The following is a 72,089-nucleotide window of genomic DNA, read 5'->3' as shown; positions in this document are numbered from 1 at the left end:
CAGTGCCTCTCACTCCTTGCCAGAGGCACTGAGCTCAATGGACAGCTTGGAGCCTTGGACCAATGGTAAAGTACCACTGGCCTCAGCTGTCCAATAAAAATGCTGCAGTGGAGGCACGCCTCTCACTGAAGTGTCATAGAAGGGGTCCTGTGTCTTAAAGACATGCTCCCTTCCAGCGCAGCTTTCCAGCCCAGCGCTTAACTACAAGGAAAAAACATGGATTTATGGATATAAGATTTACCCATAATCCCATGTTTTTCTCACACAGTTAAGAGGGAGAATGAGAATCTTCTGCTGCTGAAAATGTACTGTTTTAATCAAGCTAAATCATACGTTTTTTGCTATATGTTATAACATAATATTTTATTATTTATCTATTTACTGTGAAAATACCTGTTTGAAGTTATAACTTCAAACTTCAGTAATTTGTCCGTTAAGCCACCTGCTTGACACCCTAGGGAATAACATGTTGGTCGTTGCAACTTTTTATGTTACACGGTATTTGCGCAGCAATTTTTCAAACACTTTTTTTTGGAAAGAAACTGTTTCATGAATAAAAAATAAAATAAAAAACACTAAAGTTAGCCCGATTTTTTTTTTTTTTTTTATACTATGAAAGATGATGTTGTGCCAAGTAAATAGATACCTAACATGTCACGCTTTAAAATTGCGCACACTTGTGGAATGGCGCCAAACTTCAGTACTTAAAAATCCCCATATACGACGCTTTAAATTTTTTTACAGGTTACATGTTTAGAGTTACAGAGGTCTAGTACTAGAATTATTGCTCTTGCTCTAACGATCGCAGTGTATGTGACCCGCGTGTATCTGGCTCTGATACTAGCCACCAGTGCCTCACCAGCCACTGACCTCACCACATGTCCCTGGTGCTGCGCCCTCTGCAGGGGAGGACTTTTCATTTTCCTGGAGTTCAGCTTTAAATACTCCTTTATTTAAATAAATAACTGGGGAGGGAGGGGGGACATAGTTTCCTCTTGCAAAAAACTGAACATAAGTTCCTTTTGTCAATGCAATATGAAATAAAAAGAAACATTTCAGTTGTTTTGTGTCCACCTTGTAAAGTTTGTTTGCCAGACACATAAAATCACAACATGATGGATCTTGCTGCCAGTCTCACATTGAATACATTGTAGCGCCTTTTTTCCCCCTCTGCTGTGTTTGTTTATGTCTTATTGGAACAGCGTATCCATGTGCAACAATATGAGTACAGTCTACATTAATCATACTTCGGTACAAAAAGTTTGCAAGCGCCAAGTGATGCATTATGATTTATGCAGTCACTCAGTTAAAAAAAAAAAAAAAAAATTAAAAAAAAGTTTACTTAAGAAAGCCTCCTTTGGAGCACTCTGCCAGATTTTCATGTCTTGTTGCATGCTCTTCGAGCTCGTCTATAAGCACTTATAACAAATCTCAGTTGTATAAGTAGAGTATTATCATAATAGCGGTGCACGTGACTGCCTATTTTGGGCGGTTGCTTTAAGTGCGGCTGTGCTATTGAAAATAATTGGAGCCATTAAACAGTGTGGCCTGAAGAATGCCTGAGGTTATAGCACTCAAGAGACCTGGCAGGGTTGTGCGAAGAGTCTGGATTCCCATGCTGAATCTAATCTTCACATTTAAATCTCTGATGGCACATAGCGCTATGGAACTTTTTTTTTTTCCAAAAGATAGTTTTCATCTTGGTGATGAGCAGGAGATACATATATCAGCAAGTAACAGCATAAGGAGGGTAAATGAAGATAAGATGTTTTCTTCCTTCTACCGCAGCATCCTTAAAGTGAACCGGCCCTTTGCTAAACCAAGGCAAAGTAACAAGGGCTTCTTTATTAACCACTTCAGCCCTGGAAGGATTTACTCCCTTCCTGACCAGGCCATTTTTTGCGATACGGCACTGCGTCGCTTTAACTGACAATTGCACGGTCCTTTTTTCCTAGGAATAGAGCTTTCTTTTGGTGGTATTTGATCACCTCTGCAGTTTTTACTTTTTGCGCTATAAACAAAAAAAGACCGACAATTTTGAAAAAAAAAAAACAAAATGTTTTACTTTCTGCTATAAAACATTTAAAAAAAAAAAATGGAAAAAAACAAACTTCATCAGTTTAGGCTGATATGTATTCTGCTACATATTTTTTGTAAAAAAAATTGCAATAAGCGTATATAGATTGGTTTGAGCAAAAGTTACAGCGTCTACAAAATAGGATATAGATTTATTATATTTTTATTATTATTATTATTATTATTATTATTATTTTTACTAGTATGGCGGTGATCAGTGATTTTTAGCAGGACTGCAACATGGCGACGGACAGATCGGACACCTAACTGACATTTTTGACACTTTTTTGGGAACCAGTGTCATTATTACAGTGATCAGTGCTAAAAATATGCACTGTTATTGTACTAATGACACTGGCAGGGTAGGGATTAACAGGGGTGATCAAGGAGTTAAAGCGGGGTTCCACCCAAATTTTGAACAATGTATGTATTCTCTTCCTTGCCTAGATGCTGACATGCCGTTTAAAAAAATTTAAATCACCGTAATTACGTTTTATTTTTCTATTCTTCTTTGCACTTCCTGGTTCTCCTCTCGTGGGAGTAGGCGTGTTTCTAGCCTCTCCCAGACTCCTGGGAGCTAGTCTCAGGCTTCCCAGGATGCCACTGAGCATGTGCGGGAACGAGCGGTGAATGCTGGGAGCACAGCATTCACCACATCCAGGAAATAAATGCTTGTGGGCTTCAAATGCCCACAATGAAGATGGAAACCGCCTGCAGTGAATAATATAAGTTATTCTTTCCGACGAAATCTGACACAGGCGGACATATTACACACAATATTTGAGTATGTAATGCTGAGAAGAAAAGTTTGTGAATGAACTAAAAAAAAAAAAACGATAGATAGGTTGACCCCCGCTTTAAATGTGTTCCCTGCAGGTGTTTTCTAATTGTATGGGGGACTGTGTGACTGGGGAAACACACAGATCCATCTTCCTGCTTAGCAGAAAGACAGGATCTGTGTGATCTCCCCTGTCAGAACAGAGATCTGCCTTGTTTACACAGGCAGATCCCCTTCTGTCACTTCTGTCTGCCGGACACACTGAGTGGCTCCCCCCACTGGCCAATGGGAGTGCACGTGCACCCACAATAACAGGTTCCCGAGCCGATGTACAGCTACAGCGATTTGCGGGATTGTGCCACCTTGCCACAGTATAATGACTGCGGCGGCTGGGCGGCAAGTGGTTAAAGACACTAATACAGTACTTATCTTGCCACTGGTCCACCATTGGAGCACTGCAACATTTTTTGAAATTCTTATGATTGTAAAACATTCCCTTTGCTTTCCCAGAATGCAGTGTTGGCTCACTGGGCTTGCACTGGGGTGTTTGGTGTTCTCTGGCAGTGAAATGGAGTGGGGGGAAATTGGGGAAGGTGAGTACATCCTGCCTATGATGCCTCTTATAAAGATAACCTGCTATGCCCCTCAGTTTCAATACCATAGCATTATTATCACATAATCCATTTGACTATTTCCAGACATACAATAAGTACCTATCCCCTCTTCTAGTTAGTTAAATCTGAAGCTGGGCATATACTGTACATGACAATCTGATTGCATAACCTTTTTTTTAGGTAGCCCTGTACACACGATCAGAATATCGTACAAAAAATACCACTTTTGATGCGATCATACGATAATCTGATTGTTCGTACACAGCTGTCGCCTGAAATTTTACAAAGGAACAAACGCAAACATTTTTCTCATACAATAGCAGATTGTACAATTCTCATTTAATCAGTGCAGTTTTCGTCTAAAAATACAATACAAATACATTTCATCACTTTCAAATTTTTTATTCTGCCGTATGAGAATTTTCATACTTTAGTAACCTATTCAGTTTTGATATGGAGACCAACAAAAAATGGATGATCATTCGTCCAATAGTCTCATCATGTGTACTAGGCTTCATAACAACTATGTAGTACCATGGCTTCTTGATTAGAGGGACATTGAAAAATAATTTAGGTAGCTCTAAAAATGTTGTAGCTTTAATTCATAAATTTGTGCTATGTTTTTAAAAAAAAAAAAATGTTCCCCTTTCTTGTTACCCTTTGTAAACCTAATTTGTTTGTAAAAAATTATTCATGTCCTTTTTCTGTTAGCTATATTTGTTAAGGTATTTTTACAGTTTTAATGTAATTCCTTAGGGCCTATTCACACCTACCAGTTTTGGTGCGCTGCAGTAACACAACATTACCACAATGTGGTGCCATTCGTTTTCATTGGCACCCTAATGGCCAATGCACCTCTGAAGCATATGTATTGCAGCACACCAAAATGTATGGTAAGGTACTATAATGCTCTGTGGTAAGCTGCACTTGGTGCTTGTCTGATTTTTGAACCATTTAGTGCAATGGAAATTCATTCAAATGAATGACCTGCCCTAAATGTTATGTAGTGCTACCTCCATAGGGGCCTGCTAAGTAAATACCCTGGGTTCTTTTCCCAATAACTGCCTCGCAGCTAGACACACAATTCCAATCACTCTTCTGACTGATTAACCAGTCTAGGGTTTGCTTTTTTTTTTTTTGGATGCTTTAATCAAAATTTGGACTTGAATAGGCAGTGGGTGATTGTAGGATATTCCAGAAACCTTTAGCAGCAATTTGAGGACACTGAACTTTCTCCTGTAGAACTGTGCGCTAAGTCCTTGCACAAGTAAAATGATAGACTGAGCTTTTTAGTAGCAACTTGAGAAGATTACTCTTCCACCTGGATATCCGAGCAAAGTCCTTTCACTAGGAATTAGACTGAGCACTTCAGGACACCTTTACAGTCTAACTCTAACAGAAAAGTGCACTGTCTCTTGGATCTCTCACACCAGTCTGTACTCACTAATGTTCTTGGATAATTGGTTGCCTCCATCCAATATCTTCCAGACATTTTGTACTTTGTGGATCTCATGTGATACCTCCACCGGATGGTGGGTCCACATGTCCAAAAAGGTTCCTCGGACAGGTAAAGGCCCTGGTTGGGTTTAGAGCCACAAGTGTCACCGACCTTCCATGATAGGAGGTCTGTGCAAGCTAGTAAGCGAGAACTCCGTTTATGGTGGAGGTGACAGTTGAAGGATCACACACTACAATGTGGTGGATGGTGCGAATACTGCTAAAGAACCTTTTCATAACATTTGGACTTTTATTTTATCACTGATGTTTGGAGCATTCATTTTAATCCTATTATCAGCGCAACTCTATATAAGAATATATGACTCAGGACTGTGCTATACCTCTCAGATGAGTAGCTGCTTTGATGTTTTCGCATTTAATTTAGATCTTTAGCGCAGTTTCTACCTTGTTTGATACCATAATGCAATTAATGTTAACGTTTCAAATATTTGGGAGGAATTCAATAAAATTGTGGCACTACTTTTCTGGTGTTAATCCCTCTTGTTAATGTATTGCATCAAATTCATGAAGCATTTGTGACACTTTTGGTTCTGACAGCAACTTGTACACCAAATTCAGATAGTTATAAAATTCGCCACTTTTACATTGTGTCGCATTGAATGTGCCAAATGTAAAAGTGGAGCTAATTAAGACCAACTTTTTATTAAAATTGTAATCTTAAAAGAAAAACTGTCTCAGACAGATTTTGTGAAAGTGTTGAATTCTAAAAGTGCCAAAGAGCCAAATTCAAATACAAGTTCTAGAAGGGTACATGAATTTGGCACATTCTTCACCACTTTTAGAATGCATGAGAGACTTTTTTGCAAAATTGCCTGCACTAGGGATGGGCTGAACACCCCCCCCCCCCCGTTTGGTTCGCAACAGAACATCTCCAACAGGCAAAAAGTTCTAGTGAACATGAGAACCCTATTAAAGTCTATGGGACACGAACATGAAAAATCAAAAGTCCTAATTTTTATAGCTTATATGTAAGTTATTGCCATAAAGAGTGTATGGGGACCTGGGTACTGCCCTAGGGGACATGTATAATTGCAAAAAATAGTTTTTAAAACAATCCTTTTTAAAGGAGCAGCGATTTAATGATGCTTAAAATTAAAAAATAAAAATGAAAAATTCCTTTAAATGGGCCTGGGGGTCCCCTTATGCGGTGTACACATGACCAGACTTTTCGACCGAACTGATCCGATGGAACGAATCCGTCGGACAATTAGATTGTGAGTGGGCTTCATTGGACCTTTTCTGTCGAAAAATCTGTTGGACTTTAGAACATGTTTCACATCTTTCCGACGGACTCGAGTCTGATCGAAAAATCAGTTCGTCTGTATGCTAGTCTGACGGACAAAAAAGGACTCAAGGGCAGCTATTGGCTACTGGCTATGAACTTACTTATCCTAGTCCGGTCATACATCATCACATTCAAAACGATTGGACTTTGGTGTGATCATGTGTAGGCAAGTCCATTTCGCTGGAACTCCGTCAAAGTCCTTTGGAGTTCAGTCCGACGAAAGGTCCGGTTGTGTGCACACGGCATTAGTCTACCTGTAAAGTGGTGCATCTGTATGATGTATAGAACATGCTGCAGCAATAATGACATTTCTAAAGAAAAAAATGCCATTTAAACTTGCATGCGGCTATAATGTATTGCTGACTCCCTGCAATACAAAAAAATATTTAAAAAAAAAAAAACGGCGTAGGGCCTCCCCAAAAAAACCCATACCAGACCCTTATCCGAGCATGCAGCCTGGCAGGTCAGGAAAAGGGGGAGAGAGAAACAATCACCCCCCTGGACCATACCAGGCCACATGCCCTTAACATGGGGGTTGGGTGCTTTGGGGCAGGGGGGCTCTGTACCCCCCCTCCAAAGCACCTTGACCCCATGTTGACGGGGACAAAGGCCTCTTCCTGACAACCCTGGGCTGTGGTTGTTGGGGTCTGAGGGTAGGGGACTTATTGGAATCTGGAAGCCCCCTTTAACAAGGGGGGGCAACAGATCCCGTCCCCCTATGTGAATGGGTATAGGGTACATTGTACACCTGCCCATTCACCTAAAAGGTCAAAAAGTAAGAACCACAGGAAACAGTTTTTGACAAGTCCTTGACTAAAAAAAAATAAATAAAAATAATGTCCCTTGATGTAATCCATCGTCAATCATGACGCCCGCCGGACCCGAAAAATAGAAAAAAAAACTGCTCCGCCTCCTGGGAGGCTACCCGCCATATGCTCTCTCTTCGCTTTGACAGCTCTTATATAGGCAAGAGGCAGGGCCACCCAGTTACATCACCTGGTGGCACCACCCCCTTATATCACATGACGTCACGTGAGATTCAAAGGGGGCGGTGTCACCGGGTGACATAACCGGGTGACCCCCGCACTTGCCTATAAAAGAACTGTCAAAGCAGAGAGGAGGCAGACGGCCGGTGGCCTCCCAGGAGGCGGAGTGTTTTTTTTTTTGGGTCCGGTGGGCATTGTGATTGACGATGGATTACATCGAGAGACAATATTTTTTTTTCTTTTTTAATAAAGGACTTATCAAAAACTGTTTCCTGTGGTTATTACTTTTTGACACTTTTTTGGTGAATGGGTAGAGGTACTACAGTCATGGCTGAAATTGTTGGCACCCCAGAAATTTTTCCAGAAAATCAAGTATTTCTCACAGAAAAGTATTGCAGTAACACATGTTTTGCTATACACACGTTTATTCCCTGTGGGTGTATTGGAACAAAACAAAAAAAGGGAGGAAAAAAAGCAACTTGGACATAATGTCACACAAAAATCCAAAAATGGGCTTGTCAAAATTCTTGACACCCTTTCAAAATTGTGGATAAATAAGATTGTTTCAAGCATGTGATGCTCCTTTAAACTCACCTGGGGCAAGTAACAGGTGTGGGCAATATAAAAATCACACCTGAAAGCAGAAAAAAAGGAAAGAAGTTCACTTAGTCTTTGCATTGTGTGTCTGTGTGTGCCACACTAAGCATGGGCAACAGAAAGAAGATAAGAGAACTGTCTGAGGACTTGAGAACCAAAATTGTGGAAAAATATCATCTCAAGGTTACAAGTCCATCTCCGGAGACCTAGATTTGACTTTGTCCACAGTGTGCAACACTATCAAGAAGTCTGCAACCCATGGCACTGTAGCTAATCTCTCAGGGCGTGGACGGAAGAGAAAAATTGATGAAAGGTTGTAACGCAGTATAGTCCAGATGGTGGATAAGCAGCCCCAAATAAGTTCCAAAGAAATTCAAGCTGTCGTGCAGGCTCAGGGAGCATCAGTGTCAGCGCGAACTATCCGTCGACATTTTAATGAAATGAAACGCTATGGCAGGAGACCCAGGAGGACCCCACTGCTGACACAGAGACATAAAAAACGTCTTGTGGACAGATGAGACCAAGATAGAGCTTTTTGGTAAAGCACATCATTCTACTGTTTACCGAAAACTGAATGAGGCCTACAAAGAAAAGAACACAGTACCTACAGTGAAATATGGTGGAGGTTCAATGATGTTTTGGGGTTGTTTTGCTGCCTCTGGCACTGGGTGCCTTGAATGTGTGCAAGGCATCATGAAATCTGAGGATTACCAAAGGATTTTGGGTCTCACTATAGAGCCCAGTGTCAGAAAGCTGGGTTTGCGTCTGAGATCTTGGGTCTTCCAGCAGGACAATGACCCCAAACATACGTCAAAAAGAACCCAGAAATGGATGGCAACAAAGTGCTGGAGAGTTCTAAAGTGGCCAGCAATGACTCCAGATCTAAATCCCATTGAACACCTGTGGAGAGATCTTAAAATTGCTGTTGGGAAAAGGTGCCCTTCCAATAAGAGAGACCTGGAGCAGTTTGCAAAGGAAGAGTGGTGCAAAATTCCGGGTGAGAGGTGTAAGAAGCTTATTGATGGTTATAGGAAGTGACTGATTTCAGTTATTTTTTTCAAAAGGGTGTGCAACCAAATATTAAGTTAAGGGTGCCAAGAATTTTGACCAGCCCATTTTTGGAGTTTTGTGTAACATTATGTCCAATTTGCTTTTTTGTTTTGTTCCAATACACACAAAGGGGATAAACATGTGTATAGCAAAACATGTGTTACTGCAATACTTTTCTGTGAGAAATACTTGATTTTCTGGAAAAATGTCTGGTGTGCCAACAATTTCGGCCATGACTGTATGTACCTGCTACCCATTCACTTGGGGGGGGGCAGGATCTGAGGGCCCCCTTGTTAAAGGAGGCTTCCAGATTCCGATAAGCCCCCCGCCTGCAGACCCTGACAACCACAGCCCAGGGGTTGTTGGGAAGAGGTCCTTGTCCCCATCAACATGGGGACAAGGTGCTTTGGGGGGCCCTCCAAAGCCCCCTCCCCACATTGAGGGGAAGCGGTCTGGTATGATTCAGATAAGGGTCTGGTATGAATTTTGGGGGGACCCCATGCCATTTTTTTTAATTTTTGCGTAAAGTTCCTCTTAAAAATGATACTAGACCCAAAGGGCTTTTTTTTGTTTTTTGTTTTCTTAATTCTGTCATAGGATTCCCCTTAACCACTTCAATACAGAGCACTTTCACCCCCTTCCTGCCTAGACCAATTTTCAGTTTTCAGTGCTCATTGGCGTTTATGGGAAATCTTGGTCAGCTTGACATGGTACTGCTCCCGGTTTTTAACATTGGCGTCTATGGGAAATCTTTGTCTGCTTGACATGGCACTGCTCCCCGTCTTTAACACTGGCGTCTATGGGAAATCTTGGTCAGCTTGACATGGCACTGCTCCCGAACCATAAGTGACAGGGATCTCAAACTAGGGGAGAACAGAGAGAGGACTCAGGACTACAACATATCCGATTTTGGGGTCAGTCAGCTTACCTAGGTGATCAGTTATGCCTGTAAATGACTATTGCAATGCAGTACATGCATTGAGAAGTGAAAAAAGGTATTGCATCACCAGGGGCGGACTGATAACTCATGGGGGCCCCCAGGCAATCAGAGATTATGGGGACACACAGTATACACGCACACAGTATACACATATATGTACACACGGTATACACAGATGTAAAAAAAACACAGATTTATACATACTGTCCCTGGTTTTACTGAGGCTGGCAACCCTGATGGGGCCCCCTAGTGGCTCAATGGTCAGTCCGCCCCTGTGCTTCACTTTACGTACATTTTCGTTTTACATACATGCTCTGGTCCCATGTGTGTACTTAAACGTGGGGTATGCCTGTTGTGGAGAGTCAGCCTCGAGAGGGTTAGTAAAACAGGGCAAGTACTCCCCTTTCAGGCCTGCTTATTAGGCACCTGGTCAGAGAGGAATGGTGGTGTTGCTATTAGAACTGAAGAGAGCCTGATGCTGGAAGGACACCTGTTGCCTCTGACTTGTTCCTGCTAGGTGTTTTCAGGATTGGAGGTGGAGAGTTCTCCCTCTGGACCTGACTTGTCATGTCTTGGGGGCTCCCAAGGTTTTTTTTTTTTTTTTGCTGCTCAGAGGAAGGACTCTGCTTTGATTCCCATGGGGAACAAGTCACACCATTGAGTGGTGAGTCACAGCATCCTCGGGAAGATATGCGCTTCCCCCCGAGTTGCTGTGCATCATACTCTACCCTACAGGGTAGCCAATAATTGCATTTTTATTAATCGTGGGCATAAACTATAAGGACCCAGAGGGGGGTTGCCAACCGGTCTGCCAAGTTCAGAGAGTCTAAACCTGGGGATTAAGTGCTGGTGGTTGGGCCTACTGTGGAGAGCAGGTGTCTCATGGAGGGACAAGAACCCTCTGAGATAGTAGAAAAGTTTGGCGCTGTTCTCATTAGTAATTAGGGTAGAATCTGTGCTGGTGACTTTTTACCGCTGATGCTACCGAACGACCACATTGAGGACTGCCTGGCTGAGTTTGAAAACATGGCATAGTTTAAAAGGTAGCCCAGAAACCGCTGGGCTGAATTAGTACAGGAAGTGTGCCACCTAATGGGACCGGATAGAAATAACTATGATAGGTTTACAGCAGCAATCCGGTCTAGTGGATGCAGTGGATTCAGAGTAGGAAAGGGGCATAGACCTGGGAGCATGCATTGAAAAAAGGATGCCCTTCCCCAGGCCTATGGCCATTGTAGTATATAATGTCCAGCCCCGAGCCTGGAACGGGGGGGGGGGGATATGTTGAGAGTCAGCCTTGAGAGGGTTAATAAAACAGGGCAAGTACTTCCCTTTCAGTCCTGCTTATTAGGCACCTGGTCAGAGGAATGGTGGTGTTGCTATCAGAGCTGAAGAGAGCTTGATGCTGGAAGGACACCTATTGCCTCTGACTTGATCCTGACCTGTTGCCTCTTACTTGATCCTGCTGGGTGACCTTGCCTGAATTGGGACTTTACTGTGTTTATATGTTGTGGCTGGGACCATGAGCATATTTTAAAAGGTCTTATACTACTAGGAAGAGTTTTTTTGTTTGAGCTGCCTATGAAGACAAAGCCTATCAATTTTCTGTTGCTTTTTGCTGAATAAAGCCTTTTAATTTGACTAAACTGTTTTCCAGCTGGCTGTTCACCCCTCTGATCCCTTACACTGTACACTACACTGACTGCACTAAACTGACTGAACACATTATCCACTACCTGCTTAATCTCCATTATCACACCCTATACACGGCTGCTGTTTAAGCAGCAGCCTTATGTAGTGTGGGGAGTGGACTGCCTATGGCCATTCATGGCTCTCACAGTACATTGTGCTGTCATTGGCCAAAGTATACCGGTCAGGTGCATGCTTTGGCCAATCATCAGCAATTAATGCACTGCAAGAGTACAGTGGATTATGGGACTCTCATGGGTGGGTGAACTTCACGCCAAACGCCCCGTTTGTTCATGTGTTCAGCAACACACAGCCCATCCCTAGCTTGCACCAGTATTTATGAATCCCAGGGATTTAACATGTGCTAAATAACATGCTGCAATGGACTGAATAGGTGTGAGTGGGCCCTTAAATTGTGTTCATTTGTGTAGCTCTGCTTTAAGAAATCATTTGTACCAGAAATATCATTTAACAGCTGTATGAAGGACAATAAAATACTTTTGATGAGTTATAAACTATCTTTGCTACCCAGATGGAAGAACAAATCTATCACAATGGTAATGAACTTCTGGCACTGTTTTACTATGCTTGCTTATTAGGACTGAATCATAGTAACTGTACCATGCTGCACACCCCCTCCCCATCCTGTTCAATTTGCTATAAAATTCAAAAGTTAATAACCCTAGGACCAGTGGACAGCAGCTGTCGTCTTTGCACCATGCACTAATCTGTACATGTGGATGTACAATATATCTTAGCTTGGGGACCGGTGACATACTTTGCTTTCTTCATCTGGGCACCTTTTACCTGCACTGAATATAAGAATACACATTAAATAACAAAACCAATGATTATGTAAGTGGATCTTATAGCTGCAACAAGTAGGGAGATCTCAACTGCTGCCTTCTCCTAAGGCAGTGGTTCTCAACTCCAGTCCTCGGGACCCACCAACAGGCCAGATTTTAAGTATTACCTTGGGGAGTTGCAGACTTAAATACTGCAATCACTGAGCAGCAAGTGATATCACCTGTGATGTATTTCAGCTATCTTGCAAACCTGGCCTGTTGGTGGGTCCTGAGGACTGGAGTTGAGAACCACTGTCCTAAGGTGTTGTAAGAATGAATCACACTAATGTGTGCTGAAAGGGCAACAGAATTCGAGATTTGCATACAAAGCCAATAAGCACTAGAGATTAGGGCTGGGCGAACGGTACGGCCTGAGCATAAGTTCGGGCCAAACTTTCATTGTTCGGTGAACATCCGAACAAACGGGTCACTTGACTGTTTGTTCAGCCCCCCCCTCCCGACTGGACCACAATGCATTGCGGTGCTGAACAGTGCATTGCAAGCCCTGATTGACTGAAGCAGTGAAAGCTTCAGCCAGTCGGGCACAGAGCACTGTCAGAGTCATGATTGGACACTGTCATCATGACTTTATCCAATCATGGCTCATTCTTGTCCCACAGTATAAAAGTATTCTTTCAGTGGCACCTATTTTTAGTGTGATTTTGGTGTGGAGAGAGATAGAACAGGGCTCTGTTCAGTGCTATTAGTTAGTGTGCTATACTGTGATATTTTGCTGCAATTGTCAGTGTAGAATATTAGTTTAGTGTAAGTCTAGGGATAGTGTGAGTGTAGTGAGGCGGACCATAATTCAGCTTTGCATAGTGTGCAGCTAGAGTAGGGACATCTCAGATTCACAGTTGTAGTGTAGTGAGACCGACTCATTCATACATACATTAGTGTAGGGTAAGGACAGCTCAGATAGTTTCAGTGTAGTGTAGTGAGTAGGGATGAGCAAAACACCCCCCCGGTTCGGTTCGCACCAGAACCTGCGAACGGACCGAAAATTCGCACGAACGTTAGAACCCCATTGACGTCGATGGGACTCGAATGTTCAAAATCAAAAGTGCCCATTTTAAAGGCTAATTTGCATGGTATTGTCCTAAAAAGGGTTTGGGGACCCGGGTCCTGCCCCAGGGGACATGTATCAATGCAAAAAAAACTTTTAAAAACGGCCGTTTTTTCGGGAGCAGTGATTTTAATGATGCTTAAAGTAAAAAAAAAAAAAAAAAGTGAAATATTCCTTTAACCACTTAAGGACCAGCCTCGTTTTGGATTTTAGGTGTTTACATGTTTAAAACAGGTTTTTCTGCTAGAAAATTACTTAGAACCCCCAAACATTATATATGGTTTTTCTTTTAACACCCTAGAGAATAAAATGGCGGTCATTGCAATACTTTTTTTTTTGCACCGTATTTGCGCAGCGGTCTTAAAAGCGCACTTTTTTTGGAAAAAATTCACTTTTTTGAATAAAAAAATAAGACAACAGTAAAGTTAGCCCAATTTTTTTTTATATTGTGAAATATAATGTTACGCTAAGTAAATTGATACCCAACATGTCACGCTTGAAAATTGCGCCCGCTCGTGGAATGGCGTCAAACTTTTACCCTCAAAAATCTCCATAGGCAACATTTAAAAAATTCTACAGGTTGCATATTTTGTGGTACAGAGGAGGTCTTGGGCTAGAATTATTGCTCTCGCTCTACCGGTCGTGGCGATACCTCACATGTGTGGTTTGACCACCGTTTTCATATGCGGGCGCTACTCGCGTATGCGTTCGCTTCTGCGCGCGAGCTCGTCGGGGCAGGGGGGTTTTAAAATTTTTTTTTTTATTTTTATTATTTATTTTGCAATATTTTATTTATTTTTACACTGTTTTTAGAAAAAAAATGGTGTCACTTTTATTCCTATTACAAGGAATGTAAACATCCCTTGTAATAGAAAAAAGCATGGCAGGACCTCCTAAATATGAGATCTGGGGTCAAAAAAACCTCAGATCTCATATTTACACTAAAATGCAATAAAAAAAAAAAAAAAGTCATTTAGAAAAATGACATTTGAAAAAATGTGCCTTTAAGAGGCGTGGACGGAAGTGACGTATTGACGTCGCTTCCGCCCAGCAGTGTATTGGAGATGAGTGAGCTCCATCTTGGCCTTACTTGTCTCCAGACACACCACAGGATAGGACGCGATCGCCTCCGCCACTACCGACGGCTCCGGTAAGGGGCGGAGGGCACCGGATCGCGGCGGGAGGGGGGGGCCCCTCTCCCGCCACCGATAAAAGTGATCTCGCGGCGAATCCGCCGCAGGGACCACTTTTATCTGAAAGCCGGCCGCCGCGCGAAAACGGGGATACCGGGGTTATGGCAGCTAGCTGCTGCCATAACAACGATATCCCCGTTCAAACTTAGGACGTACATCGTCGTGCGGCGGTCTTGTAGTGGTTAAATATCGTACCTGGGGGGTGTCTATAGTATGCCTGTAAAGTAGCGCGTTTCCCGTGCTTAGAACAGTCCCTGCACAAAATGTCATTTTTAACCACTTGCCGACCGCCTCACACCTATATACGTGAGCAGAATGGCACGGGCAGGCAAAATCACGTACCTGGTACGTGATTGCCTTCCCGCGGGCGGGGGGTCCGGTCAAACCCCCCCCCGGTGCCAGCGGCGGTCGGCTTTTGTCTGGCAGTGATCAGAGATGAGGGGGAGGCCATCCGATCGTGGCCCCCCCTCGCGATCGCTCCCAGCCAATGAGGAACATCCTCTGCCTCTGTATAGTACACAGAGGCAGAGGATGTGATGTCATCTCTCCTCGGCTCGGCAGTTTCCGTTCCGGCGCCGAGGAGAGAAGACATGTGAGTGCACAACACATACACACACACAGTAGAACATGCCAGGCACACTTTACAAACCCCCCGATCGCCCCCCGATCCCCCTCCCCCCCAATCACCCCCCCCCCCCGTCAAACTGACACCAAGCAGTGTTTTTTGTTTTTTTTTCTGATTACTGCATGGTGTCAGTTTGTGACAGTTAGAAGTGGTAGGACAGTTACTGTTAGCCCCCTGTAGGTCTAGGATACCCCCCTAACCCCCCCTAATAAAGTTTTAACCCCTTGATCACCCCCTGTCGCCAGTGTCACTAAGCGATCGTTTTTCTGATCGCTGTATTAGTGTCGCTGGTGACGCTAGTTAGGGACGTAAATATTTAGGTTCGCCGTCAGCGTTTTATAGCGACAGGGACCCCCATATACTATCACCACTAATCACCGTATAACCGTTACAGGTGACGCTGGTTAGTTCGTTTATTTTTTATAGTGTCAGGGCACCTGCCCTTTATTACCGAATAAAGGTTTAGCCCCTGATCGCCCGGCGGTGATATGCGTCGCCCCAGGCAGCGTCAGATTAGCGCCAGTACCGCTAACACCCACGCATGCAGCATATGCCTCCCTTAGTGGTATAGTATCTGAACGGATCAATATCTGATCCGATCAGATCTATACTAGCGTCCCCAGCAGTTTAGGGTTCCCAAAAACGCAGTGTTAGCGGGATCAGCCCAGATACCTGCTAGCACCTGCGTTTTGCCCCTCCGCCCGGCCCAGCCCAGCCCACCCAAGTGCAGTATCGATCGATCACTGTCACTTACAAAACACTAAACGCATAACTGCAGCGTTCGCAGAGTCAGGCCTGATCCCTGCGATCGCTAACAGTTTTTTTGGTAGCGTTTTGATGAACTGGCAAGCACCAGCCCCAGGCAGCGTCAGATTAGCGCCAGTACTGCTAACACCCATGGCACGCACCATACACCTCCTTAGTGGTATAGTATCTGAACGGATCAATATCTGATCCGATCGGATCTATACTAGCGTCCCCAGCAGTTTAGGGTTCCCAAAAACGCAGTGTTAGCGGGATCAGTCCAGATACCTGCTAGCACCTGCGTTTTGCCCCTCCGCCCGGCCCAGCCCAGCCCACCCAAGTGCAGTATCGATCGATCACTGTCACTTACAAAACACTAAACGCATAACTGCAGCATTCGCAGAGTCAGGCCTGATCCCTGCGATCGCTAACAGTTTTTTTGGTAGCGTTTTGGTGAACTGGCAAGCACCAGCCCCAGGCAGCGTCAGGTTAGCACCAGTATCGCTAACACCCACGCACGCAGCATACGCCTCCCTTAGTGGTATAGTATCTGAACGGATCAATATCTGATCCGATCAGACCTATACTAGTGTCCCCAGCAGTTTAGGGTTCCCAAAAACGCAGTGTTAGCGGGATCAGCCCAGATACCTGCTAGCACCTGCGTTTTGCCCCTCTGCCCAGCCCAGCCCACCCAAGTGCAGTATCGATCAATCACTGTCACTTACAAAACACTAAACGCATAACTGCAGCGTTCGCAGAGTCAGGCCTGATCCCTGCGATCGCTAACAGATTTTTTGGTAGCGTTTTGGTGAACTGGCAAGCACCAGTGGCCTAGTACACCCCGGTCGTAGTCAAACCAGCACTGCAGTAACACTTGGTGACGTGGCGAGTTCCATAAGTGCAGTTCAAGCTGGTGAGGTGGCAAGCACAAGTTGTGTCCTGCTGCCACCAAGAAGACGAACAAAGGCCCGTCGTGCCCATAGTGCCCTTCCTGCTGCATTCGCCAATCCTAATTGGGAACCCACCACTTCTGCAGCGCCCATAATTCCCCCATTCACATCTCCAACCAAATGCAGTCAGCTGCATGAGAGGCATTTTCTTTATGTCCTCCCGAGTACCCCTACCCAACGAACCCCCCCAAAAAAGATGTCCTGTCTGCAGCAAGCGCGGATATAAGCGTGACACCCGCTATTTTTGTCCCTCCTGTCCTGACAATCCTGGTCTTTGCATTGGTGAATGTTTTGAACGCTACCATTCACTAGTTGCGTATTAGCGTAGGGTACAGCATTCCACAGACTAGGCACACATTCACAGGGTCTCCCAAGATGCCATCGCATTTTGAGAGACCCGAACCTGGAATCGGTTACAGTTATAAAAGTTAGTTACAAAACAAAGTGTAAAAAAAAAAAACATAAACAAAAATATAAAATAAAAAAAAATAGTTGTCGTTTTATTGTTCTCTCTCTCTCTCTATTCTCTCTCTATTGTTCTGCTCTTTTTTACTGTATTCTATTCTGCAATGTTTTATTGTTATTATGTTTTATCATGTTTGCTTTTCAGGTATGCAATTTTTTATACTTTACCGTTTACTGTGCTTTATTGTTAACCATTTTTTTGTCTTCAGGTATGCCATTCACGACTTTGAGTGGTTATACCAGAATGATGCCTGCAGGTTTAGGTATCATCTTGGTATCATTCTTTTCAGCCAGCGGTCGGCTTTCATGTAAAAGCAATCCTAGTGGCTAATTAGCCTCTAGACTGCTTATACAAGCAGTGGGAGGGAATGCCCCCCCCCCACTGTCTTCCGTGTTTTTCTCTGGCTCTCCTGTCTCAACAGGGAACCTGAGAATGCAGCCGGTGATTCAGCCAGCTGACCATAGAGCTGATCAGAGACCAGAGTGGCTCCAAACATCTCTATGGCCTAAGAAACCGGAAGCTACGAGCATTTTATGACTTAGATTTCGCCAGATGTAAACAGCGCCATTGGGAAATTGGGAAAGCATTTTATCACACCGATCTTGGTGTGGTCAGATGCTTTGAGGGCAGAGGAGAAATCTAGGGTCTAATAGACCCCAATCTTTTCAAAAAAGAGTACCTGTCACTACCTATTGCTATCATAGGGGATATTTACATTCCCTGAGATAACAATAAAAATGATTTAAAAAAAAAAAATGAAAGGAACAGTTTAAAAATAAGATAAAAAAGCAAAAAAATAATAAAGATAAAAAAAAAAAAAAAAAAAAGCACCCCTGTCCCCCCTGCTCTCGCGCTAAGGCAAACGCAAGCATCGGTCTGGCGTCAAATGTAAACAGCAATTGCACCATGCATGTGAGGTATCACCACGAAGGTCAGATCGAGGGCAGTAATTTTAGCAGTAGAACTTCTCTGTAAATCTAAAGTGGTAACCTGTAAAGGCTTTTAAAGGCTTTTAAAAATGTATTTAGTTTGTTGCTACTGCACGTTTGTGCGCAATTTTAAAGCATGTCATGTTTGGTATCCATGTACTCGGCCTAAGATCATCTTTTTTATTTCATCAAACATTTGGGCAATATAGTGTGTTTTAGTGCATTAAAATTTAAAAAAGTCGCTGCGCAAATACTGTGTGAAAAAAAAAATGAAACACCCACCATTTAAATCTGTAGGGCATTTGCTTTAAAAAAATATATAATGTTTGGGGGTTCAAAGTAATTTTTTTGCAAAAAAAAATAATTTTTGCATGTAATCAAAAAGTGTCAGAAAGGGCTTTGTCTTCAAGTGGTTAGAAGAGTGGGTGATGTGTGACATAAGCTGTTGTGCATAAAATGCCAGGACAGTTCAAAACCCCCCCAAATGACCCCATTTTGGAAAGTAGACACCCCAAGCTATTTGCTGAGAGGCATGTCGAGTCCATGGAATATTTTATATTGTGACACAAGTTGCGGGAAAGAGACAATTTTTTTTTTTTTTTTTTTTGCACAAAGTTGTCACTAAATGATATATTGCTCAAACATGCCATGGGAATATGTGAAATTACACCCCAAAATAGATTCTGTTGCTTCTCCTGAGTATGGGGACATGTGTGGGACTTTTTGGGAGCCTAGCCGCGTACGGGACCCCGAAAACCAAGCACCGCCTTCAGGCTTTCTAAGGGCATAAATTTTGCAGACCTCACTTTTTGTCACAAAGTTTTGAAAATTGAAAAAAGAAAAAAAAAACTTTCTTCATTTTCAAAAACAAATGAGAGCTGCAAAATACTCACCATGCCTCTCAGCAAATAGCTTGGGGTGTCTACTTTCCAAAATGGGGTCATTTGGGCGGGGGTTTGTGCCACCTGGGCATTCCATGGCCTCCGAAACTGTGATAGGCAGTGAAGAGTGAAATCAAAAATTTACACCCTTAGAAATCCTGAAGGCGGTGATTGGTTTTCGGGGCCCCGTACGCGGCTAGGCTCCTAAAAAGTCCCACACATGTGGTATCCCTATACTCAGGAGAAGCAGCTAAATGTATTTTGGGGTGCAATTCCACATATGCTCATGGCCTGTGTGAGCAATATATCATTTAGTGACAACTTTGTGCAAAAAAAAAAAAATTTGTCACTTTCCCGCAACTTGTGTCAAAATATAAAATATTCCATGGACTCAACATGCCTCAAAGCAAATAGCTTGGGGTGTCTACTTTCCAAAATGGGGTCATTTGGGGGGGGGGGGTTATGCCATCTGGGCATTTTATGGCCTTCAAAACTGTGATAGGTAGTGAGGAGTGAAATCAAAAATTTACGCCCTTAGAAATCCTGAAGGCAGTGATTGGTTTTCAGGGCCCCGTACGCGGCTAGGCTCCCAAAAAGTCCCACACATGTGGTATCCCCATACTCAGGAGAAGCAGCTAAATGTATTTTGGGGTGCAATTCCACATATGCCCATGGCCTGTGTGAGCAATATATCATTTAGTGACAACTTTTTGTAATTTTTTTTTTTTTTGTCATTATTCAATCACTTGGGACAAAAAAAAATGAATATTCAATGGGCTCAACATGCCTCTCAGCAATTTCCTTGGGGTGTCTACTTTCCAAAATGGGGTCACTTGTGGGGGTTTTGTACTGCCCTGCCATTTTAGCACCTCAAGAAATGACATAGGCAGTCATAAATTAAAGGCTGTGTAAATTCCAGAAAATGTACCCTAGTTTGTAGGCGCTATAACTTTTGCGCAAACCAATAAATATACACTTATTGACATTTTTTTTTACCAAAGACATGTGGCCGAATACATTTTGGCCTAAATGTATCACTAAAATTGAGATTATTGGATTTTTTTTAGAACAAAAAGTAGAAAATATCATTTTTTTTCAAAATTTTCTGTCTTTTTCCATGTATAGCGCAAAAAATAAAAACGGCAGAGGTGATCAAATACCATCAAAAGAAAGCTCTATTTGTGGGAAGAAAAGGACCCAAATTTCGTTTGGGTACTGCATTGCATGACCGCGCAATTAGCAGTTAAAGCGACGCAGTGCCAAATTGTAAAAAGTGCTCTGGTCAGGAAGGGGGTAAATCCTTCCGGGACTGAAGTGGTTAAAGGAAAAAAGTCATTTAAAACTGCTTGCGGCTTTAATGTAATGTCGGGTCCAGGCAATATGGATGAAAATTAGTGAGACAAACGGCATGGGTACCCCCCAGTCCATTACCAGGCCCTTTGGGTCTTGTATGGATATTAAGGGGAACCCCACACCCAAATTAAAAAAGGAAACAGCAGTATACAGGCTCTGTACTCTGAACAGGAGGTTTGTTGTTAAGTAGAATCTGTTTGTAATTTTGAACTGGTACATTTTTAACGTGTTTAGCTCCAGCGAAAAAATCTATTTTAAGCTTTTTGGAAAACATAGGGAAGGGTTATCACCCCTGTGACATTTGTTTTGCTGCCTGTGCTCCTCTTCAGAAGATTTCACCTCACTTTTTGTCCCAATGACAAATGTTTTTTGAAAATTTGGGTTTTTTTGTGAAATAAGGATTGGTGATAAAGCATCAGTGGAAAGGAGAAATGTTTTTCCCATATTAACTCTTACAGGAGAGAATTTCCCTTCCTAGGGGTAGATTTCATCTCACTTCCTGTTGTCTCCTTCTGTTTGCAAGTAGGAGTCGTTTGTAAGTTGGATGTTTGAAAGTAGGGGCCTGCCCTATATACTGAGCAGAAATTTGGGCCTTAGGTGTTACTGTGGCCACAACACTGTAAGCCCTCACAGGGCCCTGCTGTGAAATATTAGATCAAGAATTGTAATTACATGCCCAACAGGGGCAGAAAAATTGGGCCTTTAGTGGTGGTGGTGGTGCTGGTGCCACAATACTGTAAGTCCTCACTCGCTCTTGGTGGTTGTTGAACAGGGGCTGAAAAATTGGGCCTTAGGCACTGGTGCCACAACACTGCAACCCCTCACAGATACTCTAGTTGGAACGCAGGAACGAGCCCTGCTGCAAAGTATTGCATCAAAAATTGTAATTACACGCCCCTGTTAAACAGGGGCTGAAAAATTGGGCCTTAGGCACTGGTGGCGGCACCCAGAACCAAAAATGTTCTTACAAGCTATCAGCGTGATCATTGAGGAGGAAGAGGATAATTACTCAGGATAGTCACTCAGCATCAGCATAGGCAGTCTTTGAAGGGATCTGAGATTTCAAAAAAAATTATTCGGTTACATCAGCATCAGGTGCTTGGTAGCTGGTGGTGATCCAAGACTGATTCATTTTTATGAACCCTGTGATCGGTTACAATGCCTCCAGCAGCACTAAATGTGCGTTCCGAAAGAACGCTGGACACAGGACAGGCCAGTAGCTCAACTGCATACTGTGCAAGCTCTGGCCAGTGATCCATCCTCAAGACCCAGTAACCCAGAGGATTTTCGGTGGGAAAGGTGTCCAAGTCAGATCTTGCCCCTAGGTATTCCTGCACCATATAAAACAGATGCTGGCGATGGTTGCTGGAACCGATCATACCTTGGGGCTGCGGACTAAAAAATTGTCTGAATGCATCGGTCAGACGGTCACCTTCTCCACCGCTCCTTCTTTGACTGACCGAAGCCTCAGCAACACGTCCAGAAACAGGAGTTTGTAACCTCCCAGTCTCTGGGAATGCGTTGCACAGACCTTTCTGCAAGGCCTCCCGAAGAAGTTTCATCCTCTGCTCCCTCTGCGATGGCAAGATAAGGTCCACAACCTTACCCTTGTAACGTGGATCAAGGAGGGTTGCCAGCCAGTATTGGTCCTTCTCCTTGATACCACGAATACGAGGATCCTTCCACAGGCTTTGCAGGATCAGGGAGGCCATGCAGCGTAGGTTTGCTGAGGCATTCGGTCCGGAGTCCTCTGGGTCACTAAGGACGACATGATCCGCAGCCACCTCCTCCCAGCCACGTACAAGTCTATGTGTTTCTTGAGACTGATCCCTTAAAGACTGCTGCTGATGCTGAGTGCCAGGCTCCACCTCCATACTGACACAATCCTCCTCCTCATCCTCTTCCTGTGTGATCGGCGGGCACGCAGGAACACTGTCTGGATAAAGGGGGCCTTGAGAGCTAAGGAAGTCCTCCTCTTCCTGCCTCTGTTCTGCCTCGTGCCCTGTCCATTACTCCACGCAGCGTGTGCTCCAACGGGTGAACAAGGGGGACAGTGTCACTGATGCATGCACTGTCACTGCTCACCATCCTCGTGGCCTCCTCAAATGGTGACAGGACAGTGCATGCATCCCTGATCATGGCCCACTGGCATGGGGAAAAAACCAAGCTCCCCTGACCCTGTCCTGGTGCCATAGTCGCACAGGTACTCATTGGTGGCCCTCTGCTGCGTGTGCAGTGCTGCAGCATGGCCAATGTTGAGTTCCACCTGGTGGGCATGTCACAGATTAGGCGGTCCTTGGGCAGGTTAAACTCCTTTTTGGAGGTCTGTCAGCCGAGCACTGGCATTATATGACCGGCAGAAATGCACACAGACTTTCCTGGCCTGCCTCAGGACATCCTGTAAGCCCGGGTACCTGCCCAAGAACCACTACACCACCAAGTTAAGGACGTGAGCCAAACAGGGCACATGGGTCATTTGTCCCTGTCGGAGGGCAGAGAGGAGGTTGGTGCCATTGTCGCAAACCACCATTCCTGCCTTAAGTTGGTGTGGCGTCAACCACCTCTGAACCTGCCCCTGCAGAGCTGACAGAACCTCTGCCTCAGTGTGGCTCCTGTCCCCCAAGCACACCAGCTCAAGCACCGCATGGCATCTTTTGGCCTGCATACTTGCGTAGCCCCTTGAACGGCTACGGAGCACCACTGGTTCCAAGGACAAAGCACAGGAAGAGGCCATGGAGGAAGAAGAAGAGGAGGGGGTGGAGGAGAAAGGTGTGTCAGAATCATTAGTAGTGGCATTTTGGAGCGAGGCATAGACATTGCCTTCCACATAGAGAGCCGGAATCGCCTTCCGTGAGAAAAAGTGGCGTTTGGGTACCTGCCACTGAGGAACCGCACATTCCACAAACTCACGGAAGGGGGCAGAGTCTACCAACTGAAAAGGCAGTAGTTGAAGTGCTAGCAATTTTGCCAAGCTAGCATTCAACCACTGGGCATGTGGTTGGCTGGGAGCGAACTTCTTTCGGTGGTGCGGCAGCTGGGGCAGGGAAATTTGCCTGGCACAAACTGACGTTGGTGTACCGAAAGCAGATTGCCCACAAGTACATGGCTGTGACACACCTAATTCTACTCCTTCATTCCTCTCAGTGCAGGTCTCAGAGAGGACTGAAGGTATAGATGGGTTGGAGATCTCAGCTGATGAGGAGCAAGGAGAGGTCCTCTTTGTTCTTTGGTGTGGGTCTTTTAGATACGCTTGCCAATGAGCTGCATGGCAGGTCAACATATGTCTGGTCAAGCATGTGGTGCCCAAGCAGGAGATGTTTTGGCCACGCGAGATACGCTTGAGACATGTGTTGCAAATAGCAGCGGTGCGATCTGATGCACTCGTCTCAAAAAAGGCCCACACCAAAGAACTTTTGGAATAACACGCAGAGACAGCAGTGCCCTGCACATGCAGAGCTTTGGGGTGTGATGCAGTCAGTGTGCTGCCCTTAGGCTGGCCCCTGGAGGGCATCCTGCCTCGTTGGTGATGTGCCGCCTCCTCCTTCTCTCTCCTATTAGGCACCCACGTTGAGTCAGTGACCTCATCATCCCCTCCCTCCTCATCACTGGAGCAAACCTGGCAGTATGCTGCAGCAGGGGGAGCATGACTGCCAGACTGCTGTACTTCTTGGGCACCCCCTCTGTCCGTGCTCACGTTACTGCCTTCATCTAGCTCAGTATCATCATCAGAGCCTTCTAAACGCTGGGCATCCTCCTGGAGCATATACACAACACTGTGGTCAAACCAACACTGTGGTTTGAGGGACTCCTCAGGAGGGCATGGTGGGGCTAGGGAAGGAGTCACTGATGCCATTGTGCCGAGGGAAGAGGCCGCGTTGGCAGCTGCTTTGCCAGACAAAGTACCCTGAGCATGGGTGAGAGAGTATGAGGAGGATGAGGACGGCTCGGTCATCCACTCGACCAAGTCTTCCGCATGTTGCGGCTCAACATGGCCAGCTGCCGAAAAAAAGGCCAAGCGTGTCCCACGGCCATGTGCTGATGAGGATGCACTGTCTCCACGACCAGCACTGTTGCTTCTAGACACAGAGCCTGCTTGCTCTCTTTTATTGGCTTGTGACTGTCTGCCTCTCCTTGTTGGCCTTTCAGATATACTATGGCCTGTAGCTGCACTAAGTTGGGATATATATATACACATATATATATATATATATATATATATATATATATATATATATATATATATATATATTTAGCTGAACACTGTGAAGATCTCGCAAAAAACTAACTTGTAGCTTATTTAGCTGCCTGCGGTAGTGATAGGATCAGGAAAACACCACCAACCTTCTACAGGTAGCTTTAGCTGAACTCTGTGTAGAGCTCGCACTTCACTAACTTGTAGTTTTAGCTGAACACTGTGCAGAGCTCGCAAAAAACGAACTTGTAGCTTATTTAGCTGCCTGCGGTAGTGATAGGATCAGGAAAACACCACCAACCTTCTTCAGGTAGCTTTAGGGGAACACTGTGCAGAGCTCGCAAAAAAATAACTTGTAGCTTATTTAGCTGCCTGCGGTAGTGATAGGATCAGGAAAACACCACCAACGTTCTACAGGTAGCTTTAGCTCGCAAAAAACTAACTTGTAGCTTTAGCTGAACACTGTTCAGAGGATGCACTACACTAACTTGTAGCTTTAGCTGAACATTGTTCAGAGGACGCACTACACTAACTTGTAGCTTTAGCTGAACACTGTGCAGAGGTCGCACTACACTAACTTGTAGTTTTAGCTGAACACTGTGAGGAGGACGCACTACACTAACTTGTAGCTTTAGCTGAACACTGTACTGAGGTCACACTACACTAACTTGTAGCTTTAGCTGAACACTGTGAGGAGGACGCACTACACTAACTTGTAGTTTTAGCTTAACACTGTGCAGAGGTAACACTAAACTAACTTGTAGCTTTAACTGAACACTGTGAGGAGGACGCACTACACTAACTGTAAATAGTCTAGCTGCCTGACTGTGGTACTAATAGGATCAAAAGAACACCAGCAGTTTTCTTCAGGTAGCTGTAAATACTGTAACAAGACAAGCCTGCTTATCAGTAGGAAGATAACAGGAACGGATCTAGCTAAACTGAATACAGTGTATATATATATATATATATATATATATATATATATATATATATATATATATACAACACCTGGGATGCATATATATATACACAATACACTGTAAGTGCAGCTAACTCACTGACTGTCCTGCCTAATCTAGCTAACTCAAATGAAATGACACTGCCTCTCTCTCTAAGCATGCCGGAACACACTACACAGGGCCGCCGTGCAGGCAGCCTTATATAGTGTGGGGCGTGTTCTAAACCCCCTGAGCCATAATTGGCCAAAGCCACCCTGGCTTTGGCCAATTACAGCTCTCTCTACCGACGGCGCTGTGATTGGCCAAGCATGGTCATAGTGCATGCTTGGCCAATCATCAGCCAGCAATGTACTGCGATGCCGCAGTGAATTATGGGCCATGACGCGCCACACGAATTTGGCGCAAATGGCCCATATCGTTCGCAATTCGGCAAACGATCGAACAGACAATGTTCGAGTCGAACATGGGTTCTACTCGAACGCGAAGCTCATCCCTAGTAGCGAGACTGTGTCAGTAATCTTGACATTAGTGTATAGCTAGAGTAGGGACAGAGAACAGTAAACAAAAAATTACCGAGCTTACCTAAGTATATATTCTAAAAAAGCAGCAGTTATAATTGTGGGACATACACAAATAGCATAACATAAAATATAATCTAAATAACCGCGCTCTCAATGAAATAATTAAACACTTGCAAAGTTTAAATAAGTGAATTAAACTGAAAATCAAAAATATATAGAGATTAGACTTCAGTGATAATATCAGAGAGAAAGTCCCAAATCCAAATCGTTGGTATATGGAAAACTAGTGTAAACCATTAAAGGAAATTAATGTGACTAAGTCCATAAATGAGCAGAATCCTTGGATGCATAAACACTGTGCACACAGTGATGAAATGAATCAACGACAAACACCCAGTGAGGAATCCACCACCTGTAAAATTAAATGCTTACCAGAGGCAAGCTTTGTGACAGTTTGTAAAATCACTCCTAGGGGGACCTCACATCGATCTCCTTTAGAGAGAGGCAGACAGGAACCCTCCGTGTATCCACATATTCAGTAGATAGGAATCCGAGGCATAAAAGATGGATAACCCATAGTGTAATTCCGCATAAAATATTTATTAAAAAATAAGTATCCACTTACACTTAAGGATCGCAGTTAAAATCAAGATCGAAAGTAACATCACAAGTAGAAGCAGCCGGCCGGTCTGCGAGCGTCCGTTCAAGCCAAGATGAGCTTGATGACGTCAGTGCGTCGGCCTTCTACGTTTCGTCGTAAAAGACGTCGTACATCGGAAGGCCGATGCACTGACATCATCAAGCTCATCTTGGCTCGAACGGGCGCTCGCAGACCGGCCGGCTGCTTCTACTTGTGATGTTACTTTCGATCTTGATTTTAACTGCGATCCTTAAGTGTAAGTGGATACTTATTTTTTAATAAATATTTTATGCGGAATTACACTATGGGTTATCCATCTTTTATCCCGCACCAATCAATTAAAACAACAGTGCTGGAGGGCCATGAAGAAGAGGTGGATAAACTAACAGTGGAGCTTGAGACCCTGAAAGACAAGTTGGAAGATGCAGAAAACAGGGCCCGCAGGGACAACCTACGCATTTGCGGTATCCCTGAGGTGGTGACGGACCTGCAGGGCACAGCTACTGCTTTCTTTCAGGAATTGGCTCCGGAGATTCCAGTGGACAGGTTAGAGTTCGATCGAATTCACAGATCCCTGGCCCCCAAGCCTACAGATGGTCCCCCGAGAGACATAATCATAAAATTCCACTACTACCGCACTAAAGAGAAACTCCTACAAGCAGCAAGGGAACAGCAACCCCTCTCCTTCCAAGGAAATTCCCTTCAACTATTTGCGGATCTGTCACCGGTCACAATAGCCAGACGGCGTGGCCTTAAACCATACCTGCAAATCTTACAAACCCAAGGGATTAAATACAGATAGGGGTTCCCGTTCAAGTTAACCTTCTCCCACTTGGGCCGTCAATTCCAGGCTACATCCCCAGCAGATTTGAGACGCCGCTTCCAGGATCTGCAACTGGATCTCCCTTCCTCCCAGATGGAGGCGGCGTCCTCCTCCTCCGGACCGGGACTCTCCAGACCCCCCCGACAAAATTCTCAGCGTTCCCCACCAGGATCCCAGGCACTACGAGATCTACAGTTTCAAAGGTTCCACAAGTCCAATAATGGATGAAGGTACTCTATTTCACTTGCTACTGTGATGACACCTGACCCCCCCTTTTTTGTAGCCTGACCCCAGGCCGCGGTCGACTTACCCTACTTACTTTCTGGCTTTTATACCTGGATCATTTGAGAGTGTTTGGAACTGAGCCAGCAGTTTTCAGTGCACCTTGTTCGGTCCTCAGTTTTGGGGATTTAAGTGGACACCCCAATATGGTCGGCCCCACTAGCGAGATGGCGGTGAGGGGTGAAAATAGGTTCATTTATGTCTGGCACGAAGACACAGACACTCTCAACTATTTTTATATTTTTTTTTTCCCATATTAACAGAAAGTTTATTATAATATCCAGGCATCTTTCAGGATTCGACGTGGCGGGGGAGGGCGAGGCCGTTGCTGCGGAGATGGCCCTTTCGGGTGTTTTGCAGCGGCACGGCTGGTGGTTCCGCGCCCTCCTCCGCCGCCTCCATTTTCCGGGGGCGATAGGGGGAGGGCGTGGAGGGGGTTGGGTCAATCCCCCTGTGGGTCTGGGGGTTATGAGCCTTTGAGGGAATAGAATTGGTTGATCCTTTATGTCTGTTCATGTTATACCAGCATATGTTTAGTAGAAATCTTTAACTCAGTTGTGCTAATTGTTATTTTTCTTATTATCTTTATCTTTTTTATTCGTCCTTAATTTCTGTGCGCAAAATGTTTTAAACACCTGTAACATTACGTGATAGGCCGGTGGTCCCGACAGACCGATGCTCCCTCTAATGAGTCGGTGCTTGACAGAGACGCCCGTCTCTGTCGACGTCCTACTCGAATGTGGGTCTTACAACCCACAAATTAAAGCAATTAAGGTACTATTGCTTACTCTACTTCGCTCTTCTTACTACATTTATCCTACTTGCCTTACTCTCTTCCTCCTGCTTTCTTCTTGTCCCTTCTCCTCTTCCCCCTCCCCCTTGGTCCGTGGGGTGTCTGGCTTAGAACCTATATAGGAAAACCCCCTGGTTTTATGACTCTTAATTGGCTCTCCCTGAATGTTCAGGGTATGAGCTCTCCCTTGAAAAGGGTCAAGATCTTCAAATATCTTAAACAACAAAAAATAGATATCGCTTGCTTGCAAGAAACCCATTTCTCTTCCACTTCCTGTCCCAAATATTTTGCAGCGTATTACCCGCAGGTTTTTCTGGCCAATGCTTCCACTAAACACAGGGGCGTCCTGATTGCCATAAGCAAAGCGGTTCCATTTATTTGCAGTAAACAAATAGCCGACCCAAACGGCAGATATCTACTTCTGCAGGGCACTGTTCAAGATAATGAAGTGACAATTTTGACTTATTACGCCCCCAATGTAAATCCAGGGCCCTTTCTCACCCATGTCTGCTCCCTGTTACGATCCCACCAAAGAGGCACCCTCCTGCTGGCAGGGGACTCTAATGTAACTCTGAATCTCTCTCTTGACAAATACCCATCGGACCATAAACCTCCTTCCCCGGCCGCCAAATCTTTTTCACAGTCCTTACAAACTCATGATTTAGTAGATATTTGGCGAGAGCTTCATCCTCTGGGTAGGGACTACACACACTATTCCCATCCCCATCAATTACATTCTAGGATTGACCATATGCTTTTTCTTCACAAACACCTCCCCTTAATAGAATCAATCTCAATCCTCACTGTCCCTTGGTCGGATCATGACCCTATCCTGATGGTTTGTCACTCCCTCCTAAGTAAACCACAATTTTCTCCCTGGGTGATGAACGATTCTCTTCTATCATACAAAGAGATCCTTACTGACATTCATGCCGCTTCCGTTGAATATTTTCGAAGTAATACAGGCACAGTATCATCTGCAGTCATGCTCTGGGAAGCATATAAAGCTGTTCTTAGGAGTCATGTAATCCACATAGCGTCTAAACGCAAGAGAGAGAGGGCAAAAATTCGACACAATCTCGAATTAATGCTAGAGGTTACGTCCACGTCTTTCAAACAATCACCTACCCCTGCTAACCACACACTTTTAGATAAGGCTCGCACAGAACTAGATTTATGCCTAACGGAGGAAGCAGAAAGGACCCTACGTTGGGCCCGACAGAACTGGTATATTAAAGCGAATAAGCCAAACGCAATGTTAGCTAATAAAGTACGTACCTTTACTCCGAAATAATGTCCTAACTGGTAATCCTCAGCGAGTCCTGGAAGAATTCCGGTATCGCCTTACTAAACTTTACTCAGAACCAGACCATCTCTCAACTCAAGGCCTTGATTCCTTTCTCACAAACCTATCCCTACCTTCTCTATCTGAAACCCATACAGCCCTGATGGACCGTGATATTCAGGTCTCGGAAGTTCTTCAATGCATAAAAGAGTTGAAAGTGGGTAAAAGACCTGGTCCAGATGGCTTTACGGCCCCTTATTATCGGAAAATGGCAGAAGTCGTTGCTCCCTATTTAACTAAGATGTATGAATCTGTTAAGAATGGTAGCTCCTTTACGTCCAACCTCTTGACGGCCAATATCGTCATGATACCTAAACCAGATAAAGATCATTCATCGTGGGCTAATTTCCGCCCAATATCCCTAATTAATATCGACATGAAAATCTTAACAAAGATACTAGCCACTCGCCTCAATTCCTTCCTCCCACGTTTAATAAAGAAAGATCAAGTAGGCTTTGTCCCTAGGAGACAGGCAGGTGATGCTATTAGGCATCTCTTGCAAATACAACATATTGCCCATAGCAGGTCCCTAGAAACAATGTTTTTGTCATTGGACATTATCAAAGCCTTTGACACGCTGTCCTGGCCCTACCTAACACAAACACTTAAACACTTTGGATTTGGCACCCCTTTCATGAGTTGGGTCTCGGTTATCTATAACTCCCCCCAAGCCAAAGTGAAGTACTATGGGTTTGAATCAAATACCTTCCCTATCAGAAGGGGTACCCATCAGGGATGCCCGCTGTCCCCATTATTATTCATTTTAGCGCTCAAACCCCTGGCGGAAGCCATTAGATCCCATCCGGATATTGCAGGCGTGGAGATAGCGGGCACCTCACACAAACTGTCAATGTTTTCGGACGACATTTTACTCACCATGACTAAGCCGAGACTCACCCTCCCTAATTTACTAGCTCTCCTGAACACCTTTGCTACCTTGTCGGGCCTATCTGTTAATCCCGCAAAATCTAAGGCAATGTCGATGAATCTCCCACCCACTGAATTAGCAACCCTTCAGTCACACTTTTCTTTCCAATGGTTAAACTCGTTACCCTATCTAGGTATCCGACTTCCCCCAAATTATTCGGGCCTATATCAAGCTAATTTTCCCTTATTGTTTAGTAAACTCGCAGGTATGCTCTCCTCGTGGTCCAATCTTCCGTTATCCTGGTTTGGTAGGATTGCTACATCCGTATGTCTTATCTCCCAAAATTGCTTTATTATTTTAGGGTTTTACCGGTCCAGGTCCCCTCTCATATCCTTCGCATTCATCAGCGCAAAATTATGCAGTTGGTATGGGGCTCCAAGAGACCTAGAATTAAGAAGCAGGTGCTTTTTGCTCGTAAGATTAACGGGGGGTCTATCATTACCCAATCTACAGGAATATTACACAGCAGCAGCTATAGCACCATTATCCCATCTTCATGAGAAACAACAAATGCCGTTATGGGCCACGATGGACATAGTAGATTCACACCCGATACCTCTAGCCTCCCTCCCATGGCTTCCTCAGACATACCTCCCAAATAATATAGGTCCATGCTTGGCACACTCAATATGGTTATGGGACTCAGTCAAATACTCAGCAGGTCTAATCTCTCCACATCTTCCTCTACTTTCTCTTCTTCACCGTCCATTGTTCCCGCCAGGACATGATAACCCACTGCAATTCCGGTGGTGGACTGAAAATGGCTTTATGGATGTCCACTCCTTGCTTTCCCCAACTAGGATTATAACATTTGCAGCCTTACGCTCTTCCCACGACATCCCTCTTAGAGAACATTTTAGATACACACAAATAAGACACTTTCTCCAATCCCTCATAAAATCACAAACCACCCCTTACACATTAACCCCGTTCGAAAGTCTTTGCAGATCAAGACCCCAATCCCCGGGTCTGATTTCATTAATTTATGCAGCCATTATTGGTTCCACAAAACTGCCTTTAAGACCATATCATCTCCAGTGGGAAGCAGAACTGGGAAAAAGGTTAGACCCAGAGGTTTGGCAGGCCATGACTATTGCATTGTCCAAAAGCTCCAGGAATGTTCTTTTCTTGGAAAATGCATACAAAGTACTATACAGATGGTACTATACTCCAGCCAGACTGGCGAGTTTCATCCCATCATATTCCCCTTTATGTTTCCGTGGGTGTTCACAAGAAGGCACGATGGCACACATTTGGTGGAGGTGTCCCAGGGTATGCAGACTGTGGATCAGAGTTTATGCACTCCTTCGAAGTCTTTTCAACACTAACCTAAAGAGGGACCCATTTGAGGCCATCCTGGGGAAACCAATTACTGAACTTCTGCGACCAGAACGCCAACTAGCATCCCATATATTTACTGCAACTAAATTAACAATCGCAAAAGCTTGGAAAACCCCAGTTCTTAGTTTTGAAGCGGTAAAAAAACGCGTTTATGACATCATGGTTAACGAGAAATTGACTGCAATATTATCAGACAAGCATGATAAATTTCTTCGGACATGGCAGCCATGGGTGAATTATGCTCACCCCTCCAGATTTGATTTGATGTTACTCTCACTGTAGTAGGTTTCCACCCCTTCACCCCGCGGACCCCCCCTCCCCTCTACCACTTCTCCTCTCCCCTTATACACTCTTCTTTGTTTCCCCCCCATCTTTTCTATTCTATATACCTATTATAGCGCTTCTCTGTCCCTTTCTCCTCTAACATTCTCTGGTTCCTTCTTTCAGCCTCTGACCCACGGGCTTACTCCTGATTGGGACAGGGTATAAGATGACAATATTATATGAGCACACATTGTCTCTTTAGAGAATTGTTCATTACTTTATGGTCAGATAATACATCTATTCGTGAATCATACGATACATCATTTCATGCATCACTATTGTTATGTAATCTGAGACTACTCATTAAGCCTATGTAAGCATGTCACTGTACTATGTTCATATATGTGTTCTTTTTTTCTGTATTATTAATGGTCTTTCTATTCAATAAACCTTTTGTACAAGAAGGGATGCAGGACAGGGCTCAGTGCTGCAGCTTGTTGTGCCCCCATGTCTCCATACAGCTGGTGGTGATGATGCCAGACCTGTGAGCTTTAACCCCTCCTCCTCCTCCTCTGACATCTCCATGCCCTCCTCTGCTTAATTCTCCTATTAACATCAGGTACCCCCTAAACGTTCAAAGGGCTATTTCATGAGTCAGGCTAGAAGGTGCCATGCAGTGCTTCAGTTGGTGTGTTTAGGGGACAGGAACCACACCAGAGCAGATATTCTTGCAGCTCTACAGGGACAGGCCCAGAGGTGGTTCACACCACACCAGCTGGAGCCAGGAATGGTGGTGTGCGATAATGGCTCAAACCTCCTGTCTGCTCTTAGACAGGGAAAGTTGACACATGTGCCATGCCTGGCACATGTCCTCAATTTGGTGGTGCAGTGTTTCCTAAATACATACCCAGGGTTGCAAGATGTGCTAAAGCTGCCCGGAAGAGTCTGTAGCCATTTCAGGCAATCATACACAACCAGTGCTCAGTTGGCTGAAATTCAGTGGGAAATCCACCTGCCCGTAAACGGCCTGATTTGTGATATGCCCACCAGGTGGAACTCGACTTTGGCAATGCTGCTGCAGCTATACATGCAGCAGAGGGCCGTCAACGAGTACCTGTGCGAGTATGGCACAACAAAAGGGTTAGGCCACCTTGGCTTTTTTTCCCACGCCAATGGCTGATCATTAAGGATGCAAGCACTATATTGTCACCATTTGCGCAGGCCACAAGTATGGTGAGCCGTGACAGTGCATGCATCAGTGACAAAATCCCTGTTGTGTTGCTGCTGGAGCCAACTCTGCGTGGCATTGTGGACAGGGCACTGGAGGCAGAGCAGCAGGAGGAAGAGGAGGACTTCCTTTCCTCTCAAGGCCCACTTTATCCAGACACCATCATTCCTATGAAAAAAGGAGAGGAGGAACAAGCCACAGGACTTTAAAGGTGCCAAAAGAATAAATTGATTACAATTGATAAAATTAAATATGTTTTATTACAACAATAAAAAGTTAATAAAGATTCCTTGTTATATCATTTGTTCAATTCATAAGCAAATACAGACACTACTGATCTACATGTTTCACTTCAAAAGAGCTTCTTCAGGAAACTCAAGAGTGCTGAATGAATTAAATGCTATAAATGACAAAGAGACAAAGGAATAATTACATAAAGTTTCAGACAGATTTTTACATCTATCAATATATTGGTATACATACGTACACATATTTGGTTTTATTTATAGATATTATTATCAGTAAATAACAATTTTAAATAATATGTGAATTGAGATAAGGATGGACATACCAGATACACTTGGTACTGGGTTAGACAGAAAAGCAGAGAAATCTTGATTTCAATAGATGCCCTATCAATGGATATTGTGTGACCACAGGGGAGAGACAAATATCGCTCCTATAGCCTATAGGAAAGATGTATATGTATATGAGGAAAAAGATTTCCCTATTGTTATCTAATTAACTATCAAGGATGTATGGGTATTAATTACCTCACTTGCATTTGTACAATAGGATCAATTTATTTATTCCCCTCTTTTTTCAAGAGAAGGGTAACCCAGTGTTGATGATGGAGAGATGGAAGAGATGAAAAATGCTGCTGAGTATCCTTGAAAAGGAGACCAAGACCAAGACTGTCTCTTCCACAAAGTCTACACAAGCTGATGTATATATATATTTTGTAACTATATCTGATTACCTTTATGCTTTGTTATAATTAAGTTTTGCTTTATGCGATTGTACATCTGTAATAATAGTATTGATTGATCATCTTTTTTTATGGTTTTGAGATATACAGTATATAGATGGACTCCCATTGATATCAGGACCAATTTGGGTTTAGCAGTTACATTTCAGAGTAAATATTATAAATAAAATCAAAAGTTCAATTATTTTATAAAGCTATTTTTATCTAATAATTTTACCCTAATACAGTGGGTTTTAGTGATCACACGGATGCCCCGGGCACTTGTCTTTATAGGTGTTTGATCAATCACTTGGATTGACTTGAGCCCTATTGGTATAAGACTGTTTCGCTTTAATGGATTGGGATCATAGTCATCTAATAGCGGCCTTCCACCCACTATCAGCTTGTGATGATGATCTGCCCAATCACATCAGTTTGAGGGCAGAAAAAATTCCAAAATGGCGATTCTGACAATGACGCACTGTGCACCATGCCACTTCCGCCGTTTGGATCCTGCACATGCGCATTAGCGTCCCTTCTCTTGAAAAAAGAGGGGGATAAATAAATTGATCCATCTGTAAAAAAAGCATAATTTGTTCAATTATAAATTGAACAAATTATATACCAAGGAATCTTGTATTAACTTTTAATTGTAATAAAACTTATTGAATTTTATCAATTGTAATCAATTTATTATTTTGGCACCTGTTTGGCTTGTTCCTGCTCTCCTTTTTTCATATGTTAAATTGGGATGTGGTGTCATTTCTGATCTCTTTGCCCTTACCTTTAAAACCTTCATATATATTGGGGTGTTACCCACCCAAACATTGGGCAATGATTGATTAGACTATATCAATTTGAGATATTGTTAAAACATTTGTACAAATTATTAGCATAGGCAATAAGTGGAGAAGGGGATCTCTTTTTCTTTTTTGTTTTATTTCTGCTTTTTCTTTTTCCCTTTAATGTTCTTTCGGGCAATTAAACTAATTTACATTTGAAACTGTGATCAATTACTGTGGCAATGCATTTAACAGATTAATGGATAAATCCATCAGTCCCAAAATACAGCTTGGGGAGGTCTCTCAAGGGATAGATTCTTTTCTCAGGCTTCAATGTTTGAAAAGAAGTCTAGGGTCTATTGGAATAAGTGGTATTTTCTTAAATATATAGAAGAAAAAATTTCACCATGGGGTTTAAGGATACAAATTTTTCCATAAATCAATAAAATCGACTCAGAATTTAAAATAGATTGGGAAGAAAACTTACAAATTTGCTCCATCAAAATCATGGAATTATTATGTCATCAATATACTACAGAATTGACATCTTCGGATTCTTTCGGACGAGACTTCCCTGTGGCATTCCCCGTGACGTCACAGGGAAGTCCCGTCAAGTCACCGTGCGTCAGAGTGGGGCGGGGTCACCGGGTGGCCCCGCCCCCCGTTATTTAAGAACTGTCAGACGAGGAGCGCCGTCACACAGCGGGAGCCTCCCTCCATGCCAGCATGGATTGCGGAGCGGCCCGGAGAAGAAAATGAAGAAGAGAAGAAGAGAAGAAAAGAAGAAGAGAAGAGCGGGAGCCTCCCCCCCATGCCATGGGTGCGGAGCGGCCCGAGGAGAAGAAGATAGAAGACGCCGCGGAGGAGATGCTGGACGAGAACGCCGGAGGAAGAACCAGAAGAGCCAGAAGAACCAGAAGAACCAGAAGATGAAGGAAGATAGAAGAAAGAAGAAGCATTTAAATAAAGGAATTGTCAAAAACTGTCTCTTGTCATTTTTAACATTTTTGACACTTTTTTCGTGAAATGGTAGGGGTACTTATGTACCCCCTTACCATTTCACACAGGGGGGGGGCCGGGACCTGGGGGTCACCTTGTTAAAGGGGGCTTCCAGATTCCGATAAGCCCCCCGCCCGCAGACCCCCACAACCACCGGCCAGGGTTGTGGGGATGAGGCCCTTGTCCTCATCAACATGGGGACAAGGTGTTTTGGGGGGCTACCCCAAAGCACCCTCCCAATGTTGAGGGCATGTGGCCTGGTACGGTTCAGGAGGGAGGGGGGCTGCACTCTCGTCCCCCCCTCTTTTCCTGCGGCCTGCCAGGTTGTGTGCTCGGATAAGGGTCTGGTATGGATTTTTGGGGGGACCCCACGCCGTTTTTTTTTTTTTTTTTGGCGCGGGGTTCCCCTTAAAATCCATACCAGACCTGAAGGGTCTGGTATGGAATTTAGGGGGAACCCCACGTCATTTTTTTTTTTTAATTTTGGCCGGGGTTCCCCTTAATATCCATACCAGACCTGAAGGGCCTGGTATGGAATTTAGGAGGACCCCCACGTCATTTTTTTTTTTTTTATTTTGGTTCGGGGTTCCCCTTTGGGGAATTCCCATGCCGTTTTTATCAATGAACTTCTATGTGTATTGTCGGCAATGCAATAGCCGCGGGTAGTTTTAAATGAGTTTTTTCCTTCAAAATGTCATTTTGCTGTCAGACTGTTCTAAACACAGGAAACATGCGCCCCTTTACAGGCATACTATAGACACCCCCCAGGTACGAAATTTAAAGGGATATTACACTTTTATTGTTTGACTTTAAGCATTATTAAAATCACTGCTCCTGAAAAAACGGCTGTTTTTAAAACTTTTTTTTGCATTGATCCATGTCCCCTGGGGCAGGACCCAGGTCCCCAAACACTTTTTATGACAATAACTTGCATATAAGCCTTTAAAATTAGCACTTTTGTTTATTCATGTTCGTGTCCCATAGACTTTAACGGTGTTCGCGTGTTCGAACGAACTTTTTTCCTGTTCGCATGTTCTGGTGCGAACCGAACAGGGGGGTGTTCGGCTCATCCCTAGAGGTAATCTTGTTGTAATGGAATGCCATCAGTATGAAACTATGGTTATGAACTTATTAAAAAATCATGAATGGTTTAAAAAAGTATCTGAGAATTATGTCAACCATATAGACATACGATACAGAAAACTGATAAGTTCTGCATACTATGAAGGACTTATAAATAAAAAAACATGGGAGTTTCTAAACGCTCAATCCCCCAAGATACCCACCCTCTATGCATCGCCAAAGATTCACAAAAACTCTACGCATCCGCCGGGACGACCCAGTCTCTGGTAATGGTTGCCTCACAGAGACTGCAAGCCAATTGATAGATGACTATCTTTGACCTCACGCGGAAGGCTTCATATTCTATCTACAGGACACCATGGACCTTCTCAGGACTCTCGATGGGATACATTTCCCTGAGGGAGCATGGCTGGTGGCTATAGATGTTGAGGCCCTCTACAACTCCATCCCCCATGACAAGGGGGTGGCTGCTGTAGAGGGCTTCATCTCTGAATGAGATTGAACATCTAGACTTTACAACAGATTCATTCTCGATTTGCTCAGATTCATCTTGACCAATAACATCTTTCTGTTTGGACGTTCCCACTACCTCCAGGTGCAGGGGGTGGCCACGATGGTCCAAATGTGCCCCATCCTATGCCAACCTGTACCTGGGGGCTGGGGACGAGAACTCTTTTTTAGAGAGGAACTGCAATCCTTTTTCAGCAAAATACCAATATGGCGTCACTATATTGATATTTTCTTCATTTGGACGGGCACCCAAGACGAGCTGCTTATCCTTTTTAAAAGTTTAAAATACAAACAATAAAATCTATTGTTTACTATGGAATACAACCAACAAAAATTTATTTTTTTGGGTGTTCAGATACTGATTATTCAGGATGGCAGTTTTGGGTCTACATTGTTCCATAAGCCATCTGCAGGAAACTCATTATTACATGCCAGCAGCTCTCATCCTGCATCTTTGGTGGCTAGTGTGCCTTTTGGCCAATACTTGAGATTGATCAGAAATTGCAGTGAAAATCCTGAATTTGAGAAGGAGGCAAAAGCACTTCAGTTACACCACCATCAACGAGGCTACAGTAAAAAAATGTTTTAAAAAAACTACATTAAGCTGAAACTAAAGATAGAGCATTATTGATTCATGGCAAAAAAACCACCAAAAACTGATACAGGAATGAGAATGGTCACCCGCTTCTCGGGTCAACATAAACAGGTCCACCAAATTATGCAAAAGTATTGGTATTTCCTAATGGCTGATAGCACTATTTCAAAGCATCTAAAAACATATCCCGAAATAACATTTAAAAGATCAAAATTAAGACCTTCTCCACAAACCGTGAGTCCACCATCTACAAGCACCTGCATACCCTTTTTTAATACACAAGTTGTCACCACTAACTTACTTTCATTCTAAACCATATAGCTGAACCCACACATATACCTACAACTAATTCAGTGGTAACTCTACCATCCAATATGCTGATCAAAATAACGTCACTTAATGTAAAGGGCTTAAACCACCCGGGAAAAAGATATTCCCTCTGGTCCGAAGCCCGCAAACTTCATAGTGACATACTGTGCCTCCAAGAGACCCATTTTTGTCATAAGGCGCCAAAAAATGTCTCACAAATCTTCCCATATATCTTCTGTGCTAATTCTCAGAACAAAACAAAAGGAGTATTGATAGCAATCAGAGACACGGTAGCATTTAATTTGATATCTACAATTGCGGATCCCCAGGGGAGATACCTTATCCTAATATGCAAAATTCCGCATCCTGCGGAGACTACTAAAAAAAGTACATAAAAACAAGCAGGGCCATACGCTCTTTTGTTGGGACAATTTAGTCCCTGACCCTTCCGTTGATGTTAAGGGACCCTCTCCTATACAACACCGGAAATCTACTCTGACTCCGCTACTACAAGCCAAAGGCTTATTTGACATATGGAGATGCCAACACTCCATGCAAAAGGACTTTACCTTCTTTTCAAAACCACATTGCATTTGTTCAAGAATCGACCTGACGGAGACAAACAACTCCTACAAGACGCCATTGAGACAAAAATTCACACCATAACATGGTCAGATCATACACCCATCTCCATAGGTATAGGAGACAAGTCATCTCACTCATTTGCCACCAACTGGAGAAATGATCCATACCTCATGTCTATACCTGCTTATACAACATTCATACAAAAACGTCTGACAGAATACTTCGACATTAATATGCCTACAGCTAGCAATCCTGCTACATTGTGGACAGCCCACAAAGAGTTTGTTCGCAGTGTTCTAATTCAACTGAATGCACAAACAAGGCGCCAAAGGACACAGCAGCTGACAGAACTACTTCAGAAAATTGAACACTTAGAAAAGATAAATAAAGTATCCCCCACGCACTTCAATAGTGATAACATTTTTATGGCCAGAAATGATCTTAAAACCTTCTTAAATGCCAAACACGCTAAGTCACTATTAAAAATGCGATCTTCTTTCTACACAGCCGGTAATAAAGCAGGTAAACTGTTAGCAAACCAAATCAAACCAAGGAGGAACAAAAATTAAATTCTGCATATCCTACATCCCTCTACCGGAGACCAAGTGTATCACCCCAAAGTTATAGCTAATGGGTTTGGTGTGTATTATCGCACGCTATATAACTTAAAAGATGACCCCAACATAATACAACCCATGGATTCTAAAATATCAGACTTTCTAAAGCCAATGAATCTTCCCAAACTTTCCTCTGAACATCTGATATCCCTCAACGCTCCATTCTCCATACAAGAAATCTCCCAAGCTATTTCCACACTTCCCAACGGTAAAGCCCCGGGCCCGGATGGCTTCTCTGCAGAATATTACAAATTATTCAACAAAACCTTAACCCCCCTTATCTGTGATATGTTCAGCGCTGCTGTGTCCTCTGGTCAATTCCCAAATTAAATGCTCTCTGCCAATATTGTAACCTTGCCCAAACTAGGGAAGGAGCTGGATACCCCTTCAAATTCCACCCTATCTCTCTATTAAACACTGACCTCAAATTGTATGCCAGATTAATAGCTCAGAGATTAACCCCCATTATGCCCCACATCATACATGCCGACCAAGTAGGGTTCACACTAGGCAGACAAGCCCCAGATGCCACACGAAAAATACTGAAAAACATAATATACCAACTCTATTCATTACCTTAGACGCCGAAAAGGCATTTGATAGGATTCACTGGGGTTATTTGAAATACAATCTCGTCAAATTTGGATTTCAAGGCAACATATTATCGGCCTTTCTAGCCTTGTATTCTAACCCCAACACTCAAGTTCTCTCAAATGGGGTCTTTTCAGACCCTTTTATCATCAACAATGGAACAAGACAGGGATGCCCCCTGTCTCCATTGATTTTCACCCTAATGATAGAACCCCTGGCTCAAAAAAATCAGATCCTCAAACTCAAAATTAAAGGTCAAGAATTTAAAATCACACTATTTGCGGATTACATCATTTTCACTTTGACTGATCCAGCCTCTTCCCTGGTAAAGGTATGGGAAATCTTAAATACCTTCAATGTATGTTCTTTTTTACAAGGTAAATGATTCCAAATCTAATGTCCTTGGCGTTCATATTGCTAAATCTACCAAATTGTGTCTACAATTTACAGTTCCTTTTCAATGGGTATCCTCCTCAATGCCTTATTTAGGCATATCCTTGACATCTCCATCCTCAAATGTATATAGCTGCAACTACCTGCCATTTCTCCACACTTGCAGGAAAGATCTTCAAGAACTAAGCAAACATTATCTCTCCTGGGCTGGTAGAGCAGCAGCTTTTAAAATGATAACCCTTCCAAAACTCTTGTACCTATATAGAGCTCTACCAATACAGGTCCCCAAATCTTTTTTCCAAGCTACTAAAAGATTACTGAGCACGTCTATATGGTAAGGTAAGAAACCTCGTTGTTCTTATGCCACTATTGTAAAACACAAAATTGCAGGAGGTATGAGCTTCCCAGACACAAAAGATTACTACATGGCTGTAATACTGGATAAAATCAGACATTGGTTTAGGCCTCTGTTTCACAAACAATGGCAATTTATCGAGCAGTCATTTGTACTTGAAGGCAATTTAAGTTCTCTTCTGCTAGCTCAGAAAACTCACATAAAACCCCAAAAAACAGATCACCCAAAGATAGCGGCCGCAGTTGAGACATGGCACTTCCTATTCCAAAACACATCCCTAACAGAATACACCCAATCAGTATATCCCCCTGTCGAGGTATTCTTACTTCTTGATCAGTCTGTTAATCACTGGTCAAACATAAAAAGCCTCCCACTGAAAGAACTAATACATAATGGCCAACTCCTTCCATTGCAAACCCTTAAAACTAGATACCCAATATCATCGCAAGGTGCATACACATATAAACGTATAGCCTCCTACCTGAAAAAAATCCTGCCCCATCAGTCATAATTGCTACCAAGGCATGGTCCTTCTGGACTTCAAACTCCCCCAAAACAAAAGGAATAACCTTAATGTACAATCTCTTACAAAACAAAGACAAGTTCACTAAGACATCAACTTACAAAAGATGGGAAAGGGATCTACAGGCCTCTTTCTCAGATTCCCAATGGCGCTCAGCCATACATTACAACCACAAAGCATCCACCTGTATTAATTATTGCGAACTATCGCAAAAAATCCACCATAGATGGTATCTTACTTCTGTACAAATGTATAAATTTGCAAATCTTGACGAAGGCAGTTGTTGGAGAGGATGCTCCTCCAAGGGTTTGCTAATACACATTCCCTAGGATTGTCCACACATTCACACATTTTAGAGAAAAGTATTCTCTTTAATCCCAGATATCACTGGGATTATCACTAAACCTACTCCATCCCTAGCTATTCTCAGTATAGGACTAGAATCCTTCCCGTACGAATTCAGAACCATAACGATGCATATTCTATTTGCTGCTAGGTTACTCATAATGCACAAATGGAGAAGCTCTTTAATTCCAAATGTTTCTGATGTTAAACACCAAATAAACTTGATCAAAGATTATGAATACACTTCTGCCTTAAAACACAACACTCTTGCTAAATTTGTCAGCGCCTGGAAGTTTTGGTTGAAATCCTAAGTGTAAGTAAATAATGTACTTCCTTCCTTGGTTTCTCCTCTGAGTTATACCTTGTTTGGACTAACAGACTGTACCCCACTGTTTACTTCTAGATGTATACATGTATACATGTTATGTGTTCTACAACAATATGTTTCCTTCCTTGTATATGAAAAAAATTAATAAAAATGATTTTGGAAAAAAAATAAAAGATCAAAATCACTAAAAGACAACTCTGTTCATAGCCACTACGCCCCTAAAACAGGAACTCAGAATAAATCAAAGGGAACCTTTCCTTGAAACAAATGTAATTTTTGTAGATACATTCTCAAAGCAAATAATATCACTCTTCCTAATGGACATCTTTTTTAGACCTATTTTTGGCTAATTGCCAATCAGTAGAAGTGGTATATATTATGCTGTGTGACTGTGGTGCCTACTATGTGGGTAAAACCAAAAGACCATTTTTCCATTGGATCCGTGACCATGTGTCTCTAGTGTCCAAAAAGAGGCGTTCTGAGAATGAGAGAGTTTGTATCTCTCCTCTCCTTCTGCATTATTTCCATTGATTTCACAGAACAGGTAAGCACTCATTCTGGCTCCATTACATTTGTTTATGTATTGAGAAATTACTGGCCGATAGTGAAAATTTTTATATTACTATCTATATGAATATAGCCCTTGACTGATGAGGCTTACATGCTTCATTTATCTTTTAGGCTTTATTCAATTGACCTTTATTGTGAAGGGAGAGAACCATCAAGATTCCTAAGTGAAGGGATATCCTGGTGGGTCTTGGTCTCCTTTTCAAGGCTACTCGGCAGCATTTTTTCATCTCTGCTATCCCTCCATCATCAACATTGGGTTACCCTTCTCCTGGAAAAAGGTGAATAAATAAATTGATCCTATTGTACAAATGCAAGTGAGGTAATTATTACCCATAAATCCTTGATAGTTAGAAACAATAGGGAAATCTTTTTTCTCATATACATATATATCTTTCCTATAGGATATAGGAGCTATATCTGTCTCTCCCCTATGGTCACACAATATCCATTGATAGGGCATTTATTGAAATCAATCAAGACTTCTCTGCTTTTTTGACTAACCCAGTTCCAAGTGTATCCGGTATGTCCATCTTTATCTCAATTCATAAATTATTTTAAATTGTTTTTTGCTGATAATAATATCAAATAAAACCAAATATGTGCACCCATGTATACCAATATATCGATAGATGTAAAACTCTGTCCAAAACTTTATGTAATTATTCCTATGTCTCTTTGTCATTTTATAGCATTTAATTCATACAGCACTCTTGAGTCTCCTGAAGAAGCTCTTTTGAAGCAAAACATGTAGAGCGCTAGTGTCTGTATTTGCTTATGAATTGAACAAATGATATAAAAGGAATCTTTCATTAACTTTTTTTGCTGTAATAAAACTTATTGAATTTTATCAATTGTAATCAAGGTATTTTTTTTGGCACCTTTAAAGTCCTGTGGCTTGTTCCTCCTCTCCTTTTTTTTTATATGTTAAATTGAGATGTGGTGTCATTTGTGATCTCTTTTCCCTTACCTTTAAAACCATCATTCCTATGTCACAGAACACACAGGAGGAGAGAGGGGCGGAGAATGAGGAGGAGGATTCTGGCACTTTTATAGGTTTCGAAGAAGAGGAAGACATGCGACAATCTGTAAGCAATGGCTTTCCAACCCCAGAACCCTAGGGAGTAGTACGTGGCTGGGAGTAGAAAGTTCCGGGTGCTGTCATCCTCAGTGATCCTGAGGAGTCTGCTTCTCAAGCCTTGGCAAATTTGAGGTGCATGGGCAACCTCATGCTTCAAAGCCTGCAAAAGGACTCAAGAATATGTGGCATAAAGGAGAAGGATGATTACTGGTTGGCAACCCTCCTTGACCACTGTTATAAGGGGAAGGTCTCAGAACTCATCCCGTCTCCACAGAGAGTGCAGAAGATAAAATCTCTTGAGGACACGTTAAAGAGGATTTTATGGAACATTTTTCCTGACTCCAGTAGGTTACAGTGTTGTGGAAACATAGTTTTGAGTCTTCTGTTGGTCAAGAGAGGAGCGTTGGAGAAGGCATCTGCCTAAGTGAGGCATTTCTGATTTTTTTTTTAGTCCTCGCTGCCCAGGGATGTCAGCTTCCACTTCCCATCGACATCATCTGCATCACATGGTGGATGATTACCTCGGGGCCAAAACAGAGATGGAGAGCTTTCCAGCTGAGGATCCACTGACTTACTGGGTTATAAGAAGAGACCACTGGCCAGAACTTGCCTAGTATGCTATTGATTTGTTGGGCTGCCCTGGATCCAGCATGCTTTCAGAACGTGCATTCAGTAGTGAGGGAGGTTTCGTTACTGATCATAGAACGCTTCTGTCCACAGACTCCGTGGACCACTTGACTTCTAAATGCCGATGTCACTGATTAAGTCTTTTTGGAATGTGGAATCTCTGCAGGACTTCGAGGCTGCCTAGCTTTGAGGGTGTTCAATCATTTCATCTGGAAGAATGTTTTTGGTATAGATTTCATGGGCACAATTAACACCCAAGGACCAATTTTACTGTACCTGTTTGACAGATGCATATCATTGTAATTTGTTTTACCTTCATCAAGCGCCCCCCAACAACCAAAGACCAATTTTTCTGCACCTGTTTGACAGGTGCATATCATTGCGATTTTTTACAGCAAGGCCAATTCTTGCTTTCATCAAGAGTACCTCTATAGGGTTACGGCGGGGGGGTGCCAGCGACACCCAAAGACCAATTTTTCTGCACCTGTTTGACAGGTGTATATGATTGCAAATTTTTACAGCAAGGCCAATTCTTGCTTTCATCAAGAGTACCTCTATAGGGTTACGGTGGGAAGGCGCCACTGACACCCAAAGACCAATTTTTCTGCACCTGTTTGACAGGTGCATATCATTGCAATTGTTTACAGCAAGGCCAATTCTTGCTTCCAACAAAAGTACCTCTATAGGGTTACGGTGGGAAGGCGCCACCAACACCCACATTTTTAAGCACCCGTTACTTCTATCCAAAGTCAAAGTGACGCCAGAATGTATCCAAAAAATCTCTAATCTTGTTCCCAGTGCACTACATTGTGGCCTCACCATACACACTGTCTCCCCAGCTGTTGCTGAGCAAAATAAAGGCAGCTTGCAGGGAAAATGTCATTTTTTTGGCTTTATAAATGTAATTATTGCTGCAGCAGATTCTAGACATGGTACAGATCTGCCACTTTACAGGTAGACGAAGGGAACCCCCCAGGCACTATATTGGAAGGATTTTTTCATTTTTATGCTTTCACTTTAAAAAATTAAAAAATCACTGCTCATTTAAAAATTACCTTTTTCACAAACTTTTTTTTTATTGATACATGTCCTCCAGGGCAGGACCTGGATCCCTATAACCATTGTATGCCAAATTACTTGCATATAGGCCTTCAAAATGGGCACTTTCGAATTTTTGACGTTCGAGTCCCTTTGACTTCAATGGAGTTCGTTATTCGGGTCTGAACTTTCGCGGTGTTCTAAAGTTCTGGTGCAGACCGATCAGGGGTCCATTCGGCCCATCCCTACTAGAGATCCTTACTATGAGAGTTGAAAACTATCAGTAAAACATCCACTACATTTACAACCCAGTGCTGGCCTAAAATTGATGCACCCAAGAAAGTTCTGAATCTGCCTTTCCCAAACTTTGCCCCAGATGAACCCCTGAAATAACTTTCAGGTCTATGGGAACCCTTGTCAAAACCAATTCATTGATGGTTAGTGAGAAAAATGTTCCTTACAATGTTATTCAATGAGAAAAATATACCCTGTACTGTTGGGGTCAGAATTACACTCTTCCAGACAGTTAAAACATTTATAATTAATATTAGACTTGATTTATTTAGCACCAATAGTTTGCACAACGCTTTACAATATATATAGGGAGACAATACAGCAACAATACCATTCAATTCAAGAAGGTTAGGATGGCCCTGTACCTGCGAGCTTACAATCTAATAAGGAGGGGCTAGTGAAACAAAATATAGTACAGGCATACCCCACTTTTAAGTACACAATAAGGTTTATTTACTAAAGCTGGAAAGTGCAAAATCAGGCTCACTTCTGCATAGAAACCAATGAGCTTCTAACCTCAGCTTCTTCAATTAAGCTTTGGTAATAAAACCTGTAAGCTCATTGGTTTCTATGCAGAAGTGAGCCTGATTTTGCACTTTCCAGCTTTAGTAAATAAACCCCATTGTGTACTTAAAAGTGGGGTATGCCTGTAATTGTGAGGGATGAACTGATGAGGAAAGTAGAAGATTCCATTGTTAGCTAAAGGCAGGATAGTCCTCCCCGAAGAGATGCATTTTCAGGGATCGCCTAAAAGTGGACAGAGTAGGAGATAAGCGGACAAATTGGGGTAGTGAGTTCCAGACGATGGGACGTTTATTTGTGTCATCCTGTTGGGTCTGCCAAATAGCATTAGACCTATAATTATGCAGGTGCCTTCAGATTGGAGGTCAGCCACCCACAGCTCAGGGAACCCCTAACAACCTTTGGAGGAAGTTCATGGAACCTTGGTTGAGAATGGCTGTTGTAAATCACCATCAGTTCAAAATGGTTGTATTATGGACTCCCATACATATGCAACATGCATGTGACCGATTCTATCATCCCACATAGAAAGTTGCCTTATAAATCAAATATGCTAATCATAAAACATCTTTTGGTTCTTATGGGTTTCTACCAACCACTGAATTTCATGCCAAATATAAAAAAAACTGCATATATATACACAATAGCCTCATGAGCATGGTTTAGGTTATATTTTATAAGGCCACCAATATAAGCTTCCTTTTTATATCTGTGATTCTTGCATACTTCCATATTGTGTTTCATTCACAGAATGCTCGAAAATGATCTCCTGGCCTTATCAATACCTGATACTAAAGCTGATATGTGTTCAGCAAAATGCCAGCTCATGAATCTTTCATCATGTTATATAACCAACAGAGTGTAACCTAATTTTTTTCTGCATTTTATCCAAATGTCATTGCAGGGGATTAATGTCACCGGCACACATTGCTTACTTCAATAGAAAATGCAAACACTTTTAGTTTGAGAAAATGTCCCGAGATATAAAAATATATATTTTATAATTTATTAAAGTACATGCACTTGTTTGATGCTGATGTTGAAAAATTGTGAAATATATGTTTGTAACACAAATAAAAAACATATTGTAATTGTTTTTCTTTTTACAGTGCTTTCTTGGTTAAAACGGATTCCATTTGTTACCAACAGGGATAATGCAGACATGGATTTTAGAAATCAGTGAAAAGAGTCATTCTTTATATAAAAGACTCTGTCAACCCAAAAAGTGTTACATTTTAATATTTTTAACTCAGGAAAAAAAATCTAAGTGCATAAGGGGGGAATCTATAACATTGAATCTCCAATAATAACGTTGTGTTGATATCTCTTTCTATATACAACTGTCCCTATCCCACTTTGTTGTACATGGCAGAAGGAAAGAACTGTGGAACATTCACCACTTCCCTTCTGTCTCTACCCTTTCTTGTCTTGACTTGTCTCAATTTGCCCTTTTTTTGCTATTTATTATTTATTAAAGCAAAGATGATTGTTACATTTGTCCACATAGTGAACTCTGGTCTCCACTCTTACTTTAAGCCCACCACCATGCATTACCTGAAAATGTTACCTCATATTCCTATTGACCTTGGTTAAATTGACATGAAGGACAAGCCTCTTGAGGCTATATATATGTCTTGTACTTTTCTTCATGCATATGTATTCCATATGCATCTGCATGATCTGCATGTCTATTGTGGGCCAGTGACTCAAAATATTAGGCCTCATTCACACTGCAAATATCTTGTGAAAATCTGCGGCCAGGAAATATTTCCAGGTGAGATCATATGTTCCTAAACCTTGGTTAACACTGAAGTGATTTCTGATTCCTTCCAGAATGCATGGAATCTCATGACAAGTGAAATGGAGGCTGTTCACATACAGTATATGCAATGCGGATCCGATGCATTTTTAAAAAAGGTTCTGTGCAAGTTTGGTGTGGTGCTGTGAGATTTTCAGCTCCATAGACTTAAAGGCTGAAACTGCATGCATATCACTTATCTGTCCCAAAGTATTCCAGTACGTTTTCTACAAGGCCTTGGCTTTGTTCATCAGCTCCAATCCTTGGATTATGTGCTATAGGGGAGAGACATAAGAATCACATCTGAACCGCATAAATTCACATCCATGGCTATCTGCACACACTTTGGAATTTGGCTATTTAAATGAGGCCTTAAAGCCATAGATCAGCATAAACTTGCATTTTTCAGGAGGCGGTAAGCAATTTCTCTCAATTACAGGTTGCTTTCACAAAATATAATTCTTTAAAACTAGCGCTATTTCATACCTCAAAGTTTAAGGTGTCCCAGCTGAAGGAGGGCTTGCACCTCAGAGGGAGGGGGGCCCAGTTTTAACAATGTCGCCCTGGGCACTGGATGACCTTGTATTATCACTAAATGCTCCTAAAGGACATAGTGTGCTGCCATGTACCTTTTCACACTTTTAAGCATCAGCTTCCTTTGCAGCTCTCTGCATTCATTTAAATGAGCCCCAGTGGCGGCTGGTGGTAATTTTTTTGGGGTCAGGGTGGCAAACAGTACACCTGCCCACCCCCCCTCTTCCCCGGGTTGGTGCACTTACCCCATCCATGGTGGGCAATTCCCCAGCTCTCCTCCATGGGCATCTGGAGCAGCTTCTCCTTCCCCTGCTCGCCAGCCTCCGTCTTCTCCCTCTTCCTCGGCGGCCAATCAGAACGCTTCTCCTTTCGGCCAATCGGTAAACGGGTCTCAGACCCGCGCTTCCTGATTGGTGGAGGTCCGATTCAGTGTGAGAATAGGGAATATTCCTATTCTCACGCACCTGGGTGGGCTCCTAGCGCATTCTCAGTGCCCTGAGCCCCCCCTTGTTTGAGGCTTATTAGAGCCTCTGGCTCCAATCGGTGCTTCAAAAAAACACCCAGCCCGCATTGGAATTCATGCTCCCGGCATCCTGAAAGGGGCCGTATGCATGGATATGGGGGTGGCGGAGATGGATAGGGGAGATGACGCCCGTGCGCCCTTAATGGATGGGCCCCCCTGATGAGATCTCAGGTCAGAAAAGTAAGTTGCTGGGTGACTTCCCTATGTCAGATGGTGTTATTTCAGGTCTAAACAGGAAGCAGACAGTCATACAATGCCCAGCATGTGTCATATACTCAGGGGTCCTTCTCTGTTCAATGTCTGAATGGTAAAGTATTATTATTATTATACAGGATTTATATAGCGCCAACAGTTTACACAGCGATTTACAAAATAAGGGCAGACAGTACACTTACAATATAATTTAATACAGTAGGAATCAGAGGGTCCTGCTCATTAGATCTTACAATATAAGAGGGAGGTTCAAGAGATACAAAAGGTAATAGTTGTAGGGGTGAGCTGATGGAGATTAGGTGGGGACAGGATAGGCTTCTCTGAAGAGAAGAGTTTTCAGGGATTGTCTAAAAGTGGACAGAGTAGGAGATAGTCGGAGAGATTGGGGTAGGGAGTTCCATAGGATTGAAGAGCCTCGAGGGAAGTCCTAGAGGCGAGCATGGAAGGAAGTGACAAAGGAGCTAGAGATCACAAGGTCTTCAGAGGAACGCAGAGAATGATTTGATTGGTATTTTGAGACTAGGTTAGTGATGTAGCTTGGGGCCAAGTTGTGGATGACTTTATAAGTTGTTAGTATTTTGAATTTAATTTGTTGGATGAGTGGAAGCCAATAGAGGGACAGGCAGAGAGGGGTAGCAAACACTGAGCAGTTGGTAAGGTGGATGAGCCTGGCAGCAGCATTTATGATGGACTGAAGGGGGAATAGCCTATGTAAATGTAAACCAGTGAGGAGGAACTTGCAGTAGTCATGGCGAGAGATGACCAGGGAGTGGACTCAGAGCTTTGTGGTGTCATTGGTTAAGGAAGTGACATATTTTAGAGATGTTGTGGAGGTTAAGGTGGCAGGCTTTGTACAGGATTACACCTAGCAGCTTGGCACGCGGGGATGGGTTGATAGTTGAGCCATCAATCATGACAGAGAAGTCAGGGGAAGGGACACATGGGAGTCTGAGAGAGGAAATATTATGAGCTTGGTTTTGGGTAGATTGAGTTTGAGGAAGTGGTGTGATATCCAGTATGATATGTCTATTAGTAATTTAGTGGTAAAGTATCTCCACTCAGGACTGCCAGTCCTACTATAGATGCTGCAATTCCACTCAAAAGCACTGTGAAAACTGTTCTAACTCTAAGGTATTATTGAAGCATATGAAACTCACCCTAAGCTTAGATTTGGTGGACTTTCTAACGTTGTACACATGCATGTACACAGTGTTAGCTGTTGTCTTGGGTTGCTCATTATTAAAGTTGCTCTTTCAATAAAAGTGAGAGGAACACTGCAAAACAGCATTATATTTGCTCTGCATTCCTTGTTGTTTGTTTATTAATTAAGTGGTAAAATCTCTCTACATTAGAAGAGAAGATGAATTATGCCCGGAGACAGCAAGAAACAATATAATGTCTGACACACAGAATATGAGAGAACTCCTTCCAGAATACATCTTCTTGGAACAAATTAAATCTATATTATCCCAGCTGCCAATTCTAGGCACAAGAATACATTTACATTAACCTCACTGCCAATTTAGGAAGTTGCAGAGGATTCCAGTGGCTGGATTGTTTCTGGGGAGGTGTAGAGTTGTCAAAGACAATTATATATTTAACAGGTCAGTAAGCAAGGATTTTCAGAGATGTAAACAGGACGCAAGCATGGTCATCTGATGTAAGATTTCACATTTGGAAGGTTATAATAATTTAAAGGAACACTTCAGTCAAAACTGGAAATTCATAGTTACATAGTCAGGTCGAAAAAAGATTCGGGAAACTCCCTATTAGAGACCATATTATATGGCCACTGTTGTTGCTTACCTCCCCGTGATAATGGTTTTTGGGTCTTGGGTTGCTAAACCATAACACTGGTTAACAAAGTCCGGGAGAAAGCCGGAAGTTCTTATCTGCTTGCTTGCTCTGGGTCAGGAACTGCAAATATTAAAGCCAAAAGATCAGAAGGCAAATTGGAATTTTAGTATGAGAGATCAGCAATGGCATTTCCTATGACAGATTGCCATTAAAGTAAACCTGTGGCTATGCTGTAAACATTTACATATTCTTAACATGCAGTAAATGAGTTTTAAAACAAACCCTTAATGACCTTTGTAGCTGCTGTCAAGTAATGCATCCTCAAATTTCAGAAGCTATTCAGAAGCAGAAGCAAGCTCCCATCCTGCTTCAGCTCCCAGAGCGTTTGCTCTGTGTTTACCTTGTGAACTAGGTTGGAAGACAGGCAGGGGTTTGCAGAGGCTGAGATTGCATTGGCAAATATCATTTTGGATAAAGTATTCATATTGGAGTATATGAAATATTACACTTCGGCTCAGCACTAAAACAACTCTTCTCAACCCCACCTACAGGTATGTGTCAGCTCAACCACATCTTCCACCTTTAATTGAAACTGGGATCTGCTTGCTAATTCTGTATATGTGTCAGCTCAACCACACCTTCCACCTTTAATTGACACTGGGATCTGCTTGCTAATTCTGTGTATGTGTCAGCTCAACCACATCTTCCACCTTTAATTGACACTGGGATCTGGTTGCTAATTCTACCACCTGAACACCATTTTGAGTCCTGCAAATACATATTACAACATGTATGTGCTTTTGCCATTCAGGCTTCCTCTCAATTTCACTACTCTGTATCATGCACTCCCTACTTTTTCTTCTCACAGTTGCATCCTCTCCTTAAATTTTCACTCCTTCACCCATCTTCTCCACCCCAGAGGTTATATATATCACCCTCACTCCTGTCTTCACCTTATTACTGCACGTATCAGCTCCTGCTAATTCTGAACCTATATACCAATAAAACCTGCAGGACACTGGGACGTGTCCCCCCACATAAGTCACACTCCCATATCACCTCTCTCACCCTTCTGCTTCTCCTAACTTCTGGAGATATTTCCCCAAATCCTGGACCGCCATCATTTACCTTCGGCCAACATACCCAGCACCCCCCATCCTCTGATAGCAGCCGCAATCCATCTCATTTCTATTCCTCTTCAGTCTAGAACCAGCCTTCCCTTCTCCTGTGCCCTTTGGAATGACCGCTCTGTTTGTAACAAACTCACCACCGTCCATGACCTATTTATCACAAACTCCCTGAACCTACTTGAAATTACTTAGACCTGAATTCAAGAATCTGACCTTTCTTCTCCTTCTCTCTCCTATGGTGGCCTCCTGTGGACTCACTCTCCCAGGCCTAGTGGACAGAAAGGAGGTGGTGTTGGAATCCTCCTATCCCCTCAAAGCACTTTTCAGGTTCTTCATCCACCCCCTCTCTGTCCCTCTCCTCATTTGAAGCTCACTGTATTCGTCTATTTTCTCCAGTTTCATTGAGAATTGCTGTGATCTATCGGCCCCCTGGACCGGTATCAAACTGCCTTGATGACTTTTCTGCCTGGCTAACCTACTTTCTCTCTTCTAAAATTCCAACAATCATTCTTGGTGACTTCAACACCCCTGTTAATCTTAACATTCCCACTACTTCTAAGCTGCTGAGCCTAACCTCCTCTTTTGACTTAAAACAATGGACAAGCGCTTCTACTCACTCTGTTGGTAACTGCCTTGACCTCATATTCTCCTACCTATGCACTTCGCACAACCTCTCCAATATTGCCCTTCATCTCTCTGATCACCACCTTATTAGTTTCACTCTCTCCTTGTCTGCCTCCTCCTTGCCTTCCAACTACCAAACTATTACCCGTAGAAACCTTCCCCATCTTAACCCTTCTCTTCTTTTTTCTGCTACAGATTGTCTCTACGACAAAATCTCATCCTTGTCCTGCCCCAACTTGGCCACTTCTGTCTACAACAGTTCACTGTCATCCATCCTGGATACCTTCGCCCCCCTCACTATGCACAGAATCAGGCCCCGGCCGCTACAACTCTGGCAGACAGACAATAACAGAACCCTAAAAAAGATAGCGTTTTGCCTCTTGAGCGTCTGTGGCATAAAACTAAGTCACAGCAAGATTTCAGCCAATATAAATTTGCCCTCCAAAAATACCATTCCTGCATCCACACTGCCAAACAGACCTACTATATCACTCTCATTAACACCCTCTCACGCAGTCCCCGTCAACTCTTTTTTACCTTTACCACTTTACTTCGTCCTCCATTACCACTACCCACTAACTTACTCACTGCCCAGGAGATTGCTAATCACTTCAAAAATAAGATTGAGACAATTCATCTCGATCTCCGCTCTACAGATATCTCCCTCAGTTTACACTCCTTGTCCTCCTGCACAATCAATACTTCCCTCTTTTAAGCCAGCTACTATAGAGGAAGTCACTAAACTTTTTTCTAATGCCCACCTAACCTCCTGCCCCCTGGACCCTGTTCCTTCTCAAATACTACGGTCACCATCTGACTCAATCCTACACTCCTTAACTCATATCTTCAACCTCTCACTCTCTACTGGCATCTTCCCCAACCCTCTAAAACATGCGCTAGTCACTCCCATACCAAAAAAGGCCTCACTAGACCCCACCAATCTTAACAACCTAAGACCCATCTCTTTACTCTCTTTTGTCTCCAAACTCCTTGAACGTTTAGTCTACAACCGACTGAGCAACCACCTCATTGAGAATAACCTTCTTGATCCCCTTCAGTCTGGATTTTACCCACAGCACTCCACAGAAACTGCCCTCCTCAAACTCGCAAACGACTTACTAATGTCCAAAACCAACAGTCATTATTCCATACTCTTACTCTTGGACCTTTCCGCTGCCTTTGATAGTTGACCACCCCCTCCTCCTCAAAAAACTCAATTTGCTTGGTCTCCATGGCTCCACTCTCCGTTGGTTCGAATCTTACTTATCTCATCTCACCTTCAGTGTCACTTACAACTCTACTTCCTCTTCTCCAACTCCTCTTACCGTTAGGGTCCCCCAAGGTTCTGTCCTTGGACCCCTACTATTCTCGATCTACATGTCCTCCCTGGGTCAGCTGATAGCCTCCCATGGCTTTCACTACCATTTATATGCTGATGACACCCAAATCTATCTCTCTGCCCCTCAGCTCACCCCATCAATCTCCTCACGCATCACTGATTTACTAACAGACATATCAGCCTGGATGTCAAACCACTTCCTCAAACTGAATCTATCTAAAACTGAGCTCTTAATATTTCCCCCCCTCTCGTGCCCCCTCCTCTGACTTCTCTGTCAAGATCAATGGCACATCTATCAATCCATCCCCACATGCCAGGGTGCTAGGGGCAATCCCTGACCAAATCATGCCGCCTTAGCCTCCTCAACATTTCCAGAATACGCCCCTTTTTAACTAATGACACCACCAAGCTTCTAATTCACTCCCTGGTTATCTCTCGCCTCGACTACTGCAACTCCCTCCTCATTGCATTATCTTTTACATAGACTATCCCCCCTTCAGTCCATAATGAATGCCGCTGCAAGACTCATTCACCTTACCAACCATTCAGTGCCCTTCACCCCTCTCTGCCAATCCCTCCATTGGCTTCCACTCACCCAACGAATAAAATTCAAAGCACTAACAATAATTTACAAAGTCATCCATAAGTCTGCCCCCAGTTACATCACTAACCTAATCCCAAAATACCAACCAAGCTGCTCTCTTCGGTCATCCCAAGACCTCCTGCTTTCTAGCTCCCTTATCACCTCCTCTCATGCTCGCCTCCAGGATTTCTCCAGAGCTTCTCCCATCCTTTGGCACTCCCTACCCCAATCTCTCCTACTGTTCCCTAATCTATCCATCCTTAGGCGATCCCTGAAAACCCTTCTCTTCACAGAAGCCTATCCTGCTTCTAACTAACACTGTTTTATTTCCTCCATCAGCTCATCCCCCCCCCACAGCTATTACCTTTTGTATCAATTGACCCTTCCTTTTTAGATTGTAAGCTCTAACAAGCAAGGCCCTCTGATTCCTCCTGTACCAAATTGTAATGTAACTGTAATGTCTGCCCTCATGTTGTAAAGCGCTGCACAAACTGTTGGCGCTATATAAAATCTGTATAATAATAAGACTGCTGAGCCAAGCACAGGCGTGGAGCTGAGCGGTATGGTCGCTCCTGCCTGAAGCTCCGTCCCCCGAGGGACGGAACGGCCAAATGAGGAGGGGTACACGGCAATTACCCGCAAGTATTCCTCTATGGTCCGTGACACATATAGTCGGGCATATTCGGGCTCTTTTCCTGGGACCGAACGGCTCTTCATGAAGCCAAAAAACGTCAAATCAGCGCCGCCTCAGATAGTTAAAATGGCGCTGCAGCCGGCTCCCTCAGAAATGTCACACAAGGCTACTAAAACCTTAAAGGCAACTACACCATCTCCAGTCCTCACATATTAATGATTTTGCACTGGAAAATGATGATATTGCCTCTCAGAAAGACATGGCCACTCTAGCCACATTAAAACAAATTGAGAAAATGTTCCAAAAGTCTTTGAAATCCACCTCATACCATATTACCTCTAGTTTCTAGTTGAAATTAGAGTTGACGTGGAAAATCATACCCTGAATTATTCGACAGAGATTGATAACCTTAAAGAGGAAAATACCATTTTACAAAATTGGAAGATTACGAAAATGGTGCAAGACACTATAATTTACGCATTAGAGGAATACCTGAATCTGTCCTTGACTTACAAGCCACACTGATAGCGCTTTTTCAAGAACTGCAACCGTCCATACCAGTGGAACAACTTGAGATGGACAGGGTTCATAGAGCCCTAACGCCCAAGAAATCAGACGGTCCTCCTCGCGATATCATTGCCAAATTCCAGGAACAAGTACTAGCCACTGCAAGACACAAGGAATCTGTAGTCTTTCAGGGACATAATTATCATCTATTTGCAGACTTATCGCAACTAACTATCAACAAAAGACGGGCTCTGAAACACCTATTTCAAATATTGCAACGTAATTTAATTAGTTATCAATGGGGTTTTCCCTTCTGGTACGTTTCACCTATCAAGGCTCAAAATATATCTGTCGTAATGCTAATGATCTACAAACCACTCTTCAAGATTTGCACCTCTTAAATTCTATGCAAAATCCAGAGGGCTCCCACCGAAGATCTACATCGTGTTCCTCAGGCAAGTCATCAAACCCAGCAGGCAGAAGTGAACACCATGGCTCACACAAAAAAGGTTGCTTTCGTTCCCCAGACCCAATGCCTCATGATTCTATGGACTGAATGTTATTTACACCTTTTTTAAGGTTTATTTGCCAAGTGACTGGATATGTTCACTGATTGATGGTTTATTGTTTTTTCAAACAAATTTTAAGGGTTTTTGTTCACGTTCCCTTGTTGGAAGATTTTTCTCCCTTCAACAGTAACGTCATAAGTCTATACATATTTTACCTAATACTTTTGACGTTTTTCCAATTATTTTTCTATTTCTTTTCTTTTCCTCTCCCCCAGAGGCAATTTTCTTTCAAATGTAGTTTTTGGCCGATTTGTATTACAAAGCATTACTATCTTACTCTATGGCTCCTATGAACATTCTGTCCGTGAATGTACAGGGATTGAATGTTCCACAAAAGCACGCCAAAGCTTTTCGATCCTTTGCTTCTAAAAAGGTGCACATACCCACGTTACCATGCAATCCACCCCTTAATTCTTTAGCAAAACCTATTCTCAAGTTTATATGGCTTTGGCCTCGACGAAACAATGTGCTGTACTTATTGCGTTTCATCATAGTACCCCATTTACGCTAGTAAGAGGGATTAAAGATCCTGACGGACGATATTTAATTCTTACAGCCCATCTATTAGATACTGATATCACTGTTGTGTCTTACTATGCCCCTAATAAACGGCCTACCTCTTTCCTATCCCACTTACTACAAATAGTCCCAAATTCCCGGGGCACATGATCCCACGTGGATTTTCAGTGACTATTTACTAAAAAATTTAGATAATAAAATAAATATTGAATTGGCGCTTAAGGAATACTTAGAACTTAACTCTTGTCCTGACATCTCCCCGATTACTTTATGGGAAGCACATAAACCAGTTCTTCGAGACATGTATTTTAGACAAGCTGCGTTGTTTAATCGTGAACATAAGATTCTATGCAGTGAATTGGAAACAAATTTTAGTGCAAGCTTTATGGCATTTCAAAATAATCCATCTCCAACACCAAAACTGAAATTTAGATAAAGCCAAAATTGAATTTGATCTGTTTCTTACAGAATCTGCAGACAAAACTATTAAAATATCAAGACATAATTTCTACATGAAAGCGAATAAACTGGATACATTATTAGCCCAGGCACTTAATTCTAGTCATATCCCCTCCAAACCAACACACCTTATAATCTCCAAAGATGTGTACTCCAATAATCCTATGAAAATTCTGGAAAAATTTAATAAACATTTATCCACTTTATACTCATCCAATAAAGAGCTGGATACCTCCAAGACAAATGATTTCTTTTCTCATATTTCTTTTCCGTCTTTATCTAAGACACAATGGGAAATGTTGGAAGAATCGGTAAGGAGTGATGAGGTGTCTAATGCTATCAAAGATCTGAAGTTGAATAAGAGACCTGGTCCTGACAGGTTTTCTGCTCTTTATTATCGAACATTTGTAGACCTTCTTTCACCCATTTTAACTAGTACCTACAACTCTCTCCTGAAGGGACACTCCTTTAGGAAGGAAACTCTGACTGCTATTATTTGCATGATTCCCAAGCCTCATACGGATGATACTCTATGGTACAATTATCGTCCCATTTCCTTATTGAATTTGGATATTAAAATCTTAACCAAAATTCTCGCCAAAAGATTAAATACAATAATCGGTAACCTTATACACCGTGATCAAGTGGGTTTCATACCTATCCGTCAAGCCAGCGATAACATTAGACGTGCAACTCTTTTATCTCATGCTGCTAAGACGTGTCATATTCCTACTTGCTTTCTTTCTCTTGACATTAAAAAGCTTTTGATACTGTATCATGGTCCTACATGCAATTCACCCTTCATAAATAGGGATTTGGCCCACATTTTTTAAACTGGATCTCTGCATTATATCGTGAACCTAGTATATTAAATATGCAGGCTACAAATCGGAAACATTAACTATACAAAGGGGCACTCGACAAGGATGCCCGCTCTCCCCACTTTTGTTTGCTTTACTTATTGAACCCCTTGCACAAAGAATAAGAACGGAACCCACCATTACTGGCATAGAGTTAAGTGGTTGTCATCACAAGTTATGTTTATTTGCAGATGACATTCTCCTATTCCTATCTTCACCACAAGTATTTGCCCCTAATCTCATGATTATACTAAATAAATACTCATTCATATCAGACTTGGAGGTCAATGGTCAATGGTCAAAAATCTACTGCATGAACATCTCATTGGCTGAGAAGAAACAATCACTGTACAAGATTCAGTACCCTTTAAATGGGCTGCACATAATCTTCCATATTTGGGTGTCCAACTCACTGCTAACATTTCAGACTTATTTGCTGCTAATTATCCAGCTTTATTAAAACTTACTAGGAATTTGTTAGCTACCTGGTCATCCTTACCATCCTCCTGGTTTGGGAAAATCAATATAATAAAAATGGCAATACTACCTAAATTCTTATATCTATTTAGAGTCCTTCCAGTTCATATACCTGACTACTTTTTTAAGAATCGTACAACAAAGAATAATTCAATTTACTTGGGGGGAATGTCAAACCAAGATTGCCTAGAAAAATTTTGTATCTACCTAAGCTAATGGGAGGCCTAGGTTTTCCTAACTTTTCATTATACTACAGGGCTGCTCAATTGTCACAATTATCCAAGTATCATTCTACTGTAGAGATTCCTTTATGGGTAACAATTGAAGCCTTGGATTGTGATCCTCTTTCCATAAACAATATTTCATGGCTGCGATCAAGTGACCGTAAAAATGTACGAAATCCAATAACGCAACATTCCATTATGCCTATTGGGATAGGCATAAAAATACACATGGTCTACAATCCACTTGCAACCCACTCCTTTCTTTTCTTAAAAATCCAGCCTTTAATACATCATGGATATCTCCCAGGACTTTTCGAGCCTGGTCTGACACTGGAATTTCATGTCTATATGACATGATCTCAACATCATCAATTCGTTCCTTCCCAGAATTGTATGAGATTTATGAACTCCCGCAATCTGAACTGTTTCGCTACCTTCAAATCAAAAATTTTTATTCCCACCATTTTAGTCCTAATTGTACTATTAATTCTCTCTCTAAATTTCAACTAATTTGTTTAAAAAACCCACATGCAAAAGGTCGAATTTCTATCATTTACTCGCAATTACTTACTCATTCTGATTTCAATTTACCATCATATGTTGCTAAATGGGAACAGGACCTTGATCGCACTATTGATATTACGGAATGGTCTTCAATATGGTCTAACACTAAATCTACTTCATCGAACATAGTAGTACTTGAAACGTCATACAAGGTAATGGCACGTTGGTACTTGGTCCCTGCTAGACTCAATAAATTTACGCCTGACTACTCAGACCTGTGTTTTCGTGGATGTCCTGATCGGGGCACATACATACATATTTGGTGGCATTGCTCAACTGTATATGAATTTTGGAAACAAGTATTTTCCTTAACCTCGGAAATGTTTGAATATTCTATCTACGTAGATGCGACAATGGCTCTTTTAAATTTAAAGCCAGACTGAATGACACATAAACAATTCAAACTTTTCCTTCACCTCTCGACAGCAGCGAAACAGACAACTGCTAAGGCATGGAAAAAATCTTATATTGAACATCGCAGAGACCTAAACTAGAATGAGTCAATCATTAATGCGTGCCAAAACAGATGCTTTGGATAAAAACAAACTGAAAGAATTTACTACTCTATGGCAACCATGGATTGTATATTCTCTCTCTAATACATTTGACGATAGAGTACTCTTGTCCTGGTAATAATTTTTCTTGCATTACTTTATGTTACTGTCTATTATTAGTTTTGCCTCCGGATATGTACTTCTCCCCTCACCCTTAACTCTTTGGCTTTTCTTTTTTCCTTTAATGTTTATTATTGCAGCTGGATACCTTTAATTTTGTTATTGTCAATATGACTATACAGACATAACGGAATATGTATTCATACTTTTTAATCTAAAATAAGACTATACTTGTTATTCTTAGTTATTAATTGTTTGTGTAACAAAGGATCGTTCAGATTTCTTGGATCAAACATGTCAGAGGTGATAGATCCTCTTTTTTCTTTTCCTTTTCGCTCAGACATGTCATATCTCCATAGTGCTGTTATATCTGGTCCTTTCAGTGATATTGACATTATTTTCAAAATTCTTGTCTATTATATTGTAATTGTTATTTTATGATGATCTTTCCAATTAATTTTTGAACGAGGAAGACTGCTGAGCCACAGCTGGGAGAAGGAGCATGGTGAACTTTAAAGATGAATTGATCCAGAGTGGCTGCAGGTACAGAGGTCAGTGGGGGCTTGCTTTAAAGCTAGAGTTAGGAATATGTAAATATTTGACACATGTACAAGAGACACAGCCTCACTAGCCTACTTCTGTTTTACTTTTGGCACTCCTTTAGTAAAACAAGGCACCCATTGCTTAAAGGATAAGTTCACCTTTACTAACATGTTACATCCATATTTAGTGTGTAATATGTAACATGTTACTGAACTAGCAGCCCCTGCACCTCCTGATTCTCCATTGTGAAAGCGGGCCAGGGATCTTTAAAAGAATTCCTCCACGTGGGGCTCCGCCCACCCAGCTGCATCATTCTGAATCTGAGAACTACGGCTACCAACAGCCATTATGGCTGATGGCTTACAAGGTACAGGGAGACAGCTACACTGACAGTCTGCAGGCACCTAAGATTGCACCCACAATCTGCTGATGATGCATGCAATGCTTTACAGGCTCCAAATAATATATATATATTTTTTTTTGCTTTATTTTTTAAGTAAAATTTTCCTTTAAAATGTCCTTGTTAATGGAAATGGTCTTAGGGAACATCAATAGCTCACCCAAGTTAATATGCAGATTTTTAATCATGCCCGCTCTGTTCATTTTAGGCTGCATTCACACCTGAGCAGAGCGATTTTCAGGCATTTTTATTTGAGAGTTTTGCAAGTATATATGAGTGTTTTAGAAGTTTAGTGCAAACATTTTACATGTGTATTCAAGCTTCACTTTTTTTTAAGTCAACAGAAAGCACTAGGGGCAGGGGATTAGGGGTTGAGAGCTACTGTTTGACCAGAAAACTAGAAATAAAACGTTCGTAAAACGCTCATGTAGTGAGTTTTTCAGGCATTCCCATTGAAGTCAATGGGGCAAAAACATTCCAATCTGCCTCCAATCTGCCTAAAAGAAGCTCATGTACTTTTTTTGAGTGACAGGCATTATGCTACAGGTGCGAACAGGGTCCATTGAAATGAATGTGATTTTGCTTGCTGAGCGCCCAGGAGCTTTGAACTACAAAAGGCTTAGGTGTGAATGGGGTCTTAGTGAAAACAGAAGTCTCAGTTGCAGTAAAATGTGACAACAATCTCACCTAAAATGGCCACAGGACATGACTCCAATCTGTTCTAATTTTTTTAAAATCAATTGCCACCATGTTTTGTGAAAAGTGTGAAAGCATGTTCCAATGTATTTGACATGTGCATGTGCTTGTATGAAGCTGGCTTGTTCTTGTGTGTAGGGCCCCTGTGTGTGTGTGTGTCTTTGTGTGTGTGTAACTGTTTGGTGATGTGTGAAATACATATATATCACAAACTACAACCATTTGTAAACCCACTAAACTTACATATAAGCTTTACTATGTTATTTCAAAAATGACATACATTTTTTCTAAATATGCAGTTCTCATTAAAAAATACCTGGTAATTCTGGGTATAGGATGAAAGTGCTCTGTCTTTTTCTCCCAATAATGCTTGTAGGCAGGTGCAGGCTACTTTCTTCATTGTAGTTGGCAGCTCAGCGGCATTGCAGTTGGAGGGGAAGTCAAGAGGAACATGTTTCTTCTATGGTTTCAGTTTCCTGGGTCATTGGGGAAGCTATTCAATTGGATGCTGCCCCCCCCATGTGAATTCAGCAGCCATCTTTGATCAAGCAGAGCCTATTTAAGGCCCTAGCTCCCAGGCTTGACGCACATTTTGCAAGTGGGTAGAATAAAGGGACGGGGAACAGGGAAAGGTTACTGATGAGGAGGGAAAGCATAGGGTTCTCAACTTCTCTGGACATCTTACTGCTTGGGCACAAGAAGGCCAGGCCGCATTCTGCCCCTCCTAATGGGCGCTGTCAGTTTGGCTGAAACCTGCTCTTTACACGCTGTTGGACCAGTGACTGTTCCCAGTTGGGGTTGTCCTCCCCCGGGTTTTAATTTGTGTTCAACTGTGTTTGCATAATTTCAAACTGTGTGTGTTATTGCTGCCACAGCGTTCTGCGCCCCATGTACATGCTTCTGCATTGTCCCCTATTTAGTGGCTTCCAATGAAGAAATTATGCAAGCATAATCCACTCTTATCTCCATCAGAAAATATGCCTTAAAAATGGCATATATATATATATATATATATATATATATATATATATATATATATATTTGTTTTTGTTTTTTTATGGTCATTGTTTATGATACACAGTGCATTAGTGAATTAAAAGCATTACTAAATAGCCTATTTGAGTGTACATTTAAGGTATTAAAATGCAGAAGAAGGAATGGTTCCCTTTGGGGTCAAACGACAATGACCGACAAGTTTTAATGTTTTAATTTTTATTACAGTCCAGCACAAAATTCTGTAAAATAAAGGAAATAATCACAGGCAGAGACTCTGAAAGGATTATGTAAGGTTCTAACCTATACCTGTAGGGTATTTGAAAGTTCAGTCTAAATTAACCATGTCTCCCTTGAGAAGTCTAAGCCTTGGGCTCTCCTTATATATTAGAATATTCCCATCTGCAGAGTTTGCTTTAAAGAGCAGAGCGTGATGTAATGGGCAGAATCTTAAAATGTTACCATTTATTTTTAATTCCGGTTTGGTTACACCATTTAGTTAATTAACAGGGGGGTTCATTTTAGCTCTAAATCAGTAAAGTATATCAATAATGACATTATCAAGATGATGGGATAAATAGAAATTATATCGAAGAATATTTTTTTTTTCATGCATTTGTTTTACTATGGGGGTTATTTACAAAAGGCAAATCCACTTTGCATTACAAGTGCAAACTACAAGTGCAAAGTGCACTTGAAATTGCACTGCAAGTGCACTTGGAAGTGTAGTCGCTGTAAATCTGAGGGGTAGATCTGAAATGAGGGGAAACTCTGCTTATTTTATTTTCCAATCATGTGCAAGCTAAAATGCTGTTTTTTATTTTCCTTGCATGTCCCCCTCAGATCTACAGCGACTGCACTTCCAAGTGCATTTTCAGTGCAATTTCAAGTGCACTTTGCACTTGTAGTTTGCACTTGTAGTGCAAAGTGGATTTGCCTTTAGTAAATAACCCCCACTGCGTCGATCTTGGGAGTTCGCAATTGTTCCCCAATCAAGTCAGTGAAGATGACACCAAATTCTGACAGGCAGCAGTGATATGAGCAGAGGGGTAGAAATCCCAAAATGAACTTATAGCTGAACTCTGGGGTATTTAAAAAAATATACTTGCAGTTAAATGCTCCCTAGGTATAGGAGTAGAGGAATAAGCTGTAAAACGGTGCCTTGAAAAAGTATTCATCCCCCTTGAAATTTTCCAAATTTTGTCATGTTACAACCAAAAACAACCAAAAACATAAATGTATTTTATTGGGATTTTATGTGATAGACCAACACAAGGTGGCACATAATTGTGAAGTGGAAGATAAATGATAAATGGCTTTCAAAATTGTTTACAAATAAATATGTGAAAAGTGTGGTGTACATTTGTATTCAGCCCCCCTGAGTCAATACTTTGTAGATCAACTTTTCGCTGCAATTACAGCGGCAAGTATTTTTGGGGATGTCTCTTCCAACTTTGCACTTTGAGAGTGACATTTTTGCCTAATCTTCTTTGCAAAATAGCTCAAGCTCTGTCAGATTGGATGGAGAGCGTCTGTGAAAAGCAATTTTTAAGTCTTGCCACAGATTCTCAAATGGATTTAGGTCTGGAATTCTAACACATGAATAAGCTTTGATCTAAACCATTATATTGTAGCTCTGGCTGTATATTTAGGGTCGTTGTCCTGCTGGAAGGTGAACCTCCACCCCAGTCAAGTCTTTTGCAGACTCTAACAGGTTTTCTTCTAAGATTGCCCTTTATTTGGCTCTATCCATCTTCCCATCAACTCTGACCAGCTTCCCTGTCCCTGCTGAAGAAAAGCATCTTGTGCAGATGTGCAGTGTTTTCCGCCACACATGGTGTTTTGCTCTTAGGCTAAAAAGTTAAATTTTGGTCTCATCTGACCAGAGCACCTTCTTCAACATATTTGCAGTGTCTCCCACATGGCTTCTCACAAACTGTAAATGGGACTCTTATGGTTTTCTTTCAACACTGGCTTTCTTCTTCCATAAAGGCCAGATTTGTGGAGCGCATGGCTAATAGTTGTCCTGTGGACAGATCCTACCACTTGAGCTGTGGATCTCTTGGCTGTATCTCTGATTAATGTTCTCTTTGCCCGGCCTGTCAGTTTAGGTGGACGGCCATGTCTTGGTAGGTTTGCAGTTGTGCCATACTCTTTCCATTTTCTGATGATGTATTGCAGTGGCAGCTGTTTTTCTTTCTTTTTGGGGGGCAGCAAACAACCCCCTGAGCGGCACCCACCCCCCACTGTTTGCCAGTCAGTCCAGCACTTACCCCATCCGATGTAGCGGGTGGCAGGCAGCGTGGTGCAGCGACTCCATGTCCTCTCCTCCATTGCAGCTTCCAGCTCCTCCTCCTAGGGGTCCAATAGGATTGCCTGTCATTTCAGCCAGTTGGGTGACCGGTGTCAAAACCGACTTCCTGATTGTCCGGTAGGAGGATCAGTATTACAACATTGAATATTCATTCACTGTTTTAACACACTTGGGTGGAATCGGAGCACACTCCCTGCGACCCGAGCCCACCCTATATTGAAGCCTATTAGAGCCTCTGGCTCTAATTAGTGCTTAAAAAAAAATCCCCCCTGCATTGGAATCCATGCACTGATATCCTGAAAGGGGCCAGACGCATGGATGGGGGGGGCGGCAATGAACGGGGGGCAGCGCCCATGCACCTTTAATGGACGGGCCGCCCCCAATGGATTGAACAGTGCTCCATAAAATGTTCAAAGCTTTAAATATTTTTATTTATAACCTAACCCTGCTTTAAACTTCTCCACAACTTTATCCCTGACCTGTCTGGTGCGTTCCTTGGCCTTCATGATGCTGTTTGTTCACTAAGGTTCTCTAACAAACCTCTGAGGGCTTCACAGAACAGCTGTATTTATACTGAGATTAGATTACACACAGGTGGACTCTATTTACTAATTATGTGACTTATGAAGGCAATTGGTTCCATTTTCGTTACAGGTATCAGAGTAAAGGGGGCTAAATACAAATGCACGCCACACTTTTCATTATATATATTTGTAAAAAATGTTGATTACAATTTTATAATTTTCCTTCCACTTCTCAATTATGTGCCCCTTTGTGTTGGTCTATCACATAAAATCCCAATAAAATACATTTACTTTTTCGTTGTAACATGACAAAATGTGGAAAATTTCAATGGGGTATGAATACTTTTTCAAGGCACTGTATGTGCCCTGTTCCTTGCTCCTTCAGCAGCCAGTGCTCTCCTTTTATTCCAGTGCACTGGAATTTTGGCAGGCCCTTGCCATCTGCATTACATGATGGAAGTCTTTGGGAACAAAGAAATAAGGTATGTTTTACAGCTTATTCCTCTACCACTAGAATAAAATTGCTTGTAAACCTCGGACATGAAAAATGAACAAAGTACATCCTTCTTTAGTGTGTACTAGTAGTGTGTACTCGCAATCCAAAGCACCTAGTGCAATTTCTGTCTGCAGTCTGGTTCCTCTGCAATCTGGAGCTGTGGGATGGAGGAGGGGGTCTTCAGCACACAGCCTTTCATTGACAGCCACAGCTGTGCATGTTTCTCTATGAGATTGTGTAGGGGGGGGGGGGTCTCCTTCCCTCTACTCAGATCTCGGGATACACAGGTATATGTAAAGATTTCCAACCATTTTAATGAGCATTTAATCCTTGATATATCGCAGGCCTCACTGCAAGGATATTTTTTGCTGCTGCTTGGAGTGGGATAGTTATTTTATATAAATTATTTCCCCTTATTTAAAATGGTTTGTAAAAAAATTAAAATGTATCCTTTTTTATTCAGGTAAATATCAAATATTGCATATTAATATTGTTCAATTCAGCCAGCAATGGGAGCCACAGTCTCCTTTTCACATCATTGACATGATGAGGTTTAAGGTGTGCTGGCTGCATTTGTTTGATATCTGTTTTATACTTTATCCACATGGAATTTTTATGTGATTTTTAAACATCAAATAAATACTACACTATATACTGCATTTCTGGCTCCAGGTGGTGAGCATTTTCACCATCATGATGGATATCTGGCAGTTCTGTATACTGGGAGAACAGGACATTTGAGACCCCCAGAGATGGTAGATTACACTTATAGGCTATTACCATTATTCCTCTGGTGAGTGCAGTGTAGTGGCGGATTTTCACCATTGGACGCATGGATTAAAACACACTTTTTTTCTGGTTTAAATTGCAATAAGCACTGCGTGATTGAGAGTGTCAACACATACTGGATTTTTTGAAAAAGCAGACTATTTGTATGGACTTACACTTTTGGATGATTTAATTAGGAATTTAATTAGAGCACTTTAAATGTATGTATCTGTGCTATATAATAAGTAATCTACATAAGTGGTCCATGTTTATGCTCATTTGGTATATGCACAACAATATATAGTATTTTTTTCTTTGGCGCTGCACTGTTTGTATACTATAGAAATACAATATAAATACATTTTAGCACAAACAATGTGCAATACAATCAATGCTAGTGCAATATTGAAGAAAGTCTTCATATAAATGTTAATCCCCACCCAAAAATACAGTGACCACACATAAATCACATGGAGTGATGAAAATCTTCCTCCTCTCCACACCTTGTGAGCCCTCCAGCTATGAGAAACTCACCCACCAGATATCAACACTTCCAAAGTATCAGTAGGTCATAATATGTCTCATGGAAAATGCCATCTCAAGGCTTGTCCCCATTCATCATGTCATTAGGTTAAACCCCAAACACTGGTTTTATGTTGTTTAATGAGGAAGATACAGCTGGTATTTCACACTTGTGGTATTGATGCCATTTCTGAAGCTTGGAACCAGTAATGCAGCTTATGCATTTTTTAAATGTGAGTGATTTACACATATCATGTGGCTTTTATCTATTTAAAGTGGTTCTAAACCTCAGACATGAAACGTGAACAAAGCATATCCCTCTATAGTGTGTACTTGTTTCAATTAAGAGCCACTTCTGTCTGCTACTTCATTCCTCTGCTATCTGCATGAATCATTTCTGACAAGTTTTCCTGACACCATGTCAGGGCTGGGCTCAGCCCTTCCTTCTTAGAGCTGGCTGCTCAGCTGTCGGATAATTACCAGCTCCTATCTCTCCACAGTTACTCAGCTGTTGATGATATCCTGCTCGTCAGCCCAGAGGATCTCGGCCTTCGCCTTGGTCAATATCACAGAAACTATCCCCTGCGATCCTGTTCAAGACTTGCTTTGCTGTCATCCTTTCTGGCTCCAGATCCTGCTTGCTATTCCACTACATTGATCCCTGACTTCTGGCTTGGCTGACTATCCATTCCGGTTACTGAACTTTGGCTATGTTTTGACAACGTTTGTTCTTTTTACTTTTTTTACTTTTATTATTAAACAAGTGTGATTTAACTGTACTTCTGTCTCGGCCTGATTTCATGGTTTCTGACACACCAAGAGAAAAAAGGTGATGGGGTAGGAGTTCCAGCACACAGCCTGTGATTGACAGCCTGAGCTCTGTTCCTGTATGCTGTGTGAATGGGGGGAGTCTCTTCCTTCCAATCAGCTCTCATAGGTCTCCTCACTGAACTCTGCAAAGTGCAATTTCATCTCTCCACCCCTGTTTTCTGAAAGGTCAGACACGACTGCAGATAAACAAGTACAATTTATGTAGCAGGATTTGTTTTAAATCTGTGCATCACCAATCACTTCACTTGGTCTATATATAAGGGTTTACAATCACATTAAATAAATACAAGATTATGCTAGGAAAGTTTCTGCTTTTGGTAGACTGACATTTACCAGTTAAGGACACACGTTTATTAATGGAGTATACCCTCTTGATATATGGGGAGATTACAAGTTTGTTGGTATAATGGATGGAATTATCCAATTGGTACATTATTGGAGATCATTATATCTGGTGAGTAAGTTTCCCCTGGTGGAGGGCTCACAATGTGTGCAGTGGCACATTACAGATACATCTAAAGGGACGATTTTAATCACTACATGGGGTTTACAGTATGTGTGGTCACTGTATTTTATGAATGGAGAGTGAATAACTTGAACATTTATATAAGGACTGTATTTGTTTAGGTTTTTTTTCCTAGTTGGTGGATTATTTTCATGCTATGGGATTGATATAGATGGCTTTAAAGCTGAACGCTGGCCAGGAGCTCCCAGCTAATGTTTCCAGTACAACACCATTATGGGCTAGCATATAAGGGGTACCACTTACATATCATTATAGCAGGGCTCCTGAGCTATTAGCCAGGCCTTAAGAGTTACTCACCACCAGTTGCCCCACCCAACACTGACCCTGCCCCACCCCTAATTCCGCCCCTAAACAGGCTCTCGTAAATTATCTAATGAAATTACACTTTTAAATGTTTTATGCAGTTTTAGGTTACAAAAATAAATATTAACAACAACTTTAACAATATTAACATAAAGCATATTTCATTGATCTGACTGTGACAAATAAAATAAGGATAAAATATGATTGGCTACTATAGGCACTGTACACATCATTACTGCCCTGTTAAGTAAATATTTTAATATTATATTAAATATGGCATTAAAAAAAATAAAACCAACGAATTACACTTTCACTGATTTGGGATGCAGAGAGACAGCGGAGCACAGCATGGACAGGGGAGTGGGACCTGCCAAAATTAACTTTTCCTATTAACCACTTCAGCCCCGGACCATTTGGCTGCCTAAAGACCAGAGGACTTTTTCCAATTTGGCACTGCGTCGCTTTAACTGCTAATTGTGCGGTCATGCAATGCTGTACCCAAACGAAATTTGCGTCCTTTTCTTCCCACAAATAGAGCTTTCTTTTGATGGTATTTGATCACCTCTGCGGTCTTAATTTTTTGTGCTATAAACCGAAACTTTTGAAAAAAAATTATATTTTCTACTTTTTGTTATAAAAAAAATCCAATAAACTCAATTTTAGTCATACATTTAGGCCAAAATGTATTCGGCCACATGTCTTTGGTAAAAAAAAATGTCAATAAGTGTATATTTATTGGTTTACGCAAAAGTTATAGCGCCTACAAACTAGGGTACATTTTCTGGAATTTACACAGCCTTTAATTTATGACTGCCTATGTCATTTCTTGAGGTGCTAAAATGGCAGGGCAGTACAAAACCCCCACAAATGACCCCATTTTGGAAAGTAGACACCCCAAGGAAATTGCTGAGAGGCATGTTGAGCCCATTGAATATTAATTTTTTTGTCCCAAGTGATTGAATAATGACAAAAAAAAATAAAAAAAAGAATTACAAAAAGTTGTCACTAAATGATATATTGCTCACACAGGCCATGGGCATATGTGGAATTGCACCCCAAAATATATTCAGCTGCTTCTCCTGAGTACGGGGATACCAGATGTGTGGGACTTTTTGGGATCATAGCCGCGTACGGGGCCCCGAAAACCAATCACTCCCTTCAGGATTTCTAAGGGCGTAAATTTTTGATTTCACTCTTCACTGCCTATCACAGTTTTGAAGGCCATAAAATGCCCAGATGGCATAAACCCCCCCAAATGACTCTTTTAGAAAGTAGACACCCCAAGCTATTTGCTTTGAGGCATGTTGAGTCCATGGAATATTTTATATTTTGACACAAAATGCGGGAAAGTGACACATTTTTTTTTTTTTGCACAAAATTGTCACTAAATGATATATTGCTCACACAGGCCATGGGCATATGTGGAATTGCACCCCAATATACATTTAGCTGCTTCTCCTGAGTATGGGGATACCACATGTGTGGGACTTTTTAGGAGCCTAGCCGCGTACGGGGCCCCGAAAACCAATCACAGCCTTCAGGATTTCTAAGGGCGTAAATTTTTGATTTCACTCTTCACTGCCTATCACAGTTTCGGAGGCCATGGAATGCCCAGGTGGCACAACCCCCCCCCCAATGACCCCATTTTGGAAAGTAGACACCCCAAGCTATTTGCTGAGAGGCATGGTGAGTATTTTGCAGCTCTGATTTGTTTTTGAAAATGAAGAAAGACAAGAAAAAAAATGTTTTTTTCTTTTTTCAATTTTCAAAACTTTGTGACAAAAAGTGAGGTCTGCAAAATACTCACTATACCTCTCAGCAAATAGCTTGGAGTGTCTCCTTTCCAAAATGGGGTCATTTGGGGGGGGTTTGTGCCACCTGGGCATTCCATGGCCTCCGAAACTGTGATAGGCAGTGAAGTGTGAAATCAAAAATTTACGCCCTTAGAAAGCCTGAAGGCGGTGCTTGGATTTCGGGGTCCTGTACGAGGCTAGGCTCCAAAAAAGTCTCACACATGTGGTATCCCCGTACTCAGGAGAAGCAACAAAATGTATTTTGGGGTGTAATTTCACATATTCCCATGGCATGTTTGAGCAATATATCATTTAGAGACAACTTTGTGCAGAAAAAAAAAAAGTGTCTCTTTGCCGCAACTTGTGTCACAATATAAAATATTCCATGGACTCAACA

Source organism: Aquarana catesbeiana, linkage group LG01 (genome assembly GCF_042186555.1).
Source record: "Aquarana catesbeiana isolate 2022-GZ linkage group LG01, ASM4218655v1, whole genome shotgun sequence".
NCBI lineage: Eukaryota > Metazoa > Chordata > Amphibia > Anura > Ranidae > Aquarana > Aquarana catesbeiana.
The sequence above is the reverse complement of the archived record's forward strand: the minus strand, read 5'-3'. Positions refer to the sequence as shown.